The sequence below is a fragment of the Neltuma alba genome, unplaced genomic scaffold, assembly GCF_004799145.2.
Source record: "Neltuma alba isolate B1F8T4 unplaced genomic scaffold, ASM479914v2 tig00012398_pilon, whole genome shotgun sequence".
NCBI classification, from domain to species: domain Eukaryota; kingdom Viridiplantae; phylum Streptophyta; class Magnoliopsida; order Fabales; family Fabaceae; genus Neltuma; species Neltuma alba.
In genome coordinates this window covers 1-60,638 of record NW_021636891.1, presented here as the reverse complement: position 1 = coordinate 60,638, position 60,638 = coordinate 1, and the positions used below count along the sequence as shown (strand labels likewise).

Below are 60,638 nucleotides of genomic sequence, written 5' to 3'. Positions count from 1 at the left end.
AAGCAGCGACAGGACACGTGGCACTTGGGAACTGAAGCCCACCTCCATTTTAATTACACAGTTAAACTGTTGCTAGTCAAGAAACTCGTAATCTTTGGCCAAGAAAAAGAAAAAGAAACTCGTAATCTTTCCTAAAGACAAAGCTAAATGAATTGAATATTGTGGCTCTCTCTCTCAACCAAAGATGCATTAGATTATTATATAGTAGTAGCACTGTAGCCCATACATGCGTACCAATCAGAGAATGCCAACGCACCCGTTCTGCAAGCATCGGCTTATTCAACGAGAAAGGAAGGGAACACGTGAACTGTATAATAAATAAGTATAGAATGGACTCGGGGCTTGCATTTGTATTATCAGAGCCTGTGAGTTGCTGATCTTTATTTGTTAATCTTCAAAATATCTGCCACCTGATTAACCCAAACATGGTTTCTTTGATGACCAAAATATTAACAATATCAAAATATCAGCAATAAATTTGATATCATATTTTGACCCAGTTCTTAAAATTTCGTACAAAAAACGACAGATTTTATTTTATCCGAATGGCTTCATATAATATACATAAAATCAACAGTGGACTTAATGCACAACAGGCAGGCGTAAGAGAATACAACAACACGAAGAGAAATTAATTTCAAATAAATTAAAGCATCGGCATTCTTATTCTTAATTACTTGAAAAATAACTCGAACGCAGCATCAGACCAAAGTAAAAGCTAAGCTTAACGAATAATGATTATTCCAATGGTGTGGCTCTGTCCCTATCAAAGAAGAGACCGGTGGGACCTGTAGAAGGCAGAAGAGCTAATCTCAGGAGATGTTCAGCAGCTTCATCAACAGTTGAGAATCCATAGTTCTGAGTCATATCAGTCTTCACAAATCCTGGAGACACCGAGTTAACTCGGAAACTCGGGTACTTCTTGGAGATTAATCTTGTGTACACATTAAGGGCTGTCTTGGCCACTGTATTGGCAGGCGTCATGGTTGGCCATCCTTTCTCATTCCATGTTCCTTCTTCATAGTCCTTGATGAACTCACTCACCACCCCATCAAGTTTTTCTCTTGTAAGACTCTCCAAGTCACTTAGTACCTTTCTGGCACGTTCATTTCTTATGAGCTGCACATCAACAAGAAGTCGTACAATTCATAAGTCATAAACAAAATATTAAAATTAAAACTGGAGAGTGCATTTAAGTACCTTGATGAGTCCAGCAAGAGAGGTGACATTGAGAATGGTGGGACAATTGGATAATTGAAGCAGAGGAAGGAGGGCTTCAGTCACTCCAACAGCACCAAAGTAATTAGTTTCAACACATTGCTTTGACATCTCCACATTGCATTTTACTATTTCATCCCAATCTATGTTCTCCCCACTAACCTGTAACACCTCATTCACATTACACTCCTAATCATTTCCATGTATCAATTACCAAAAAGGAAAGTTATTATCAAAGTATATTTTTCAAAGATTTACTCTTGAATCTTAAAGGAAAAGTTCCTGCAAAGTATTCCTAAAGGGCGGCATGTCTTGTAAATGACTGTAGGTTTGCGTTTTTATGTCAAGTGATGAGCTTACTTTTTTGAACAAAGCTTCGCCGTTCACTGTTCCTGGAGAGACACCTGCATTGTTTACCTGCACCAAAATATGCCAAGCATGGATTTATATAATAAATTAAATTATTCAAATATATTATCGGAACATAACATTAGACTATACCAAGATGTCAAGTTTGCCAAAGGTGGTGGTGATGAAATGAGTTAAGGAAGCAATGCTTGAAGGATCAGTGACATCAAGCTGATGAAACACCAGAGAGTCTGACGACACACCAAACTGTTTGAGCTTCTCAACTGCTCCCAGCCCTCTCTTCTCATCTCTTGCTGTGAGCACCACCGTCACCCCTCTTGCTGCCAACTTCTTGCATATTCCATACCCAAGCCCCTTGTTGGCTCCTGTCACAACGGCAAACCTAAAACAAAGCTCTACCTTCTGAGACATGATGTTGCACTTCATAATACATACTTGAATATATATGATTCAGTCATTTTGAATACCAAATGCTAAGTCATATTAAAGGCAGCTAATCAAGTACCTTTTTGCTTCTTCTCCCATAATTATGATCAGGCTTTTGGTTTCTAGCTTCTTCTTACAATGAGGCTACTGCTACAACTTGGCTTCCTTTTTACTTTCTTTGTGATTTGACGGTACATAAGCACACATATATACTTCATCTGCCCGTTTATATTTTACGTCCAATACGTACAATCATTGAATTTTCAATCATTATACTAGTGCCCCAATTGTCTTCATCATTCACAATTTGAGAAAATATTGAAGGTCATGAAGAAAACAAAAGCTGATTGCTACCCTTTGAATTATGCGTCAGATGAAGAATAAATTAGGCATATTATTGTACAGCTCTTGTTTCATCATTTCAAGGACCACACGAGTAGCTTCTTTTTAGACATATCGATCATTGATAAGATTCCTTTTTCTCTGTCTTAAAAAAATAAAAAAAATTCCCTTATCTTCCCTCTCATGTCAACAACCACTTCATTATATTATCTTTTTCGATGAATTTGGCGAATATCTGGCTATGCCATTTCATGAAAATAGACCATCAAATTTAATATAACTTGTCTTATCCCGTTATTTCTTTCTTATTCTTAATTTCTCTCTTTGGTCATAGTTTATAATCCAATTGAGTTTGGGACCACTCAGACCAATACAAACCCTTCACTTTCCATGTCTGTGAGTTGTCTCTTATGTGATAATAGATTAATAACTAATATCATTTGAAAGCAATTAGAAGTGAGCAGTAATTCATAGGCTGTAAAGTAATTTTAGTAACAATAATCCTAAGTTGTTTCTCTATTATATTCACTAAATTACTGTAAGCTTTTGCTCTTGTCGTCTATGTCATTCATATCAGGCGAGAAGTCTGACAATTTATACTGAATCAGATTTTGAACCAAATTCTCGTAAGAACACTTGGGGCTTTATTAGTCGCTACAACCTGAGAATTTTTGCTGAATACTCAATAGCTCTTCCTTGTTATAATTGGTAAATGGGAACATCCTCAATCCATTGCGGACTATGGATCTACAAGTCTGTAGTTCATAATTAAAAGCATTTCAAAAGTTGCGTGCAATTGACTTACAGCGTGTTCTTCCTCATTATATCGCCCCTAATCAAATTTCATTTCTACAAGCGAGAGAGCCAACACAAATTGTTAGGAACTACAAATTGGTGGGGACAAACTGGAACCACTGGCTTCTGGGATCGTCCAAACAAGTAGGATCATCTAGTATACAGATGCATCTTCTTGTCACAATTGTTGAAGAGTTTGCGTCCTGGTGCAGGCACAATTGCTTGCCATGCTGGTCCACCGTAGCCAAGTGAAGCTTTGAGAGTGACGCAGACTTCCAAGAACTACTCTGCTTGCTCTGGCAATTATTACCATCAGACACGACAACAGGAAGCCCTTCACCTGATGCAGTTAGGCATTTGTTCGTACCACTTAAGAGAATCTGAGATCCATCTTCATGAACCCATCTCTCGATCTTGTTCTCACAACTTCCCACTTCAAGCTCATTCTTCTGGTTAACGTGGACACACTGGCCACTCAGTGGGTAGTACAAGATATTTGCAATAGGGAATTTGGAAGTTGGATCTGCATTATAATTAAGTATAGAGACAGATTAAATTGAATAAAAGATGGACCTGCACATCATTTGAATCAACTACCAATATTGAATGGATGGTTAGTCCTACTTCCCTAAATCAAGAGGCATACCTTGATTCTTCCTTTGAAGGAGTTGGAAGAGTTGGGTGAAGTTTGGGAACCTCAGATTTTGCCAGGAGGCATCCATGACACCAAATGTCTCCTCAAGTTGAACCTGGTCTTCTCTCAGGTAATAGCCACCTTGCAAAGCCCAGAGGCCCCAATCCAGGTCTCTCCCAACAAGGTAGGTTTGAAGGCAAGTCAAGTACTTGTTGTCTGCTTCAGTAGAACCTTCTTGGTCGAACCCAAATTCTGTGAAAATCAAAGGAAAAGCATTGTCGCCACGAGTAAGGAACCCCGCTCTGTGGTCTATGCCGTTAATGGCTCTGGCACAAATTCTGTTCAATGGCTGCTTAGTCCAGATATCTTTCAGCTTTAGTGTTCCAATTCCAGACCATGAATACAAATGTGTCTCAAACACCAATTTCCTGCCCAAACCTAAGTGAAGAGGCCTTTTCTTTAGGAACTGAAGCTCAGTGTCGTAGTTGAGGCCTGAGACAACCACCAGCACATTTGGGTTCGCCTTGTGAACTGCTGTTGCTCCTTGGCTCATATAAATGTACCAATCACCCACGTATTGACGAGGACCATGGAGTTCATTCCTCAAGCTCATGGCCACCACCTGTTGGCCAATACCAATTTTAATACTTTTAACTAACATGCCTAGTTGATGTTATTAAGATAATGATATGCACTTTATGCATTTACCCGTACGTCAATTTAATTTCGAATATTTGGATAAAAAAATTTAATTTCGAATAATTGCTGATCAAAAAATAATAATTTCAAATAACTTTTGGGCTCACTTATTAGAATAGAAAAATAAAATGGAATAGAAAATCTAATTAGATAAAAAAAATTATCATCTTGTAGATTAAAATTATTTCTGTTAATTTTCTTATTTTAAAATTATTTAAATGAAAAATAAAATATAATTATAAGCCAAGACATATCAAATCATCGTTAACAGAAAATAATAATAATCCAAATGAAAATTAATATTTTATATTTGAAGGATCAGGATTTAATATTTATATATGAAAAAAAGAATTTAATATTTATTTCTTAAGTTACTTACTAGCATAACTATCTAGTATCCAATGTCTAATGGTACTGTTATATTGTTTTCAAATTTTTATGCAAAGTAATATAAAAATGTTTTTTTTTTTTTTGGAAAAAAAGGATTCAATTCATAGGAACAAGATACGTACGGCGGAATTCCCAGAAAAGCGTTGGGCTGCCAAAGTGAGGCCCTTCACCCACTCGTTGGGATCGAAGTGCCTGTCATTGAAGAAGCCATTCTCATCGTCATCGGCGCAGCACCATTTGGGATCGCTCACATGATTATCCAGCAACACCTTCACCTTCTGATTCCCAAGCTCCCGCACCACTTCTTCAAACGCCTCCACATGCGTCTTGTTCAGCGCCCACGGATTGTTCTTCTTAATCCCTTCCACCGTCTCCGGAATGTCCAATTCCTCTAGGGTTTTTCCCGCATTGCGATCCATGTAGCGAGTCCACATGTAGATCGCGTACGTCAGACGCACGCAATTGAACTTGTACTTCACTATTTGAGCCACCATCTCCTTCAATGGCCGCTTGTCCAGACCTTCTGGAAGCATCGGCTGAAGGTGTCCCGCCCAGTTGCCGCACACTAGTTTGGCTCGTTCGCCATTGAAGTCGTCCATGATCCATCGGCTTTGGGTTGAGAGGGGATAAGCATTGGAATGCTGAGATGTGAGGAGAGCAGAGAAAGCGACGAAGAAAAACAGAGCAGATCTTAATGTTCTTCCCACCATTGTTGCTCGATGACGATTCTCATGAAAGTAATGGTATGTGTGCTTTAAATAGAGATTTTGGAATCTGAAATAACAAATTTTCCAAGTTTGGTTGCAATTCTGATCGTAATCCACGTATGTTCCATGTAGGATATGTATAATTGGAGATAGTTAATTATTCTAGGGATTCATTCCTCATTGTCTATCCCAATACATGCAGACTTCAGTAGTTTGGTTCATGGACCAACTAATAAGGGGAAGGAATTATGTGAGGAATATTATTTGCAAACTGAGATTGCAATGAAATTAAATTTTGTCAGTATGCCTCTGTTTCCAACTGATTAACCATATCGATGACCTGGTCTTTTTCCCAACTGAAACTTCATTGTATTATGGGCTGTGGAACTCCTCATCTCGTGATCTCCGAATACGGCGACCAAGTATGCCTTATTTACACTTTGAAGCCCGTTTTCACTTGTTAACCAAATCATTGACCAAGTACTTCGTTCTGTTTATACAGTTTATTGGCAGAAAGAGATAGAATTTTTTTTTTAAATTCTTCTTAATATAAGTTATCTTATTAAACTTATTATATAAATGTTGAATTTTACCTTTAATTTTTTTTAAAAAAATATTAAATGAGAATAACATTGAAAAGTTATTAAATTTTAAAACAGAATTAATTTTCATGAAATATGTTCAAGGTGTCTTGTAAGACAAAAGGAGCATGCCTGATTATGTGAACTGATAAGTTGTCTCTTGATGCTGAGTTCTTCTCCAAACTCATGGTGGGTTAGCATTACTTTTTAGAAAATAAAATCACGACTCAAAACTTCGACAGTGATATGCCTCAGCAAACGCTGGCCCAAAAAAATAAAAAAATAAACTAAACAGTGAATGTAAATTGGTAAATAAAAAAAATTGAATAATTCATATCAAAGCATTTTTAAGTATAATGTTATACTATAGCTTATAGTAGTATTTGCTACCAGCTAATTCTGAATTTAATGTTTAGTATGCTCCCTTTTTCTAAATATTTTAAAATACATCTTTCAAATTCAAGAGATATTCGAGACTTTCTTTCATTATCCCCGCACGTCTCATTGTCGCCGAAAAGATTTTTAAAATTTGTCAACGTTGAATCTCTGAAAAGATTTTAAAATTTATCAACGTTGGCCCAAAGTGTTTTAGGTAAATAACAATAACAGTCAACAATGGTGATCTGAACTTTGAGATAATCTGATTAATGAAAGTTCAACTAATCTTTTCTAGTCATACATTAACCAACAAAAAGCAGAAGGGGACAAGTGTTGTGAGCACATCAAAGAGCAATTGCCAATGCTCATGACAGGTAATTTTGACATACTAAACAACCTTTCTATACATGTACGATGGAATGAAATAAAAAATAAAATAAGTGGAGTTTTGGATCATATTCTTTAACTACTATTGACAAATAACAATAAAGAGTTAATGCCATTTTTAATTCTTGAAATTTATTTCATTTTAGTTTTGATTCTTAAAATTTAATCTCATTTTGATTTTTGTCATTATTTCAAGGATAAAAAAGTCTTTAAACTGATCAAAATAAAATCAAATTTTAAATATTAAAATTAAAATGACGTCAAATTTTAAAAATTAAAACTAAAACGAGGTCAAATTTTAAAAATTAAAAGTAGTATCAACTATAAGATAAATACAAGCCAACTATTGTATACCTTATTTTTTTTCAATATATACATATATATAATATGGAAAGCTAATGTTTTCAGCTATTCTATTGGGCGCATTGTAATGTAGATAGTGATTTAAATTTAAACCCTTTTAATACTTAAAAAAAAAAAGGATAATGTCTAATGTCTTTCCCATTTAGGATTAAACTAATTCAGGCGATAAAAATGCAATGAATATGAGCAGCAACTCAGGGGTTCAAATTCCCTTTCTATATAAGGCAAAGATATAATTTTACTCCTGATTTTTTTAGTAGTGTAATTTTACCGATGGTCTTCTTTTATGCAATTTTACCTCTAGAATTTGGGTGCAATTTTAGGCACCCAGCAAAAAAATCACGAGAAAAATTGCATAACTAAAAAGAACTAGGATAAAATTACACCTGAAAAATAAAATTAGAAATAACATTGCACCTTTAGCCTTGTGTGTGTGTGTGTATATATATATTTTAAAAAAAGGACCATATCTTTCTACTTTCTTGTGATGTAACCAGTTGTGACAGAAAAATATGGGTAAAAAATGGCAGCATAGATCCATATTTTCAAAGTTTGATAAGAAAAACTGTGATGCTAATTAGTATGATTCAAAAGCTGGACACTTCATGGCGAGCAAAGAAGAGGCCAGAAGGTGAACCATTTGGGAGCAAAGCTAATCTTACAACACTAGCAGCACCATCTTCCACAGATAAGATACCACTGTTTCTGTTAATGTCTGTTTTTACGAATCCAGGACAGACACAGTTAATACACATGTTTGGGTACTTTCTCGCCAGAATCCTTGTGTAAGAATTCATGGCTGCTTTTGAAACCATATAAGCAGACAGAAAAGTTGGCCATCCTTTGGCTTCCACTGTTCCTTCTTTGAAGTCTTTGACAAACTCTCTTACTACCTCATCTAGTCTCTCCTCTGTAAGATCATCAACACCATCAAGCACCCCTGTCGCCCACTTGTTCGGTATGTTCTGAAACAATGGCATTAACCAAATTTGATGTTGCTCTAGTGGTTATCCAAAATCACAATTGAGAATAGAAAGGAGATTTGAGAGGTTTGGGGAATTAATATAAATGTATAGGAAAGTGTATTATTCACAAGTTTTGACCAATACAGCTCATTCTAAGTTTATTGCGAATCTACAAGGCTCACTCTGGTTTTAATAAAATAGAGAGGATATTTTGTATCAGTTTTGAAAATAGGGGGGAAAAGTCTGTAATTTCAGCAAAATTCAAAGCAAGTATATGCAATGTACCTTCAACAACCCTGCTTGGGAGGAAACATTAACAATCCTTGGAGAATTGGACAGCTGAAGAAGGGGAAGAAAAGCCTCCGTTGTTTCCTTAGCGCCATAGTAGTTTGTTTGCAGACATTTCTCAGCCAACTCATAAGTTTGAGTCAATGCCCTCCAATTGTAAGGTGGGCCCTCCCCCTGTACAATAATTAAAAACAAATCTTTTTTGGTGATTAATACAAATATACACGAATAACACAGTAGAGAAAACAAGCTCATTGACTGACCAACTCATCCAAATTTAATCCGCTGATCGCTGCATTGTTCACCTGCAAAACAATGATTCACATTCGTAAAAGGCAAAAAGGACAAACATTTTTTTAAAAATTATTGAGCCCTGAAAATATTAGACCCCCGCCTAAGCCACAACAGATTGACCAACTAGTTTGTATCAACATCAGCAAGGTCAGATACAGGTCATTCATTCATTTCGCAGATAAATAATAAAGCAAACAGTGGCTTTAGTTTGACCTGCCAAGGGGCATTTCACGTCTAAAGTGGTTGAGTGTTTCAAAGCTTCCAAGGTTGGTAACTAACTAAAAGGGGAAAAAAGGGACACAAGGTGTTCTTAAATAGTTTTCAGTTCTTTAACACAACACACACACACACACACAATCTATTCAGTCTCCAATGCACAGTGTTCTTATCATCTCAAACACATCTTACACGAAAGCTTGCGATGCTCGATGTGGGAATAAAGCGCAAAGCGTCATTTTCTGTACTAAAGTCTAATTTAGTTATAAAGGATGGGGATGGCAGAGATCTCACGTTTGACCACCAGTCACAGGGTTAATCCAACCAGAAAAATGCCCGCTAACTTTTATTCAACAATTTCTACCAATTTAGAACGATGAAAACTTCATTTATTCTAAGCTTTCTCCAAAGAGATATAGAGAAGGTTGTTTGTAACAAAATATATTCCAGACGTTTTATTTTATTTTATTTTTTGGTGAAGAATGTCAATTTTCGAAGTAACTTTCTAAGAACATAAACGCAAAAACATAATCAAACAGTAAACTGTCGCTGTCTTTAAAGATTTCATATTAACCAACTGAAGTACAAGAAGCATTTGAAAGTAAGAAAACTCAATTCCAAGCAGTCCTTTTATCTGTGAAGAGTCATAACAAGCTATAATTACCGATTAATCTCGCTAGGAAAAAAAATATTAGGGAGATTTATTCAAGGAATTGATGCTCATGAAAATAGTTCAGTGCATGCAAGATTCCAATTCGTCAATTCCCTTCCACTGAACGAAAAGAAGAATAAAAAGAGCGTTGAGAATATTCGCCGCTATGGACATTTCATTCTTACCAGAATATCAAGTCTCCCAAATTGGGTTTTAACAAAATCCACAAGAGAAGCAATACTAGCGGTGTCCATCACATCAAGCTGATGAAAAATTACAAGGTGGGAGATGCCAAAGGCTTTCAATTTCTCAAGGGCTTCGAGGCCCCTCTTCTCATCTCTTGCTGTGAGAACCACCTTGACTCCATTGGAGGCCAACATTTTCACAGTCTCCAACCCGATCCCTCTGTTCGCTCCTGTAACAACACCATACCTGAAACCACAGCCAATGCTACCAAATCAACATATGTACGCAGTGAACAAAATGAAAGGATCTTATAAACATGCGAATAGATTTGTTCAAATAGGGAGGAAGACAAAGATGCGATAGTGGTAGTACCTTTCTTTAGGTTCCGCCATTGATGCAGAAACTGCGCAGGATGGAGGATTATAAGCGGAAGCCAAAATATATAATTATCGCAAACTAGATTCAAACTTTGACCTTTGGGAAGAGAGATACGTAGGAATACGTGAGACCCGTTTGATACTCAGCAGCTTGAGAAGGAAAACATCAAAGCAAAGGACAAAGAATCCATTGAAAGTGTGTGAGCTAGAAAGAAAGCCGAAGCGAGTCATTGATCATGATGATTCAGATTCAGAATCAAAGAGAGCCTTCCACGGCCTACTTTTGTCGTGATTATCATCATCCTTGTTTTATAGATTAAAAGTGATGACTCCGGCAAAAAAATAAAATAAAAGTTGATGACATTATATTAGCAGTATTTTAGTAAGAAAACGATTGCTTATTCCTGTTGGCAAAAAAAACAAAATGTTATTTATAATTATATCTATTTGACAAGTAATGAATGTACTGGATATATATTTATATTTATAAATATTATTATTTTAAAATCAAAGCTAAGCTAATTCCTTCCTTGTCATAAAAATATTTTATTACGAGGGAAAAAAACTGTTCTTCGAAACGGTTGATTGTCACCTGATTTTATTATAAAAATTTTATGATATATATTATTAATTTAAAATCAGTTTTAAATAAGTAATAGTTCTTTTCGCAAAATTTTTCTATTCATAAATACGAGAACCAAAATTTTGCTTATAGACATTAATCCAATTGCCAACATCACGTAAATTTTTACCTTATGTCGTGTTTCATAGGATTATATAATTTTTTTTAACAATTTGAATATAAAAATAATAACATTTTTTTTTTTGGCCGAAAAAAAATAATAACATTTTAGTGTTAAATTTATTGCGTAGATTTTCATTAAGTAAAATATTTTGAGATTGGTCAATAACATAATGCTCTTGGTCAGAGGGATTAGGAGGGAGCCCTTTATTTATTGCTTTTTGCTCTGCCCGACTCTTCTAGATGACGATACATTAAAACTGAATGGACAGGCAGGGCACGTGCAAAGAAAACTGATCAATTTATTGAGAGTCTTTTTCGCTGTCAAGCAACTTTTTTAGTCTTATAATTCTTTTATTAACTAAATAATACTGTTTCCTCCAAGCCAATGACTCATTATGCTTGGAAAAAAGGGAAAGTTTACAGAGCCTTCAAATGTTGACTTCTTTTTCATTTGAGTCACGCTGTACAGTTGGCCAAACAAACAAACTACTATTTTCTAATCCATTCAAAGTAAAACATTTGCACAAATTTTATAATTATATAGTGTTTAACTAACATTACACATACACTTGTTTAACTAAAATTACATGTACACTTCTAGAAGAAAGAATTAAAAAAAATTAGGGAAAACCATATTGAAGGTACCTATACTTTTTTTTAATTTTCAATTTGGTACCTATGTGTTTTTTTGTTCTTAACTAAATCTTTATTTTTCCTCTATTAACATCATTAATTCTTATGTAGAGACTAAAAATATCAATAGAACAAAGTTATAAAAGCTAATGTTGCTAAAAAGATAAAATTAAATATTTAATTAAAGGGAAAAAACACATAGGTACCAAATTAAAAATTGAGAGAAAGTATAGGTACCTTCAATATGGTTTTCCCAAAAAATTAATCTCACCGAGATTAGTTATATACAAAGGCTGACAATTCGTTGAGACAACAGAAATAAACTACGAAGACTGAAAACAAAAACAGGATTAACACATGAAAACTGGGGTATTATTTTCCTTTCGTTCAATTAGGCAAACAGCGGAAACAGAGCACCCGGGAAGAAGCAGTCTTTTGAGCAATTCTTCTTCTGGCTTATCTCATTTGTCATCCCTTCTGTTTCATGTGATGAATCCCCCCATTCTTATTCGACCTTCCAATTTTCCTACATATTAAGCATTTAAGTTGATGTCACTTTATTTTATTAAATAGTTTAATGTCAAGTTTTCTACTTTCCAATGACGATTATTTGGTTTAATTTAAGTAATTTTGTATTATCCAAGATAACTGTGTATAAGATTGTCTCATAATGCGAAAGCGTAGAATGATTTTCGGGAGTGAATCTAAACCCACCGGTAATAATGCAATGCTAATAGAGATCCCATGGAGTTTAGTGTCATCAAGGATAGATGGGGGAACTAGTAATCTATCTCCAATATTATACACATCCATGGGAATTCGCCAAGATCAAATCAAGAACTACAACATTTTCACAGAAGCTTCCTAGTCCTGACTTAAAACATTATAAATCAATAACATAGAGGGCTTGATCGGAGCAACATTTTATGTGATCCCACTAGGCCTTCAAAAATATGTTGTGGAAAATTCAGGATGCTTATTTTTCACGAACAAGAGGGCTATATACAGGGTACCACATATTTTCTCTGACGTACTCCACGGTCTCTTCCTGCAACCAGTGCAGCAGCCGAGTGAGAAGCAGATGAATTCAGGTGAATCCAAGATAGCATTAGGTTGCGTTTAGGTGAGATAAATGAAACATTATTGGGGGGGGGGGGGGGGGGAAGGAACTAGAACTTAATAATAGTACTTGAAAGAAAAAAGACTCTCCATGTCATAATTTCACCATGAACCTGATAACATGAACCTAAAAGCTCCCCTTATTCTTTTCCTGATAGAAAAATAACAAGATAAAATTGATTTTGTATATTTGTAATGTTCAAATGTCAGCTAGAAGCATTTCCCCCATCTTTGGATCTCTCAGGGACTTGAGTAATCGTAAACCCTTTAGAATATGGAACTAATCATGTTTGGGATTCATAATCCCCCCCCCCCCCCACACCAAAAAAAAAAAAAAAAAACAAGCGCTTTCCAGCAGACTTGAACCCCCAACGTTGTGAGCGTCTTTCAACAGGTTCAAGCATGTCCTACCAATTAAGTCAATCTGTTTGCAACAAATCTTGCACATGCAGTTCTACTGAAAGAATGCAACATATAGGGGATCGACATACCCCAAAAAAATTGTAATATATCTAATATCTTAAAGTTTTATGAGCTATAAGTATTCCATACTTTTGACATGAGCGAGAGTTCTTTGAACCCTATCTCACCGCGCCCTTCTGCCAGCCCTTCTGCAACTGCTTCCCGCAGAACAGCAGCTCCAACCTCTGCTGTAACATTTCGGATACTGTAGCATGCAAACTGGAGTTGGTTAACCGTCAAAGGCCATTCAATTAACTGTCCCACTTCATATAAAATCACCAAGATTTTCTTTTTTTGCTTTTATTTCTTTTGAAAGATATCAGGCAGACATCTATTTTAGTGTACAACATAATATAATATGATTATAACTCTCTATAACCATTTTATTAGGATATGGATGAAATTTTTTTTTTTTTAGTCAGGGATGGTCAGAACAAAACTAGAAGTTTATCGCCAAACTTGGCATGCAAATCCTAAAATATACTCACTCCTTGATGTATTTGGAAAATTTTTGAAATTCTAATTCTGATATTCGATAAAAGAGTGACAGGAAAAAAGAAAAGTCGAGAGAAAACAAATATCACAAAATAACAAAGCAGAAATGGAATATTACCTATTAATGGACGGATACAAGATTCCTTTTAGAACTTCTTCTTCTGTCATGTAGGAAGCAAGGCTGCAAGAATGGAAGCATGTCAGCAATTTATTATAAAGGAAGGTATTGAGCCAAATCAGACATCCCAGCAAAGAATGAAGAACTTAAATGATGCAAAATAATAAAACCAACGCAATCAAAATTTCACCATAACACTCACTGAAGAAAGTTCATTGAATATTAAAACTAGAGTAGAGCCTAGGTGAGGTGCATACAATAGCCAGTTCGAAGTTACCACAAAGAGCAGGACCCAAGAAAAGCTAGTGAGCGATTAAATCTATATACAAATTTTAAGGCAAGAGATAAAGAAAATCAAGTAAAATTATTAGAGAATACATACAAGGGCAAACTACTCAAGGTATAATGAAAGACCTCTGGAAATCTATCAAGCTAGGATTTAGAAAAATCAGGCACGAATTTTCTCAAACTTCCGGTAATGCTAGCTCGGAAAGCTTGGGGTTGAGAAAGACCAAGCATAAAAGTTAAAATCTTCTGCAGCCTACCATTCAGAGGCTGCCTGCAACATTCCATCAGTTATAAGACGAGCACCTGACAGAAGAGCTCCCAAACCAATCCTGAAATGAAAGGTGACCATTGAAACTACATCAATATATTCACAGATATATATGATTCATGAAAGAACTTGAGTCCACAAGACATACCCTGGGAAAAGATACATGTTGTTTGCTTGATTTACATGGCCTACTTTTCCATTAGCTGCACACGGATTTTATTCAGAGGATCAAGGTAATTATACTATTTATTGTACAAGCAAATCCAGCAGAAATAACTGTATATAGCCTTATAGCCTCATAGATAAGGAAAATCTGATTCAGAAAAGATGATTCGAGGTTCAAAGGTAATCAATCACTTAAACGAGATTTTACCAAGGTCTACATTTTGGAACGGACTTCCACTAGCAAAAACTATATTTTCTCCAGCATGTTTAAAAGCATCAGCAGCAGTGCACTCAGCTGTTCAAATGGTTAAAAACAAAGAGTCAGAATTAAAACACGGACACCATTAAGGAATTATGAGTGCTTGATAAGCCTTGTACAAACAAACCATTCATGGTGGGATTAGACATGGCAAAGATAGCAGGTTTTGTCGAAACAGATTCTCTCATTGCCTTAAGCACCTGAGTCAAATCTCAACCATTAAAATTAAGAAATTCAATTGTAGTAAAATGCATATTGCTGAACCATAAGCTGCCAATATAAAACACATTTCAAATATGTCTATTACTTTTACATTTTAACATACATCACAGGAAATTAAGGCACCATAGGAGTGATATTTTATTTCTAGAAGGAATTCACCTCCTCATTGAAGATACCACCAACCCCTGACAATCCGACAAGCACATGTGGCTTAACCTTCTTAACCTAAAGATCAGTAGGATCAGCCATTAAAATATGTACTCGAATGAGTATGCATTATCTTGTAAAATAACATAACTGCAGGTCTGCAACCAGGCATCTGAGATCTGAGTCTTCTCATTTAATCTAAATTTTCCAAATATTGTAAAGCGAAGCCAATAAAGTTTTTCCAGATGAATCCTTTAATATTTACCACTTCAATTATACTAGCACCCTCACTAAGCCCCCCTATGTCTCTTGGACTTTTAGCAAAAGGTGCAGCGGCTGGATCTAGATTGCTCCTTTCAGTTGTTACAAGACCCTGCATCCAAACATGTTTACATTATACGAAACGACAGCCTCCAAAAAACGATGTCACAAAATAATCTGTTTTCTCATGACATCTAATATGAAAAACAAATACAGATATAGTATCGAGAACAAGATAATAAAAAATTAACAAGAAATGTTTAGATACGAAGTTCAGTAAAAAATAAAAATTACACGGGAAGTGATAAGTTGACCATCCATTCTGATGAAGAGCATGTTCATAGAATTGGAAAGCTGCAACTTAAAGGACTACCGTGTAAGTAAAAACTGCAGACGCTTACATCTTTATCAATTAAAAAGAACTGACTTTTGGCAGCTGTTTCACTGCAGCCCACCATCCTTGCAACTGCCTGGACAGCCATGTCAAGAACACCAAGCCCAGCACTGCATGCCAGACATTAAATTTACAGGTCAGAAAACAGCTATTGTAAGGAACACAATAAAACAACAAAGCACAATGGGCACCAAATATGGAAAGGAACATGTTAAACCAAGTCTTGCAAGTACCTCCCAGCTCCAGCCACAACTATCTTCTGCTTCACAAAATCAGACAATGGTCGACCTTGGGCTCTCACAGTTCCCAATAATCCAGCAAGTGCAACCCCAGCAGTTCCCTTTAGGACAAGAAGGAAGAGTAAATGTTTGGGGGGGAGAACCTTGGAGTCTATGCTTAGCAGAATATGATATCACTTTCTCACCTGTATATCATCATTAAACATGCAAAACTTTTTTCGATATCGTTGCAGGGTTTCAAAAGCCCACTTCATTTGGAAATCCTCAAACTGATAAAGTTAATCCAATCTTCAAGTTACAAAATTAATATAACGTAGATTGAACATTGGGAACAACGTTTAGGAACAATACGAACTTGTACAATAGCCTTAGGCCATCTAGCATGAACGGCTTCCATGAATTCATCCACTACTGATAAATATTCATCACCTTCCAACCTAGGCTGTCTAAGTCCTAAATCTGCAACAAGAAAACCATGTCAGAACATTATATCTTTCAAAACCCAATTGGAAGGAATTAGTATCTAGCTATAAGGTCTGCACACTCTGTGAAGAAAATTATAAAGCAAACAGAAAATGATAAATAACATGACAGAAATTAACCGAAAAAAATACAACATATCAGCAAGCATTCAAGTCTGTGCAATCAAGTTAGGATTTTAAACACAGTCGATATTCTCAATCACAAGAAAAAGCATTTCACTAATTCATTCAAAATTTCAACATAAATTGATTAGGAGCTAGAAAGATAGTCACTCAAACAACTATCAATGCCGCAACTGTTGAAGATCTAATTCAAGGATCCAAGAATCTAGAGAAGCAAAAAATTACAAGATACATACAATCCACAAGAGTCAGTAACCCCAAGGAAGTATCATTCAATAGCAACAACTTAAATGTAAGATAATGATCAATATGACACATCCCTCAGTTTTAGAAATAAAAACACATGACTTCAGTAAAATGAAAGAATGAGATGAAAGACAGCCGTAAAATAAGCTAACAAAGGATAAACAAGAACGCAGATTTACTCACAAAGGCGGTCTTCTAGTAGCTTTTGATTGTTTGTGCCAACATCCAACATGACTGGAAGAATCTGTCATGAATAGAAATACCATACAGTATAAGTTATAATAGAGATAATGCCCTTGTCAAGAAACAAAAGTTAAAGAAACATAGCTTCAGTGTAGAGCATTACCAAGAAATGTTACAACTTATGCAGTGAAAACATCATGTATATGCTGGCAGCACATGTGTTGGTTTGCATGCGCTTAAACTAGATTATATTCAAATAAATGCTAGCTAACAAACAAAAATAAAATTTGTAATGCCAAGCATCCAAACAAGGGTAGTCATCTCATGCATGATGATGTTAGGAATGCTTTTAAATTAAGATCAGCATGATAAAACCATGAAGTTAACTGCCACCAGACGCATGTTAACATTTGATATGCTACAAATTAAACCAAACATGCTGGCAAACACAGAGACGCCAATATACAGTACACAGTTTGAGATACAAAAGAATAGATTGACAGACAAACGGATAGACAAAGAAATAGAAGCATACTCTTTGTGGGTTGATGCCAGCAGCAGCAACGTACATATCAAGTTTTCCAATTGGTATTCCAATTCCCTGAACTCCAAGATCACCTAAGCCAAGGATACGACTGCCATCAGTCAATACGATCATGTCTACCTGCAACACAGATAAGGTTATATAAAAAATAATAATAATATAAAAATTTTAACAGCTTGGTCACTTTCAGAATAAAAAAGCTATGCCACATCGTAGCAAGGTATACAACTACAGGTAAGAATGCTAAAATATTGAATTTTATTTGCTTTAATGTGATACCTTCTGAGCTGGCCAGTTATAGATCATTGACATCATTTCTCCTTTATCTTTAGCGCTGAAATACATTCCCCGTGGCCGTCGAAATAACCCAGAATAATTTTGACACACTAATCCAACAGTAGGAGTATATATTATTGGAGCAAACTGTTCGATATTATCAATAAGAACCTGAACAAAAAGGAAGATAAAAATTTCAGATAATACTAGATTTTAAAGCATCTTCATATCAATAAATCAGTAACTTACTCTGTAGTATAAAGTCTCGTTCCTGTCATGTAGTCTGTTTAAGATCCTCCACTTGGATAGCGAAACAAATTTATCTGATTGGCCCTGAGTATTTTTCTCCAAAGATCGATAAGAATTCACTGAAAATAGAAGCAAATAAAGTTTATACCAATCATCCCCAAGTAGTTCAATTCAGAGAGGGAAAGATGACCAAGTCTAAACTATTAAAAGATACAATAATATCACAATATTAGGATTCCAACTTACTAAATCGTTCATATTGTTGCTCAAATGATATAACACGGGGAGGGAGAAGGCCTCGAAGGCCTAGTCTATCTCTTTCAGTCAAAGGAAACCCAGTATCCTGCATTAAGGGGATAAAAACACATTTTGAGGGGAAGAATCCGGAATGAAGACGTTGTGCAAGAGTTTGATCACCGATTCATCATCCTCCTCACATTTGCAAGACACAAAGCATGGAGAAACATGAGTCCAAAAAAAAAAAAAGCATGGAGAAACATTAATATCCAGAATAAGATAGCATATCTGTTACTGACAGCCGTTTTGATATGAAACCTAAATACTTCATCAACAATCTACACGCATACAAAATTAAGATGCGTCTCGCGGGAAGCATCTAAAGATAATTTTGCTCGGTTAGTAGGTGATATTTCCGCCAGTGGAGTGCAAACTCCCGGCAGTGAATTAGTGAGCTTCAACGTTAAACTTTGCGTTTATTGATACGAGCACAAGAACCAATTATGTAGCAATCAGACTTTTGCTGAATTATACACTCCGAACCGCTAGTATCATCAAAGAAACTCCAAATCACAAATTCATCGAGCGTCCAGTTCGGGTAACTACGAAAACAACTCACTCTTCATAACAGCCACTATCACGAAGCAAGATATTGGTAAGCATCCAGTAAAGTACGTTTCTTTTCATAAAAAACTACGATATTTGCAACGTCCAAATGCTAAGCCAAGTCCGATATGGTAAGCTAACAACGAGAAAAATGCAAAATAAAACCAATCTAAGCCGACAACATAGCAGAAAGATTGTGAACCTTATTGAACCACGGATCGTGGAGGATATCAGCACCACGCTTACGAACAATGCAAGGTCCAGGAATCGCCGTCGAGAACCGCCGGGATCGGCTCAAACTGGAAGCGGCGAATCGTGCAAGGTTCCACATTCTTCGCCGCTGGAAAGAAAAGAAAATCGAAACAGAGAAAAAGGAAACGAAAATTCAACCGGACGACACTTAGTAATAAGCTAAAATTCAAGACGAAGCGAACGGAGGTCTTTTGTGTTTACTGTGTTAGAGTCCTTTTCTCAGTGGTCGGAAGCACATTTTCTCAAGAGAAAATTTATTGCGGGATGAAGGCCTGACCCCCTGGACTACGACGCATTATATTTATAGGATTAAAAATTAAAATAGAGATACTCTTTTCGGTCATTCTCTTTTTGCATCGCTGTTGATTGCTGATTGCAAAATCTGGAGCAGGCTCAGCTGGAACTGTATTTTTGGAGCAGGGAGTTGCAGCTGCCCGGGATGTACGGGCAGAGAGAAAGCGGGAAGCTGAGTGAGATGAGTGGAGGGGAAGCTGCCCGGAAAAAACCGGGATTTGAGCGCAGAACGCGAACACATTGGTCAAAATGTTTTTTTTTTAATTTTTTATTTTTAAATAGTACTAATGTTTAATCTAAAATTAACAAAATAAAATACTACGAATCTTTTTGGAAAAAAATAATTTTTTTAATTTCTATATTTGAATTAAAAAATAATTATTACAAATGTTTATCCAATTTTCTGTGAAGGAGAAACGAGGCTTGTTTCCAATTCAATGTGGTTTGGATTTTTTTTCCTTTTGTTTATTCAACAACACAGGGTTGACTTGAGAGAGAATGAGGTGATGATGTGACTGTTTCTTAGCATCGTTTTATATTGGATTAATAAGTATGCATTTTCGCAAGTTTGTAAATACTTAGTTCAGTAATATTAAAAAAAACTCATCTGTAAATTAAGAGTCCACCCCATTTATAACTCTGCATAGTGTTTGATTTTCTAAATAAAAAATGAAAGAAAAAAATTTGATTATGCATTTGAAATATTCTCTCAGCACTTAAAACGATTGGAGAGCCTTCAATGTCATTCAATATAAAAACTCCACTTGCAACTTGTCTGTGCCAGTGCAAAAATGGGGTCACAAATGAGCCGGCATTTAGTAATTACAAAAATCATTTTTAAAAAGTTGTTTTTATATAAATTGAGAAAAAAAAATTTCACATACTCACTTTTAAAATCGTAGTTTGGTTTCCTTCTAAGTTAAATCACGTATAAAAAATATATATTTCTCCGATCCTAAATATAATACCTATTTACTATTTATACTAGTAAATAGGTCTTATATTTAGCTCGATAAGAGTATTTTAGTTTATACTATCTTCAGTTCTTAATATAAAACCCTGTTTAATTTTATTTATACTAGTAAATGAGTCTTATATTTAGCTCGATAAGAGTATTTTAGTTTATACTACCTCCAGTCCTTAATATAAGACTCTGTTTGAATTTTATTTTGGTCCTAAATATAAGACCTCAATCCACTTTCTCTCTCATATTTATACATTTTTTTTCCAAAACAGCATTTCTAACAATGATAGTTCTAGTCAATACACTTAATTAGCAAGGATGTTTTAGGAAAGACAACACCTATTTAAAACAAATAATTAACTCAACTTATTTTCTTAATCTCTTCAAATTAATCAACTGGCTCTTATAATTATTACCGGATATAATAGTATATAGACCGAGTTGTTAGTATTTATAAAACATGTTATTTTGATACCTATATATATATATATATATATATATATATAACGGAATATTGCCAATTTCACCTATGCAATGCTATTGTCGCGCGCGAAATTTAATTTTGTAAAATTGGTCTCTTGTTGCATGAAATTCAAAGTAATTATCAAATTGATCTTATAGTTGGCTATCTCATGAAGGCCATGTATAATCTACTTTAGTAAACTATAATCTTTTATTAATCCATATACAATAGCACATAATCAGTCTTTCGTTAATTTGAATCATACTCCTCCGGTCCTTAATATAAGACCCATTTAACTAATTTGATTAGATTAAGGAAGTTAAGTAAATTAGTTAATTATAAAAAATGTGACACGTTTTTCCTAAAACACCATAATCATCTTTCTTAATACCCCTCTCCCTCTTTTATTTGATTATGGTTAAGAGAGTATCTACAAGGGTAATCTAGGGAAAATTGATAAATATGAGAAATGGGTCTTATATTTAGGACCAAAACCAACTCAATAATTGAGTCCTATATTAAGGACCAGAAGAGTAAAATGAACTTTTATGACGATATTAAAACAATCTCATCAATATGTTAATTTATAATGTACCAATCAACAAGAATTTATTCAATTGGTAAGGAATAGACTCATAACTCACAAGATTAACAATTTGAATTCCATTGTTAATACAAAAATTTTGTTGGTGAATGATCTATAAATATGTATTATGTTTAGGTGTAAACCAAATTATATTTTTAAAAATAATTTTATAGCATATGAAATAAATATGTAAAAAAAATGTCTCAACTTATGTGAAAAATACTTTTTAAAAATATTTTTGGAGAAAACTGAATACCCCTAATTAAAAACACGGATGAAACACGAAAAACTTTTTAAATAGTTCATCCATTCACGTAGGAATTATTCTGTGACATAAACACACATAACCAAAAATTCTATTGAAATTTGATGCTGATATGGTCCAACTCTAACTTTTTATCTTTAAAATATTTTAAAGAAGCCACCAGATTGTTAAACCGATCAATACTTAATGTATTTTAAATTCAGCAGTCCAAAGTAACACAATACATAAAAGCTGAAAAATATCATGAATTGGTTTTGCAACTTAATGGCATGAAAATTCTCCCGTAACTCTGAGATGCTTAATTTTGTTTATATAGTAATTAAAAAGAATTAATATTAGACATTCTTTAGGAATAGAATCGGATTTGTTCATCATGAACATGTGTTTTCCTGTTTTCACTTTACCATCTTTCCCCTTGGAATGCTAAGAATTGTGTGACGTCGAGGCGACGAAGGCAATGGAATATACGGAGTTCACATTTGATGGCGCCTTCAAACTCAGCCTCTTCTCCAACGTGTCGCTGCGTGCAACATCCAAACGAGGCTCTGAAATTCCCACACAAAAGTAATGCTCTTCACATACACACCACAATTTGCCCTTCTTTTTTTTTTTTTTTCCTTTTTGGACAAGGGCTGAAGGGAAAACCATTAACGTAGGCGGTATCCAAACACCACAATTTGCTCATTGTTTTTAGTATTTGATATTAACGCGATTCTAAATATAAAATTTTTTATCTTTAATATAAGAGTTAGTTTAAAATTTAATTTATTTTAAATATAAAATTTTAATCACTTTATTTCTAATATTTATCTATTCTATCTCCAAATAATCTTTATAATTATTACACATATTAAGAAGTTTTTACGAAAAGAGTCATTTCAATGCAAGATTGATGGGAATATTTTATAGAGGAGGACATTCATTTATTATAAAAAAAACTAATCTAACTTATTTTATTGATTTTCACAAGTTAATTATTTAGTTTTTATACTAAAGATTGAGTTTGTAATGCAACTTATACTATAAATTAGATCTCATATTTAAAAACAAACGTAGCATTACAGTTTAAACTTGTTCAAAATTATTATTGATTCTTGACTACAAAGATTGAGTGTTTAATCTACTAACAGCCGGAAAATGTTGTGAAATTATTCAAACTATAAATTCAATAATGATTAAAATTGTCTAATATTAAATGTTTTGAAGTTATTCTTTTCCTGTGCACTTAACTTAAATGGCAAGAGAATACATTCGGGTATCCGACAGGACCGGCACACGCGGGTTTCAAGATGGAGCCACAATTCAGAGAATAGAATGAGAGAATTTTCCTTATTCATTGTAAAGAGGAGGATGGCATTCCCGCATAGGATAGGTCTTAGGTCACAATTTTCTAGCACAGAGAGTTGCAGGAATTGAATTCCATAATTGCAATAGAAGCTGCTAATCCTTCACCTCCACATTTGGTTTGATGACTTTTCCGGAGGGATATCATTAATAAAAGGAAAATATTCTAATCTCTTTTATGTTTTGGCTTTATTACAGTAACCTTTTTTCTATTTTAAAAATATACAGCCAAATTCAAACAGTAAAATTTGTTACAAATATTTCAAAAAGATGCCTTTTAATTAAAATTTGTATTTAAAAAGTGATTTACTATTTTACCCTTCATCATACTAAACTCCTAATTTTGACTAAAATTATTCTGAAGAATATTTCAAAAAAAAAAATTTCCTTCTCTTAATTTTAGTTTTTTTCTTAAAAATATTTATTTATTTATTTGGGACAAAAACTTAAATAACTTAATTAATGTAGACCTGACAAATTTGATTAATTCTTTAACTAAATTTATGATTAACTAAATATGTTTATAAATGTTTGTAAGAAAATTTTGTTTAAATATTTTAAATATTAAATATAAATTATTTATATAATTCTTTAAGCTTGCATCATTTATATTATATGATAAAAAATGCATCTGGAATTTTTTAACCATTTAAAAGAAACCTAAATAAATAGATTTGAATTGGTGCGATGAAAAATTAAAATTATAAAAGTTTATAATATAATCAAAATTAATGAATTTTATGACATATAAGAAGGGGTGAAAATATATGTATTAACATAATTATTGATTGTGTAAAAAAGTAGTTTTTTAGCACATATAATTACTTAGCATAAAAACAAATATAAATGTTCAAATAATTCTTATGTTAAGAGGGATATTTTAGTCAAAATAAAAGTTTAATAGTCAAATTTACTAGTTAACTAACGTCTAAATGAATGAAAATAAAATCCTAAATATATAAACAAAATTAGTGTAATACATATTTTAATTTTAAGAAAGATCTATATAATTTAGGCAAAACATGAGTAGTTAGTATATTTTACTCTATTAATTAATTATATTTTTATATTATTATTTATAATATTTAAGTTTTCTTTTTATTTGTTATTATTAATAATATTCTGTGTGCTAAGTATTGTTTTCCCTTTCAATCTCTCCCGCTCAAACCTGTACGCCTCCTTTAACTAAAACTACGTTCTTGACCACCTACCTGACAAGGGGAAAAAAATATTCTGCGGCATATGGCTGACAGTTCAATGCCACTTTAACTTTTCATACATCTAAGCTTTTTTTTTTTTTTTTTAGTACTGAAAAATTTAGAAGAGTTAGATTCTAAGAGTTTTCTAAAATCAACACAAGCCTCTAAACTCAAAAAACACTCACAGAAATAATTACAATCACACCTACTAATAAGATCGTCACATCTTTGCATAGCGACATAGGCAAATAATGTCATCTTACAACTTTAAATGAACTGAATTTGTCTATCAATTCACTCAGAATTTATAATATTACTTTATATACTGATTCAGCAACTTACGAGACAAAATTATTCCCATATTATTTTGGTCAAAACCAAGTTTTGACTAAATTCAACAAGCACACTTATCATTCTATCAAATTTAATGACATAGACGCCCATTTACGAGAAGATCCGAGACACAAGTCTCATACGACATTGACATCAAAACAGCGACTGTTCAAAGCTGCTCATACTTTCTTGAAATCAACAGGTAAATACCAAGTTGTTCGACAGGTTGCGAAACTAACGGCAGTAATCCAGAAGATTATTTGTAGTCTTTGGTCCCAAAGTTCTTGCACCAGAGCTGGGACGGGATTGGGCGAACAGGATGGTGTGGCCGTTGCTGAAAGAAAAATACATCATAATTAGCCAACATCCCCAAGTCACGGTATACGCAAAACGCAATACTCCCGTGTAACTGTTTGATCATAAGCATTGTCACGAGTCACAAGCAAGTCTACAGCATAGCATCACATAAGAACACGGGAAAATTAAATCTAAAGGCTGAGATGGTTAACCGTTAATTTAAAACTCAAAAGAATTCTAAAAATCATTATTATTTTCAATTTTCAATAGCTGATGAATTATTTAGGTTAAAATCAAATGGCATCATACAATCTATATAGCCAACCCAGCCTAGTAAGACAAGACTTTGTTGCTGATGCTGTTCCTGTATGCATATAGAGTGTTTAAAATTATAACCGTCCTGAAACTTGAACATATTTTAAAAGTCCTTTGACTTTACTATTTTAACATTTTGGTCCTTGGGTGTAATTTTCCCAAAGAATAAAGGACGACATGAAAATCTAAACGAGCCTTTTCCACCAGTGGCAAATTTCAGCAATCGAACAAAAGCATGCCAACCACCAATTAAATCAAAGCCGACCAAGGGGAATTTATCTAACATGCAGAAAAGCTAAACCAACATATCGCTTTGCATGCATTGGATTCTAAAATGTAGGGCACATAAAATTAGAATGGGGCTGAAACGGGAATATGCACCCTGCCAACAGCTTTTATGCATTATCTTAATCCCCAGTAATTGTAGGGTGATAAAGAGTTCTGTGAAGAAGCTACTTCTCTCCAATTTGGAAAAGAAATATCTGATGTCCAAAAGGCATCAAATAAATAAATTAAAAAAGCACTGAAAACATTTTATTACATAAAGGAAGGCATATGCTCGAAGCTAATTGCCAACCACACAGACTGTCACCGTAGCTTCCAACTCAAGCATAAGCTAAGACATGCGATGCCACCAATGCCAAGAGTGTATCCACTAACAGCAAAAACAAAAGAAATAAAATTAAAATAAATAATTGGAGAGAGAATTAATGATCAAGCAAAATTCTCTATCCGAGGGTGAGTGAAGGAATTTCACAACTTAAAAGTTGTCACTTCTGTCTCGAAACAGATTGCTGCAGAAGAGCTGCGGGAATGATATTCAGTGTAAGCCTGAGGAAGACTATTGTTTGTAGTAGAGACACAGAAATTGCATACTACATAGTCTTATTGAACTGTTTTAAAATACTATTAGTAATAAGTTAGTTAATTACATCAATGTTAGGGTTAAAATGGTATAGGTGTTCTTATCCAAAGATATTTCACAGTCCAAGAAATTTGCATAATAGCAAGCAGAACAGCAGAAACCTTTAATTGACAAAATGACATGTTCTTGTTTTTAAAAAGGGAATTTTGTCTTTTCTTTTTTGCTTTCTTCTCTTTTCTCGGATAGGAGAGTCATATAAAATTCCAGCATTCCACTAATTTGGAAGTGTATCTTCTGAGCTTTATCATTTTCCATGTATAAAGTTTGTCACATAAGAACTGATAAAACAATCCACTTGCACCGAATTTTTGCACCAAAATCCTCACAAGTTACAACCCAATCCATCTTGGTAATAGTGCTGGACTTTTCGGAAGGGGAACAAGAAGTTCAGGGTGAGAAGATCTACGGATCAAGACAAAATTGGCAGGGTGTGTAGAAAGAATTAGATTGGTGTGACATTTTTGTCAATTTATGATTTCCCTCAATTAAGCAAGGGGATAAAAGCTATGAAATGGAAATTATTCTAACAACTTAGCTAGTAGCCTAGTAAATTATACCCCATCACTTCAGACACTGAGTCAAATTAGCTTTCCACCGTCATAACCAGCACTTTCATGTTGGTGTCAACTATAATTTTCAAACACTCTTTGATCTTCATCAACGCACATTGCGGCAACCATAGAAAGCAACGACAATCTTATGACCTTTATGTCACTATTTGCCAATTTGGCCACCAACCCTGCCGAGCAAAGTCAGTCACTTCATCACCCACTATGAACACAATCTTAGGTCCATTGATTTACCCACACCTTCACAACTTCCATTGTTACGAAAACCATTTCTGCTACTTTCATCCCTTACCAATATGATAATAAATCAAACACAAAAATAGCCTACTGCCTGCATGATTTCACGGTCACCATCCATTCCCACAAGGATTATCAATGTAATTAAAGCCACTGAAGTCACAGATGCAAAGTGAATTCTTGAGGCAAGGCAATAAAAAGTCCTCTCTACTTCAACTTACTCAGTCAAAAGCCACTAGAAATCTTTTCCTTAATGGCTGTGCCATTAAGGAATGAGCCACTAAATTTTTTTTTTTGGGGGGTGGGGGGATGATATATAAACAAACAAACAACAAGCCTTATCCTACTAGGTGGGGTCGGCTACATGAATCACACGACGCCATCGTACTCTGTCAACAACTCAATCCTTAGATATGTTGTTGATTAGGAGGTCTCGTTCAATGACCTCATTCAGCGTTCTTCTCGGTCTTCCCCTGCCTCTTTTTATGGGACTCCATCTTGTTTGATCCACCCTCCTCACCGGGGCCTCCAAAGGCCTTCTCTGCACATGTCCAAACCATTTTAAGCGATTTTCAACCATTTTCTCTTGGATAGGTGCCACACCGACTCTTGTTCTGATCTTTTCATTTCGAATCCTATCTTTTCTTGTATGACCACACATCCATCTCAACATCCTCATTTCTGCTACTCTGACTGTGCTCTTGTTTTCCCTTTATTGCCCAACATTCACTACCATACATCATAGCTGGTCTTATAGCAGTCCGATAAAATTTTCTTTAAGTTTCTCAGGTACCTTCTTATCGCAAATAACTCCAGTAGCTTTCCTCCATTTTAACCAGCCAGCTTGTATTTTATGAGAAATGTCTCCATCAATTTTCCCATCCTCCTGTATAATGGATCCTAGGTATTTAAACTTTGATACTTGAGGGATTTTGCTCTCCCATCCTCACCTCCAAATCCCTATTACCTTGCCTCCCTCCAAAATCACAATGCATATATTCTGTTTTGTTCCTGCTCAAACAGAAACCTTTCGACTCCAAAGTCCTTCTCCATAACTCCAAACTAGTGTTAATCTCTTTTTTTGATTCCGCCATAAGAACTATATCATCCGCGAAGAGCATGGACTTAGGGATTCTTTCTTGAACAGGTTTAGTTAGAACATCCAAAACAATGTTGAACAAGTACGGGCTCAGAGAGGATCTCTGATGTAGGCCAATCTTAATAGGGAAGTCCTTTGTCTCTCCCCCAGGCGTCCTTACACTGGTAGTTGCCGCCTTATACATATCTTGTATGACTTTGATATACGCAACCCGTACACCTTTCGTTTTCAAAGCCTTCCATAATACTTCTCTTGGCACACATGATATATAAATAAGGAGTATGTAAATTTTAAATGTTGAATTACATAATTATGCAATTATCAAGTAACTTCGTATACGTCTAAAATTTATCAAAACAGTAAACTTTCAATATCAATATTAGAATAATCCGTGAGTAATTCAAGCTCATAACCAAAAGCGATATTGCTGCACTTTCCGACATCCTTTGCATTTGTGACACATAGATAAATGGGTTTTCATCACGGTTTATTTTAGGTTCTCACTTTTGGTTTGAAGCTTCCATTGTGCTAATTAAATTATAGTTTGAATGAACAAAAGTTACTGCATGCATCATTACTATTTTGATCAGTATGAACCTGACTTCCCTTAACTAATAGTAAAAGAATCATTAATCCAAAACTCTGACCGTTCCGTGAAATGCAGAAAATTTCTTCTCCAGATGATATTTTAAAAAATAAGTAAGGCTGCAAAATTTGTTATATATGTGGTTCGTAACACGATGTCGACAAGGAGGCACATAATCAAACAATTACCCGAACTAATATTAAACGAAAGAAAAATAAACAGGGCAGACCTCAAGCTCCGCAGATTTCATGGCGATGGGGATACAAATGAGGAAGACACCAAACATTGCAATGGCGGTATTGCGCTTCCAGTGCTTGGGGCGACAATAAGGGCCACCAGGCATACTCCAAACCTTGCTCCTGAAATCCCCATGCACCTCTCCGTGCCCGTGCCCGTGATCAGCTCCGCCTCCCATCGTCTCTGATTATCTTTCCTCTTTTCTTCGTCGAAAGGATCAGGAAAACGAAACAAACGAAACCCTAGTTAGCTACATACGCATTCATCAAATGTATCCACAATGTGATTCAATTAAAAAGTCGATGAGGAGTTAGGTTAATTAAAACTCGTACCAGGAGTGAATCACGCACAACTCGTAAAGGACGAGGCTTGGCACCCAGCTAAACGGGTAGAACCGCAGAAGGCAGATCGTGAGCAGGAGCTCAGTGAGCGGACAAATAGGAGAGGCAGACCTTTTTATTTTTCCTTTTTTTCTCCCTCCACGGCTCCAAGCGTCTTGTACAAAATTAAATCCTCAATATGGCATTCATCTTTATTTTTGGTTTTAATCTTATTCTTCCATTGCCCCTTTTTAATGCCTTCGTTGCCTAAAAAAGTATTAAAAATAATTGTAGAATGGGATTAAAAAGGTACTGAAAGATCGGATTTTTCCAAGGAAAAAAAAGGACAGATTCCCATGGTTTTGGAATATATATATATATATATATATATTCTTTTTAAGATTGGACTGAGTACTATTTTTTTCCATCTTAAATTGATTAATTAAGAGGGTATTTGGATAAAACTAAATCATAGTTTGAAAAATAAATTTTTGAAAAAAAAAATTATTTTTAAAAATTAATTTTCAGAAAATAAATTTTATAAAAAAATAATTATGATAAAGTATAGTATTTTGATAGTTGTTAATAGAAACACTTTTATCTCTACAAATTATTAAAAAGGACATAAGTTAATAGGATAATTATATAAAAGATAGATTATATAATACTACTTCTGGTCCTGATTATAAGAGCTAGTTGACTAATTTGAGAATATTAAGAAAATAATTTAAGTTAGTTATTTGTAATAAATAAGTGTCATCTTTCCTAAAATATCATTACTAATTAAGTGTATTGGTTAAAACTATCATTATTAGAATGACTATCTTAGAAAAAAAATACATAAATGTAAGAGACAAAGTGGATTGGGGTTTTATATTTAGAACCAAAATAAAAGTCAAACAAGGTCTTATATTAAGGACCAGAGGTAGTATATTTTTATTTGAAGCAATAAATTTGTTAATAATATATTTTTCGCCAACATAATAAATAATATATAAAAATATAATTAATAAATAATTAATATGTATATATGTATTTATAAAATATAAAATTAAATATGTTTTTAGAAAAATGGTTATTTATTTAACCAATAGAAAAATATTATTTTATCTCAAAGATTTTATACATAAAATCTCATGATACTTTTTCTTGAAGAGAAAAAACGAAGCTTTAAAATGTGATGGATACTTTTGTCCAAATATCATTGGCCAACTTGTGACAAGAGATAATTATTGCTCCACTAACCATGTTTTCACCCTCAAAAGTGAAAAATGTTAGCTTAACTATAATTTAGGAGGTCAAAACTATGGTTTTGAGTCAAACAAAAAGTTTTGTGAAAAATTAGAGTGTTTGGATGATTTTTGGATCAAATCATGATTTAGGACCCACTTCTTATCAGTTTGCCAAATACTCCTTAAGTTTTGAGGATAAGAAAAAATTCAGTTAGTTTTGGTTTTAAAAACAAGCTCACCCACCATCAAACACAACCTCACAGGTGACAAAATCTAAAGAAAGATCCTTAGTTTGTGCTGACTGCCTCGTGTACTCAAAGAAAGAGCTACATAGTTGACCAAAAAACAAAGAATAAGAGTTAAATAATTAATTTAAGAATACTATAAAAATTGATTAAGTTAGTTATTTGTGATAAATATGCCTTAATTTCACTAAATCACCACCTTTCATCATGTCATGTGTATTAGATCTATCTATTGATTGGGAGACCCCTTAATATGTAAAATTATTAAGTATACTTTAGGTAAAAATTTATAAATTTGAGAAGTAAAGCAGATAAAAATCTTATATTACTTCTTATCTTTGATATAAGAACTCATTTAGCTTTTATTTTGATTATAAATATAAGATTCTAATATATTTTGTCTCTTATATTTATCTTTTTTTTTTTAAGGTAGTTCTTGTGATAATGGTAGTTCTAATCAATACATTTGATTAATAATGATATTTTAGGAATAACAACATATATTTATTACAAATAACTAACTTAACTAGTTTTTTTTAATCTACTCAAATTAGTCAACTGGCTCTTATATTAAGAATCGAAGGTAGTATTTTAGAACCAAAATAAATAATAGGGTAAAGTATATGTTTAGTCATTTATATTTGTCTCAAATTTTATTTTATTTAACCCCTTAAATTTATAAAGTTTACTTTTAATCCTTCAACCTTATAATTTCATCTCATGAAAAATGTTGACTAATCAAATTTAAATGATGAATGTGTAAGTAAATACTTACAAAGCATTCTTAAAAACAGAGTTGTATTCATTTTTTTTTTAATTTACACGATTCAAAATATAAAAATATTGTATTAAAAAAAATTAAAAGCAAGCATATTATGTTAGTGTTTAATTGTCCATGTCCTGGCACCTATACCCACCTCTTGAATTTAATGAGTTACTGTGATCCTAGTTATAAAATCTTGTTTATAGTCTACATATAAAGTCTTATAATTAGGACTGGAAGTAGTATTATTTTTCGTTAGATAAAACTGTATTAATATTGAAGGACTAAAAATACACTTTATAAACTTAAGAGATTAAAATAAGACTAAAGCCTAATAATACTGCCTTTCAATTTTGCCTGATCGAAATCATGAGAGAGATATCATAAAAAACGGCCCGCTCAAAATTTATTTTGTAATTTAATAATTGATATCAGCATTTTTTTTTCCCCTTACAGATCCACAAATGATACGAATAATAGATAGATTAGCCTTTGTTCATTTCTATAGAAGGGTAACGCCCCACTCATGCTAACCATGTAGCAACATTTGACACCTCTTTTGCTTCCCTATTTAGCTTCAGACGCAAGTGTCAATCTAACCCCTTCTTCGAACGGAATTGGATGAATTTTCAGGGTCTGGACCAATCTACTTATATCCATGGATATGTCAGCTGGGGACCTGACTCCACGATCAACCTGAAAAATAAGGGGAACAACATATAAACATGAAATCTCAAGAAAGCGCATTCCAGAAAGTCTCACAGAATAAAGAATAGAACTCAGGTACAAGTTGACCGCTTGCAATCAGCCTTCATAAAAATATGACCAGCAGGCAGTAGATACGTTTATTAGGGAAAAAAATTATTGTTGCCGCATTTCAGAAAACAATGGCGAATTCCTATAGAATTTCACATAAATCTGTTTCTAATAAATAAAGATGCAACTTTGATACATCCCCTTCACCCATATAAGAATTTTTCTCTTCCACTTTCTGACCTTGACAAGAAAGTCGAGAGAAGAAAATTCATGACGGGCAAAAATGTTCTCAAATGCCTAACGAAGGAAGTGGACACCTTCTTGATATGAAGACATGGAATGAGGACAGAATTATGATCAAGGCATAAGAAAAGGAGAGGTCAATGATAAGCACACCGGTAATGCAAATAAACAAAGATATTTAATTTAACAATTCTGCATCACATGTACGCCATAGTCGTTCCATCAAATAAATACAATACATACCGACGATGCAGACACTGGTTGGAGTAATGAGGTGTCATATCCCCTAAATTGTGCGACAGCCTCAGCCATTTGAACACGTGATACCCTATCAGGCCCACCAGCATTAAGTACCAGTTGCATTTGCTTGCCCTCTGCAGCAAGAATCAGAAATGCCACATTCATGAACACAGATAAGAGATGCCTCGCCTCCTAAAACTAGAATAAACTACACGAGAAAGTGGAAGAGTAAGAAACAGAAACGTGACAGAATCTGAAAGAGCTTAAGGAAAGGGCAAAAGTGCGAACAGATGTTACGCAGTGAGTTTTACAAAATACTATAAAATGTCAGACCTGAGTTTCAGCCATGTAGGGGAAAAAAATTCACGAAAAACAAAAACATTATGTCGAAAATTAGGTTGTTATATGCCAAATGACGGGAAAAAAACTCTGCAATATACTGTATGTCAAATCAATAAGGCATAAATACTAAAGTTCTACCTGATATCCATTGGTTTGTCAGAGCTAGAACAATAGCCACGAGATCCTTAACATAGATGGGACAACGGAACTCATCATGAAAGAAATTCACTTTCTCTCCTTTGGACAGGACACCATCCATCCACTACATCAGTTAAATATGATGTATAAATAACACATCAAGGCATCATAAATTTCCTCATAGACATGTCATTCATAGGAACATGCACCCATGGCTCCAGCAATTTCAAGTACCAGCATAACGCCGAAACCTTGAGCTCTGTAATCTTCCATAGAGAAAAAATGCCACAGGAAAACCAAAAAAGGCCAGAAATTGACAAGCATTCGGTTTTTCATATTTTTCATCCGTTAGCCAGAGGCCGGAAGCAATAGTCAGCCAACACAGAATAGAATAGAAAGTCCATACACAGTGCATGCACCTGAATAGGAAGAGATTTTGGAACTGGTGAGATCGTCTGTGGCCCATAGATGATACTGCTTCTCAAAATAGCAAAGTTGGAACACTGTTCTATGATGAATTTTTCTGCTTCCACTTTAGTTTTTCCATAAACATTTACTGGAACAGCAACGTCATCCTCCTTGTAAAAGGACTTCTCCCCTTCATAAACTGACAAGGAGAAACATCAATCACGATCTAGTAAAAAAGCAAAGTGTAAACGGATTACAGGAACAATATGTGAATTATGTACAAAAGCCTAGCAATGAAGATGATCTTTTATCCTAATATAACAAACAGATAGAAACAAACCATATGCACATGTTATTATTAAAATTTCCCCCACAGAAATGACAATAAAAGCTAAGAACAATAAACCTTAACAACAGAAGAGAGAACTGAGCGGAGGCGGGAGGCGGGAACATTAATATTCTATCTATTTCCTTTATTCACTCCCATTTCTTAGCATATGCAGCTGATGAAATGAGAATCATTTGCAGAAATGCAACCCCACTCTTCAAAAGTAATTTTGGTAGGAATTATTATTCCTAGGAGCATTAGCAACACTTGTGGTAGAAATCCCACTTGCTTCTACAAGCTTGGTTAGTTGACAAGCATACAGAAAACAGGTTCAACAGATTTAAGCAATACGATCTAAAAGAATCCCTAGTAAAACAATTCAAAGACATGAGAGCTTTTGCCAGGAACTCTAGCACTGTCCAAGCAGAATTTATTCTGTAATGGGAGCACTCACTTCATTCGTATTGACATTTGCAGAATATAAATCAGAACAAAGATATTACTTTAGCAAATTCTAGGAAAGTCCATTGTTGTTCAGTGAGTTTCAATTGAGCTAAAACTTCCATATGTTTATTATTTAACAGATTTCCACATCTGACGTCACCTTTCAGCTTACTCAGCCATGTTAAAGTTTGCTTACCTTGATCGGTGGACAAATGAATGAGAAGTGTACTTTTCTCGTTAAAGCGCTGCAACCATTTAACAAGAGATGATGGCACGTTGATGGCAAGAGCAGCATCAGCATCATGTTCACATGCACGAGGCACTGAGATGGCAGCACAGTTGACAACCACATCAGGCTGCCATTAGGGAAACAATTAGAGAAACAAATTGTGAGTAGTGGAAAGAAACAGAATTGTACATACCATAAGAATAACGCATGAATAGTCATCCTTGTTTATTTCCCTATTTGTTTTTATACAAAGCATGCATCACCCTTGAGAGATATATATAGTGGGATGAAAGATTGATGGTTGTGTGATTGGTTGTATAATACTCAATATTTTACGAGTATTCATAATCCACTCGATGAAACAACTATCCAGATGAGAACATGCTCCTCAAAGCCAGGATGACAAAGGGAAGAGACTAATTGTTAATCCAGGACTGATGCTACTACGGCCCCACCCAAAAAAAAGAAAATTGCACCTGAGAACATGTAAGCAATATAGAGAAAGTACATTAATTAGACCACTTAAATTAAACAGAACACGAGACCAAGCACAAGGACACAGAAAGGAACCACTTTCAGCTGTTGAGTGGGTGTTGACAACTAAACCTGACCAAATGTCTTTGAAATGGCTTCGAATCCGCTTCCCGATTTCAAATCTACAGGGAAAGCAAGTGAACCAGAAATGGCGTCCAACAAAACTTGAGGTGGTGGAGAGGAGCGGTGGGTGAATGCCAGATCATATGGTCTTCCAGTGATATCTGCATAGCCCTGTAATAGATGCTGACCCAAATATCCAGTGCCTCCGACTATGAGGACCTTCTTCTTACTCATCTTCCTCGAATCTCAATCACTGAAAATTTTGTTGGGGGAAATTTCTTTACATAACGGAGAGCTTTCAATCATTATTACAAGTTTGTCCAATGTTTCCCACGAGTCATGGGGATTGCTGTCAGAAAAGGTCCAACAGGGATCAATTTTCGAATAACTGTCCTGAAATAAAAGAAAAAATAATACGAAATAGTATTAAAATTACAAAATTAGATAAATAAATAATAATTAATTAATATAGAGACCAGTACAATAATTTTTTTTATAAATAATAAATAACTTGAATAATAAGCCAACAGTAAATATTAAATAAGCATCTAATAATAAAAAGTCGCCGATATATTTTATATGCTTACAAAAAATTTTAGCTTAATTTGATTTTGATTAATAAGAAAATCACGGATATTACAAACTTAATAAAAGTTATATACTTTTTATTCTTGAAATATATATGATATGATTGAAATAGTAAGAAGTCTCATTCCGATAAAGAGAAGAACACAAGCTAATACTTCCGATTTGATAAAGATTAGTTTTAAATCCAAAATGATTTGAGAATACTCTAAATTATATCAAAAACAAATCTCTTGATATAAATCAAAATATTATTTTTATTTTTTGGCCAAAATTTTAAAATTTTTATTGAATGTAGTATTTATAACTCATTTATATAAATCATTACCATGGGAACCACCACAGGCTGATTTTTAAGGCGTGAATTATCACCCAGCGACTGCATCTCCTTATCCCACTTGTAGTTCAGCTGCTCATAATCTAGCTCAAGACATTTAGATTCTTTTTTTTTTTTTGGACTGACAAGACATTTAGATTCTGATCCTACCACCAATGCTACCAGTCGCATCTGCTAATGGAACGTGTTTTTTTTTTTTTAAAAAAACATAAGCGTGCTTGCTTTTGTTTATCGTTCGAAGGACGTGCAATAGACCTATAAATTAAATCCTATAATTCATTTGTTGTGGTAGATAGTCGAGTTTAACGTGACTTTCGGAAACTGAATGGTTGAAGAAAATACCGGGGGCAAAAAAAAAAAACACTCATCGGATTCCAGGTTCAAAGAAGGTCCTGATGGATCATGCTGCAACTGTATCAGAACATAAGTTTATAACTATGATTTCATATTTGGTTAATGCATCTCATCCATCATCCACAATCCAGTTCAGCCACCGTTTTGTAAAGGGCATCATCATTTGAAGATCGAACTTTCGACCAGAGTCAAACCAATCATATACATGCCTACAGATATAAGACACGATCTATACAGAAATGTCAAAGGTAGTAGCAAATAAAGTACAAATAATTTGAAATTCCAGCCCAACGAACCAATGGAATCTTGATTCAGCTGCTGTCCGGGGGAGCATATGACTTCTCAAAATGCTGCTCAAGTCTCTGTTCATGAACATAGAAGGAAGAAAAGGCAGTTAAAGTATAAACGATAATACTAAAGTATCGGACATAGATGCCACCAGTTATGCAGCAGCTCGGGTGGGATTATAAAAATATCGGGTGCATGTTACTAATGCCATGATTAATAGCGTTGGACTGACCTACTGATTAATTCGTCCACCAAAATAAGTATGAATGAGTCAATCCTAATTTGGTTCGTCGCTAATGGGGTCATTCTCAGGTTGTTTCTTGAGAAAGTAAAAGTAAAATAAAATAAATCAGTCTTCCAAGCATAAGTTTCTGGTCTAGCGTCCTACAGTCCATGTGCTTCTCCCAAACATTGATGGAGATCACGAAAATATACGAGATGCCAACTCTCCATTCAATAGTATGAGCCAGTCTATGAGGTATTTAGGTGGATTGCTTCTCTCACCATAGTAATTAGCTTTTGAGAGTAAGTTCCCCATCTCACTTCGGCATCCCTCATTATCAATTTGTACTAAAGCTGGTGATTAGCAATTCTGGAGAAGTCTCCATATGGAGGGTTTTGACCAGCACGGGAGCCAAATGAAATGTTACAAAATGTAGTCGATGGTCAAATGCTATTAGCATTAATGATACTGGTCACTCATTTGATCGATTTTGGTAGCAGCATATTAACTAGGACTAGAAGGGAGACAATATCTTGTGAGGAATACCGGTTAGTTTGTTTTCCTTCAGAGGATCAACTTGAGAAAGACCATTCAAATGAGGAACCAAAATAGAAATTTATTCTTGTAAGCATACTCAAACAAAAACATAATTAATCCACGAGAGAGAGAAGATTAATCCATCGACCACATCGTGAAATTTGAGTCAATGATTGATCATAAAATAGAATTATGAAAACTTCCAAGGAAATAAAATTTCCAAAATGAAACTAATAAAATCTGTTTTCCTTATGTTGAAATATGGTATCTGCAATGAAAGGTATTGGGGAAGAAATAAGCATATAATGACTTAAATATAAATCCCCATGCCCAAGTAAAATAACATACAGACCTTTACTGTTCTATTGATTTCTTCAAGTCTATTAAGCACCAATCTACTGGGTGCCCTTCGCTCTCGAGAAGCAGACTGCGGTGGGCTCATCATCTGTATTACGTGGAAGGGTACAAATCAATTGGATTTTCCATTAATATAAGCAATGCATGTGATATTAGTTCAATCTGAAAATAATTTAAATATAAAAAATATCATAATTTAAAAAGAAAAGAAAACAAATTCTGAGCTATCATCTAATCATGAAGTCACAAACTTCATAAGCTGCTTCGACAATTTAACTAAATAATAGGAAAAATAATCTATTGTCTTCCAATACTTTGCTTCCAAGTTTTGAGTTGTTTGACACCGTAATAGTGCCTCAAGATCTGTTGTGTCCCAGCTCTTGTTCTCCTAATAATCTGGATTTCTCCCCAGGAAATAGATCTAGATATGCTTTACATTTCAACATTTTATTAATACAATAATCCAACTATTTCCCAATTCAGTCAATCTATCCAGGCATGAAAGTGATGATAATTCGATTAGGGAAGAGAATGCCTTGTGGTAAGGTGTACGGTGACGGATTGCCCTCCATCTGGACTATTTTCAGTAATAAGTGATAACCTTTCTGCGTCGCAAGAACCAAAGCAGGGACAGGTTTGTCCATGAATTGGCAAGAGAAAGTAATGATCAATACTATTGGATCATAGGTCATGGGCCACAATAATAAAAGTAGTCTCCCCACAAAGCCAGACAACTTTACCCAAATATTAGTCAAACATACACAACAATAAAGCCGCTTTCTTTTAACACACTAATAGTCTAATATAGATTCTTGTTGCGAAAGTATAATAGACCACGGTTTATTCTATTCAAGCTCATCAATTTTAAGCTTAGAATGGTTCTGAATCAATAAATTCAAAATAGGATACAATGTATCTATGTATTAGATCATCTAGAGCAAAATTCCCAATTTGCATTGTCTAATCTGAACTCTCAAAACAGGTTGTGCATCTTCTTCTAATTAGACTTCTTTAACTCAAACAACTTGCAAAAGACTTCAACTTTGCTTCCTTAAAGGGCCACTTAATGATTACAAAGCCAGTACATCTCTAAGGGGATGATATGGACAACAACAAACTGGTCAGCCAAAACGGAGGTTGGGGGGGGGGGGGGAATATAAGAAGTTACAAAATACTGGAGCTTTACTTTTTCACAAGATTTTTACCGTTTTGGTGATAACACCATTCTTTCAAAATCATTTCTTGTATGACTCTTTGAACAAAAAGTTGTATCATTTTCTCATTTATTTCCTTCCGTGTCTTTAGTTATATTGCTGGGATTTTATTTTTCCAGGGTTCTAGGATCCTGGGTGATACATCAGTAGAACAAGTTTGTCAAACAGGTGAATTAGGCATGCAAGTAGGTCTGCCATTACCTTCAGAGATTTAGATGGTGATCTCAAAACAACTGATCCCTCAGTCAATGTTTCCACATCTACGCTCTGAACAGTTGCTTTCCAACTTGTTCTTCCATCTTGTGAGTTATTTGAAGCTGCTGTTATGATCACCTGCAAGTTAACTGCAATATTTTGAGAAGATGATCTTGTTCATCCTCTGGTTGAAGTATGATGCCACATAATGTAATAATAATCAATACAACATAATGTGATAGGCCCTATTTAGCAAAGACAATGAATATAACTAAGTCAGTCATAAACATATTATATATATTAAAAGAGAAATCATATTGAGAAACATATCTTAATTAACCTTCTTCAATATATCAGGGTCAGAAACCCCTTGAACCAGAAGTTCATCAACAGGTGCAGCTTTTCCATGTGCTATACTTTCAACTCGAAAAGTATGAACTCCATACTTAGACTGCAGGCAACCTGGTATAAGCAGAGAGGTGTTCCGGTTAAAGGAAGTATATCAGTAGACACCACAGAACAGCAAATAGGTGATGTTAGAAGCACATGCTTCATTATCTCTTTTCACTCGACTTTTGTGTTCTTTGGCCAATAAAACCTCTCTTCTTCTGAAAGGTTTTCAAAAGAAAATTTTATATAGGTAAACCATTGACATAAATTTTGAAGCAACTATAGGACAACCTTATGAATTGTTAATCTGAGTTAGATTTCAAATATATAATTGAGAAAAGCATTTATAAAGTCCTTCCAATCAGACCACAAAGACAAAAAGCTTGTGCATAACGAGCTCCATAGGATTCTTTGCAGTATGGAAGATGATGAAAATTATAAACAAATGTCTCAAATAACAAAACCAGAATATAAATGCAAATTATTTTGTGTATGAAAACATCATCTTTCATCCATTTGAAATAGGATGCAATAAGTCCTGTATCAGTACCTTGCTCAATAATAATATCGATCACCAAAGCAAGAGGCACGTGCTTCTCAATTGTAACAATACCCCAAAAGGGTATGAAGGAAGGCCTTGACACCTTGATCAAGGAAGAAAAGGAAAAGCAAATCACTTCACTGTCGCTCTTCAGTCTAGGAAATCATATAAAGCATCATGATCATACAGAAGTTCTGATATACCTTGTAAACTATTTCAGTAGGGGTAACATACAATTCACGAGAAGATAAATCCTTTTGAAGCACATATCTCCTAAAGGGCAGGTAAAGCAACATAATAAGTCCCACACCCCAAGCTAAAATCAGCAACAGCGATACAGAGAGCCATATGACAGTGTCATATTGAACGCTATTTCCCGCAAGTTCTTGAAAGGAAGCTGTATAAATGATTTGTTCCACAGAGTCTTCGTCTTCATCATCACTTAGTTCAGAGGTTGGATCTACAACTATCTGATCTTTCAATGACTTCATTTCTGATAGAGCATCAGCGTGACCTATGAACATCCTTTCAAATGCTAACCAGTTGAGACAGGTAAAAACTTAAGAAGGTTAACAAATTGGAATCAACTGGGACTTCAATGCTTGGCAACACATGAACATGCACATATAAAACCAGACACTCAGCAGTATTTCCAAATGTTTTACATATTTGGAGGGGGGGAAAAAGCAATAAGTTATTCCGCCCATTGAATTCCAATTAACAACTTAAAATAGCAAAACAGGAAAATTTCTTGTGCAGCCTCACCTTCCCACATCTATGGATCCTTCTGACGCTTAAAAAAAAAAAATTGTGATAATGAGCAATTAAAAAAAAAAAAACTTGCAGTATGAAGAGCGGACACTGACTTGTGAGTACAGATAAACTGAGCCTACAGAAGAATGCCTGTGCTATGACGGAATAGAGATCAGTTTGGCACGCGAGAAAACTTGACGACAGACGAAACAAGCCTCAAAATCATACATTAATTAAGAACTAGCACTTTGTCGCATGCTCTGCCTCCCAAATACAATTGAATTAATGAAATTTTTCTTGCCAAAAAAGAGCAGCAATGACAGTACACTTTCGAGAACATCCCATAGAAAATATAAGGAAAAGAGAACAAAACCTGAAAGAAAGTGGTAATATCTACCTCGTAATTCTCAGAATACGCGAAGCTGAGGTCGATGGCGCAATGAATATGGATGGCAGTTAGGGAAGCAAAACTAGCAAAGTCGTTTCAGTGGGTTTCGTTCTTCTCTTCTCTTTTGAAATAGTGGACTATAGAGAAATGCCTAGTTCCATGTGAAGACGAAAGAGGCCGAGATGAATTGACACCAAACATTCAAAGGTACATCGAACTTCACTCTGAAATTTTTGGTCAGATTACACTGCAGCTTGAGAATTATATAATTATATATCTAAGATTACACACCTCCGGACTCGTGTCCTAGCCTCCTAGGTTGGGCCAAGCGTGTTTTTTAATTACTTTTTGTAACTAGTGGAGTCTAAAAAGGTTTTTTGGGCAATACTAAGGTTTAAGGTTAAAATCTTTATAATGACTCTTAAAATCAGGTCCAAAAAAAAAAGACTCCTGAACAACTTCAAAAGAAAATAATAAAAAACTGAATAAAACAAGGGGAAACCCTATTTTAAGTAGACTTTTAAAAAATTTTAGTTTTCCTCCCCCCAAAGATTGCAGCTGGATAAAGGAATTCAAAAACACCCGGGAGTAACTTTGCTTGTAAAACATTTTAAATAAATTATGGCATGAATTTAAAGTTCTCACCTCTTAAAGCTGTTTTTTCTTTCTTTCTTTTTCTTTTTTCTTTTTTTAGAAATACAGAACGTTCTCGCTCTGGATTTATTTCATGATCAGGAGAATAGATTAGTGCACTTAAAATCTGCCCCATAAAGTAAATTACTTCAATTCATAAATTTTTAAGAGGAACTCATTCCTCACTTTACTTTTCATATATCCATTTCTTCCTAACTTAATTTACTTTGCTTTAGTACACCTCCAACATGCATCTTTCTAAGAATATATCTCCCCTTCAAATCAATGAGCCTATGCCTTCATGTGTTCCCATCGTTTAATTTTAGGAAACATTTGAACTAAACCTTAATATGGAGAAAAGTAAAAGAAGGTTTAAAAAAAAACAAAGAAAAGAAAAGAAAAGAGCCACCTATCATCAATTGCTGCAACAACATGAACTGCTGGGTTATCATTACTCAAGTAATGGAATACGGGTCTATAATATCATGGATAAATCATATAAAGATTATATATATATATATATATATATATGAGCCCTTTTTGGGAGAAAATCATACAAAGAAATAGATAAACTCATCGCAAGGTTTGATTGAGATTTTGTAGCACTCTTAAAAAGAATGTTAATGTCGCATTGGAATCTGTTAAATGCCAAGAAAACTTTAGATATTATCAACAGGACTAATTTAGAAAAAGCTAATAAATATGAAAAATAAGTATTATATTTAGTATTAAAATCAACTCAACAATTTATATATTAAGAATCAAAGGAGTATTAAAAGAAAATATAGGTAAAAGTTTCGCATGAAATAATATTTTGACCAGCTCATTTAGACTTTAAGTTGGCGAAGGCGACGAGTTATTTGCTAGATGATATTAATTAATAGTTTTATACTTGAAACTCGCGTAGCTATATACGCCTCTAATTCATTTCCATTTCTGTGTAGTTTTCAGACCCCCGTGCATTGCATAAAAACACTTTTTTAAACCCAGATCAAGACTCGTACAAGAAAAAGCTCTCTCCCTCTATCTATATATATAGCACTTTCAGAAGTTATGTAAAATAAGATGTATTGTCGAAGGTGGTTTCTCGTCCTGAATTAATGAAAGCATGTTACGTACGTTTGAGCAACAAAACACTGGAATATACATACTTTGAAGAATTGAATGAAGTTTGAACTCGAACGGCCCACTGGTAATAATTGAGGATCATCGCTCAGCTTCTAATTGTAGAGAGTCAAGTTTCTGACTTCTGAGATCTAACACAACCTTCGATTCCTTCAAACAAATATGAAACCATGAGACAACATAAAGAACTTCCAATCCATTAATTAATGAACGAAACATGAAGCTAATGTATCCTTTGATGTTGCTAACGAATAAACATAAGCGGATGTATTCTTGGCTTTAATTTCATTTATAAATACATGTGAAGTAGACGTATTTTTTTATTTTATTAATGAATGAACATTGAATTATTGGATATATTAACAACTTAAATTTATTTATTTATTTGTAATACAATTTAATTGTTAGTCAAAGAATGAAGATGTTATGTGGACAAGAAAAAGAGACAAGCGGTCAGGAAATTGGAACCAAATAATACTTTCGGACAAGTCTCATGTCCTATGTCCTTGTTTAGATCTCTTAAGGATCATCTTACATAATTTTTTTTGTCATTATATATCACATAAATTGGACTTTTATTTTATACGAATATACTCTAAAGATGGATATTTATTTGATAATACTCCCTTCGTCCTTTATTACAAAATTCAAATTTTTGAATAGGTTTGTTCTTTTTTATAAAATCTCTCTTGAGTTTGTTTGAATATTTAATGTATTATTATCTATTTTACTCATAGTTTAATACATTTAATATATTCTCTTTTTTTATTTTTCTCACTATTACTCCATCATATCTATCCATTTATATATAGGGGTATATTTGTAAAAAAAATATTTATTACATATTAATTGTTTTAAATTAATTTTAACTGTTTTTTTAAACCGTGTAATTTAATTTAAGGATCTTATAATAAAAAACGTAGTATGTGATAAATTGAAAATTTTGAAGTTCAATTCATATTTATGCGCGCCAATCCCGAAAAGGACATAGCGTGCAAGACATTAATTATGATTTTATGTTTCTGTTTTAATATGAGACTGGTGTTAATTACATAGTCAGGGATTTGCATTAACATCAAATGAGATCTGAACTTTTTAATAAGCATATGACGTAGTTTTTTTATGGAAATTTCATTTCGATATTATTACATGTTTGGTCTACAATTCACTTTATGATTGAAATTTTATAACGCTAGAAGATATTTTTCACTCTCACGTGTTAAAATATTTATATGCTAAAAGAAAGCTAAAACACAAACTCTTCGTTTTTTTAATTAAATCACATTCAATCGGTACGACGAAAATTATAGATATAATAAAAATAATATAGACGAAAGTTGTTTGCAGGAAATAGCCAGCTCATTCATATATTGCTAGGCATACATAAGATTCCCCCCCCCCCCCCGATTTCCCTACCTGGTCTTATTTAATTGCTTCTAGCTAGTTAAACTCGAAGAGTTAATATCTCATCTTCGCGCCAAATTTGCTCCTCGGGGTTCTCCCATTCATTTGCCATATTCCAAAACAACACATCCTCGCACATATTACAGAAGAGTCCACAGCTTATTATCCTCGGCATTCTCAGCACCTCACCCACCAGAATGTCTGGCACTTGATGTTGAGAGAATACTGTGATGTTTTCTGGCCGATCGCCTCCAACAATGAAACTGTGCGACACATTCAGATCTTCCAGTTCTCCCAACTGAGCCACCGCGAAAACCAGAGCATCTTTGTTCACTCTTGTGGACTGAAGACTCAGTCTCTTAAGTTTGGGCACATACTTTATCAGTTTGAGCGCAATCTTCAACGAGAAATGGCAGGTTATCTTTAATTCACGAAAGCTTCTCCGGCAATATCTGCCTATGGCCTCAATAATGCTGCAAGCAATTTCGCTGTCTGTGATTGTGAACGACTCTAGCCCTTCCCAATTCTGCATCGCTTCTTTTATTCCTGCATCTGTGAGCTGCAGATGGCGTCCTGGTAGCACAAGTCGCCTCAGATTACCACTCCTACAACAAAAGACAGTATTTATATTATATCATTATAACACTTCCATAGTATATGTACGAGCTGCTCGGTCGAAGTGTTATCCATGAGAATCAAAGGAAGAATATGGGGGCGAGACGATCCACACGACAGATTTTGTAAGAATCTGTCATAGAAGTATCATTATTGTCAAGTGTAACATAGATATTTTGTTAAATAAGTTATATTGTTAAGAGTTAGTTACAGTTTGTTATGTAGATAGTCTCCGGCTCTCTAGCTCACTTTTGTATATATATTCTTTCCGATCAATAATAATATTAGCTCATTCATTTCCAATATCCAGTTTCATGGTATCTTGAGCCAAACACAAACCCTTTCTTGTCTTTTCCTATTCTCTCTCTCTCCTTCCTTTCGGTTTTCCCCTTCCTTGTTTCCTCCGCCCTTCCTTTTTTTTCGGTCGCTCTCCTCTCCTCCGATCGTCCATGGCGACCAACTCTGATCCATCAACCGATCAATCAAGCCCCTATTACATCCATCCAAGCGAAAATCCCGCTCTTGTCCTAGTCTCCCCGCCGCTTGACGGCTCCAATTACCACGGCTGGTCCCGTGCCATGACGATGGCTTTATTGTCGAAGAACAAGTTGAAATTTGTCGATGGTTCGATTTCTCGCCCCTCAGCTTCTAACAAGATTTTTCCAGCATGGGAACGGTGCAATAACTTGGTTCAAGGATGGTTAACTAAGTCACTCTCTCCCACGATTGCTCGAAGCACTCTCTGGTTTGACACGGCAACCGAAATCTGGAATGATCTCAAGTCGAGGTACTCTCAGTCTGATATATTCAGAATCGCCGAGCTTCAGGAAGAAATCTTTAGTCTCAAACAGGGGCCTCTCACTGTAAGTGAATACTACACTCGTCTCAAAATACTCTGGGATGAGCTCTCGAATATACGACCGATAAAATCCTGCACCTGTGGCTCCAATGAGAATGCTCAAACTCATCGCGAACAGGACTATGTCATCCGCTTCTTGAAGGGCCTAAACGAGCAATACGGTGGAGTCAAGTCACAAATTATGCTTCTGGATCCACTTCCGTCTATTAATCGGGTTTTCTTTAATTCTGCAACAAGAGAGAGAACTTCATCCCCCTCTATCAGTACCTGTCGATTCCAAAATTTTACTGGCTAAGGGACCACAGCGTCCCCCCGCTAAGTCCTCTGGCGGATCCACCAAACAATGTTCTTATTGTGGCAGACCGCGTCATACAGAGGAAACATGTTACAGGAAACATGGTTTCCCTCCAGGCTTTAAATTTCGATCCGGCTCTCCTACCGTGGTGAACAATCTTTCATCTCAAGAATCTGGTAATGTTCAAGATGCCAACTCTGCTAAGCCTCCCCTGCTGCCCACTCCTAATACTGCTTCCGTCTTGCCACATTTGTCCTCTGAGCAATATCAACGACTTCTGGCCTTGCTTGCTTCTCCTCAGCCTGCCTCCGTAAATCACCTCTCCACTTCCCCTCTCCCACTGGCTACAGGTAAATGCAATTCCTTTTCCTCCACTGCCATAGTTACTTGGATTATTGATTCAGGAGCTACTGACCATGTTTGTTCTTCTTTAGAATTTTTCACATCCTATCATTCTATTCCCCCTATTCAAGTTAGTTTACCCACCGGTTCTCATGCCACTTCCACCATATCTGGCACTGTTACAATTTCTTCATCTTTGGTTCTACATAATGTTCTGTTTCTCCCTAATTTTTCGTTTAACATACTCTCTGTTTCCCAGTTAACCACCTCCACTAATTGTTTCTTCTTCTTTTCATCTTCTTGGTGCCAGATACTCTTACTCAATCCTTTTCTGATGATTGGTTCAGCTAAACAAATTGAAGGGTTATACTTACTACATGCAGATATGTCTCATTCCCACTCTCGTTTTTCACCTCAGATTCATGCAACCACTACTTCCTCTGTTTCAGATAGTACTCTTTGGCATTTACGTCTAGGACATATTTCTCATTCTGCTCTTTCCATTTTACATAAACAATATAAGGATATTTCCTGTATTCCCCACCCCCTTCCATGTGATACTTGTCATTATGCCAAACAGAAACGTCTTTCATTTCCTGTACGCACAAGTTCTACTAATAATATTTTTGATTTGGTCCATGCGGATATTTGGGGACCATTTTCCATTCCTTCTGTTCATGGTCATAAATATTTTCTGACCCTTGTAGATGATTTTTCCCGTTATACTTGGACATTTTTGATGAAAACCAAATCTGAAACTCGCACCCACATCATTAATTTCTTTGCTTTGATTCAGAATCAATTTTCCACTTCCATTAAAATCCTTCGGTCTGACAATGGTACTGAATTTTGTATGACTGATTTTTATACATCAAAGGGTGTCATTCACCAGACTTCTTGTGTTTACACACCACAACAAAATGGCATTGTTGAACGAAAACATCAGCACATCTTAAATGTTGCTAGGGCTTTAATTTTTCAGTCCAACATTCCTTTATCATACTGGTCTTTTGCTGTTTCACATGCTACCTACATCATTAATCGTCTTCCTTCCCCTGTCCTTCATAACTTCACACCCTTTGATAAGCTTTTCAATGTACCTCCTTCCTATTCTCATTTCAAAGTGTTTGGATCACTTTGTTTTGCCTCCACAGTATCTCCTCATCGTTTGAAGTTTGATTCCAGAGCACACAAATGTATTTTTCTTGGATTCCCATCAACCTCCAAGGCCTTCATTTTACTAGACTTACACACCAACCAAATCTTTCAATCTAGGGATGTCATTTTTCATGAGCTTGTCTTCCCTTTCAAACCAGATTCTGTCACTTCTCCCCTCTCTCAACCTATTTTACCTTCTATCCAACCCTCTTCATCTCCTCCAGTTGATGATTGCTCCATTCCATCAACTTCTATCTCACTTCCAGCCCCTCACATGTCATCCTCCACCATGCCTTCGCAAGACACTCCATCCTTCTCTCAGCATCATTCTCCTCCTTCTCCTTCCCCTCCTTTTGACATGACATCATCTCATACTTCTGTTTCTCCACCAGTAAGAAGGTCCACTCGTTCCCATCACCCACCTACATATCTGCATGACTATCACTGTGCCCTTATTACTTCTAATCAATCATCAGAAAAGACTTCCATTCGTTATCCTTTATCATCTGTTTTATCATATTCTTGTCTTGCTCCTACCTATACACGTTTTGTCTTGGCTGTCTCCACCACATCTGATCCAACCACCTATAATCAAGCAGTAAAACATTCTCAGTGGAGGGATGCCATGAATGCAGAAATCTAAGCACTTGAACAGAACCACACTTGGGTTCTCACCTCTCTACCACCCGGTAAGAAGTCCATCGGTTGTAAATGGGTCTTTAAAACCAAGTATAAAGCCAATGGTGATATAGAACGACATAAGGCTCGTCTTGTTGCAAAGGGTTACACACAAACTGAAGGTTTAGACTATTTTGATACCTTTTCCCCAGTTGCAAAAATGACTACTTTACGTATGTTACTTGCCATTGCTTCTGCCAAAAATTGGTTTCTTCACCAGCTAGATGTGAATAATGCATTTCTTCATGGTGATCTCCATGAAGAGGTGTACATGGATCTTCCAAAAGGATTCATAGCCCCTAGATCTGATATGGTTTGTAAGTTGCAAAAATCATTATATGGCCTAAAACAAGCAAGTCGCCAGTGGTATTCAAAACTCTCTTCTGCCTTATTGTCTTATGGTTATCATCAATCCTCTTCTGATCATTCTCTCTTTTACAAAGCTACCAATGCTTCATCATTTACAGTTATCTTAGTCTATGTTGATGATCTTATTTTAGCTGGAAATGATATGAATGAGATCAACTCCATTAAGCTGCAACTTGATCAGGCTTTCACCATAAAAGACCTTGGTGAGCTTTGTTACTTCCTTGGAATTGAGCTGGCACGTTCCAAGCAGGGCATTTTTCTCTCACAAAGGAAATTTGCTCTGGAACTTCTTCAAGATACAGGATACTTGGCATCCAAACCAGCTTCAACTCCAATGGACCCTCATCTCAAGCTGTCCAAAGATAAAGGAGTACCACTGGAAAACTCTCAAGTCTACAGGAAGCTGATTGGGCGTTTGCAATACCTCACCACCACACGTCCCGACCTTAGCTTTGTTACTCAACAACTCAGCCAATACATGTCTGATCCAAGAGACATTCATCTTCAAGCTGCTCACAGGGTCCTACGATACATAAAAGCCTCTCCTGGTGCTGGTTTATTCCTTCCTTCAGATTCTGATTTAAAACTGAAAGGTTTCAGTGACTCTGATTGGGCTAGCTGCATCGATTCTAGGAGATCTGTGACTGGCTTTGCTATATTTCTGGGTTCATCTCTTATCTCCTGGAAAGCTAAAAAGCAAATGACAGTATCTCGCTCCTCCTCTGAGGCAGAGTACCGTGCTCTAGCTTCTACTACATGTGAACTTCAGTGGTTATTGTATCTTCTGAATGATTTCCATGTTTCACATCTTGCTGCTGCTCCATTATACTGTGACAATCAATCTGCTCTCCAGATTGCAGCTAATCCTACATTCCATGAGAGAACCAAGCATATTGAACTTGATTGTCACCTTGTTAGAGAAAAACTACAGGCTAAAGTCATCCATCTTCTTCCAGTCAAGTCTGCTGATCAACTGGCTGATGTCTTTACCAAGCCACTGCATCCCACACGCTTCCATGAACTCATTTCCAAGCTTGGCATGAAAAATATCCATGCTCAAGCTTGCGGGGGGGTGTCAAGTGTAACATAGATATTTTGTTAAATAAGTTATATTGTTAAGAGTTAGTTACAGTTTGTTATGTAGATAGTCTCCGGCTCTCTAGCTCACTTTTGTATATATATTCTTTCCGATCAATAATAATATTAGCTCATTCATTTCCAATATCCAGTTTCAATTATGAAGACTTAAGTATCATCACTATTGAAGTTCCCATACAACCAAGCAAGAATCTTACGAGAAAATAATGACATTTAGAGCATATCATCTTGTCACACTGCTGTCAACATGTACGGTTTACTGTTCTTCTATGCAGGTTAACTTTGCAGGAATGCAATATACAAGCGCGGCTTCAAAATAATGTCACACTAGAACCTGTTCGTGGCTTTTGAAATCTAAAGCTCTAAGCAGTTTGAAGAAAGTTATGAGAACATTACCTTCTAGCAATGTTAATGAAGATCCCATCGGTTAAAGGTAGACGAAAGTCGAATATCAGATAACCTAATTTGCCGCCACTGAGATATAAAACGTACATCAAGAACTGAATCATCCTGGGACTTGATTGGGTGAGTTGCAAAGGCAACTTGCTAAGATCTAACACTTTCCCATTCCAAAACACTTGGTCTTGGCAAACTTTTCGCCAGGAGCTGCACACCCAAGAAACAGCAACGAAATCCACCATATTGAGAGTCATGAAGATTCTCAACAACACTTCATAGTCCATTTCTTTCCAATCTCTCGAAGGTGATTTGTTGTTCTTCCCCATATTCAAATGCTGTCTGCAATCTTAAAAACAAAAAAATTGTTTCATCTACACATTCTCCATGGTCTTATTGGTTATACATTAATATATGGCTAATGAGTAAAAGCAAATAAAACCACATCGAAAATTTACTTAATGATATATAAAAGCAAACGAGACAGAAAAAGTAGCTATATAGTTGATCAATCATTGCCTCCAGGAAACTTCGCAACTCGAAATTATTGACGACATTACTTAAAATAATTTCTCAGCGAAGTTGATCGTCTTTGTTTTCTTGAAGTCTTTGTCCTAGTTTGAATTTCTAGCAGGAGAAACAAAAGAAATTATAGTAAAGCACTGATTTCGCAATTGCTTGTTTAGGGTTTTGGTATAAGTTGTTTCAAGTTATAACCTTTACCAAACACTGCGCGCGCGCGCGCGCGCGCGTGTGTAAGATGAGTGGAATTGATCTATCCCATCATCCCTTAGGTTTACTGCCAGAGATTAAGCAAAAGGAAAAAGGGTTAGGGCAAAGGATACCAATTAATAAGCTCCAAGAAATTAAAAAGCAATGGGTTCGGAAAAACTACGATTAGAGAACCCGTGAAGAGGGAACTGAACAAGAGTTTGATTAGCCAACTATAATTAAATCAGTTAATTCAATCAAATTTTATGGAATTCTTCACAGGGAAGAAATACATGGGGGGGAAAAGGCAGAACAGAAAATTCTTCAGAATTTATAAACTGACCTCACTACTATAAGAATTTCGGATTGATGGTCTCTTGTCTCCCTTGGATATGAAGATGCTGCAGAGAGAAAAACTGTGAAGCACCAATGAAGCAGATGTACTCTTATAAACTTCACAATAACCTCTACTCTGTTTGTAAAGTTCATGGATCTGTGACAATAAAGTAGCCGATTGGGCAAGTCATGCCCTGCTGTACTTTGTTTTTTTCTGAGGGAGGTTTATTGGGTCTACCACAGTGAGAATACAAATCTGGGAAATGATTCTCTCCGGTAAGAGATACTCAATCGTAACCTAAATGTGGATAAGAACGTAGCAAATTATTAAATATATAATATAATGAAACCCTTAAAAAGAGGTTATTGGCGTATTTTAACTCGCCTGGAGGAAACTGGAGAGAAACAAATTGGATAGAACCAAAAAAAAAAAAATCTTACAAACCATTTAACCCCTCTCTTAGTTTAAGATGAGATGTATATATTATTTATGACATATAAATTGGATTTGTTTATACATTTGAGATTATATATACATATATATATCATTTTGTCTTTTATAAAAAATACACACACACACACATATGATATATCTAGCTACGTTTTACCAGGAATCCATTTTTTTTAAAAAAAAAAATATATATATTGTGTTGAAATTCTATGAGTGAAAAAAATATATTAATGGTTAGGCCTTTGTTCTGCTTAAAGGTTTATCTGACTTGACAGCAATTAATCGGTATAGAATGCTATGGTAGTACCTTAGAAAATTGTAAACGTTTGTTGGCAAGAAAAGAAAGAAAATAGTAAGATTTAATAAAACGTTATACATCTATAAATTATAATATTAATATAAATTTCGCATTTATTATTACATATACCTTAATGGTGGGTATTACAGTAAGTTTTTGAGCTGGCCTGCTTGAGGATTAAAAAAAAAAAGGAAAATTTGTACACTTATTTAAAACAATGGAGAAGTACTGATTTCATCACCTTGTAAATTTAGGGTTTTGGTTTTAAGTTAATCAGTGCAATTATAGCTTTACTAAGCACATTATATATATTAATAAGACAAGATGAATTCCAACCCATTATCCTTGGACGATTTTGGAAACCCCCCCCCCGGGGGCGCCGGGGGGAACACTGGCTAGGAATTAGAAATCCAATAAGCTACGAATGGGTTTGCGGAAAAGAAGAGAACTCTCATGTTTGGAGAATTCATGAGGGAACAAGAAATAATTAACTACTCAACCCACAATAAGCTAAGAGAGTTCCAAGCTAGAACATTAATAAATTATGGAGTTCACCTTAATTAGCTTTTCTGATCCGTCTTGCTCTTGCGATTACTCGAAACTTGCCTGGACAAAACTTCAAGAGGGAATATAAGTTAACAAATGAAAAAAAAAGGGGTAAAGAAAACTCTAGAGAAGCAATAAGCATATTATAAGCATATATACCTCACTTCTGATCAGAACCAATTAGCTGTCTTTTCCTATTTCTGCTAGAAATGAAGGAGTCCCAGAGACAAAATCTGAAGCATATGTCAACGACATAGATGGAATACGAAACTGGTCTCCATTTATAACGTTCGTCAAGTGGGGACTTGAGTTAGTAGTATTTGTCTACTTCCACCTTATTCAAGCTTTTGCGTACATATAAATGCATCATAAATTGACACAGCTGAGCATTTAACAAAATAAATGTTGAGTAGACATACGTTATAGTATTACACACTTCGCTTTTGACATGTAAATTCCACAAAAGTAGAGCGGTCAGTAATTTTTTTTAATTTTTCCGTGAGATGAAATCGCTTTAATAATCTTCATTTCATGTTAAAATTCAAATACAAATTTTAAAAGCGCACTTATAGAAAAATATGAAAACTATTTGCGTTCTAAGTCTTAAAAAAAAAAGAAAGTAGTCTTAAATCCAAAGTGAGTTGAAAATATCCTTAATGATAGAAGATCCAATATATTTTGGATGTGATAATACAAAAATCTAGATGACTCAGCATTACTACATATGAAATAGTTTGCAAACCAAACAAAAAATAAGTAGATTTTTCTTTGGAAGCAATTGATGACAGCTGCGATAATTAAGGTTTAATTCGGGGTTTATCATCTACAGATATGTTCTGAAGGAAAAATTGTAACTGTTTGTTAAACAAAAAAAAAATATGCTACTTATTTTGCCATCTAACTTAATTGATAATGATACTACTTCATTTTATTACCATAACTCATAAGATGTGATAAATCTCAAAATTTGAATTTTTGGTCATGGAGCCATTGAACCTAACCTAAACCTTTCCCCATGAAGACGTGGTGGGATAGATTCATTTCAATTATATGTAGCTGTTTTGACTAGAATTTATTTGCATTGTCAGAGGCTCTGCATTAAAAATGAAGCATACACGGATTTAAATAAGTATTTTATTCTAATTATAGTGAGTGATTAACATAATTTACAAAATAGTTTCAACTTAAGTACATTGTCTCCTTGACTAAACAATAAGAACGCAATGAGATATCTATGACGCCGCATTTGAAAATATCAGAGATATATATATATATATATATATATATCAGATGTGGATTTATTTTGACACTATTACCTCTAATTGACTTGATTATTTGTTAGGTCCAAATTAATAGCCACTGAAGAGTAACTGAAGTGGTAAATTCAAGGACGAGGTATGAATGGAAATATACAATTTGAATTATCCTGATATAATTAAAAAAAAACCGGCAAAAAGGATAGAAGACTATAAATATTAGTAAAATTTCACTCAAACCGAAATGCTTGGGGTTGGTCTAAATAATTATTGAAGCTTTGTACCGCTAATAACGATATATCAATGAGTCTATCTCATCACATTTGACAATTTTTATCTTAAAAGTTGGTGAAGGTGCATGACGGGTTATTTGTTAGAGATATAACAATACACAAAATAATTTTTTTCCCCTTCGAATCGAAGAGTAGAGTATTGTGACAACATATATATTGATTTTTTTTTTGGAAATCTATTTTTATTGACTAGATATATAGTTGGGCCTTGGACATTGCACAAATACGATAAATAAGCTGCATAATATTATTGATGATTTGTTAACAGTGCAACTTTATACATAGTTCATAGTTTATAAGACCTAATTCTGAAGATTGTTACATGAAATTAAGTAAGCAGCTTGCTAGACATATGAATATAACGATATAAGATTTGATTTTGCCACTTCAAGCTCGAAATGTAGGGATCACATCGTTGCGCCAAATAAGCTCTTTGGGTTCCCTCCATTTGTTCATCATATTCCAAATAAACACTTCTTGACACTTGAGACAGTGGCCTTTACAGTTCATTAACGTCGGCTTTCTCGGAATGTTCTGCAGCAATATTGGAACCGCATGTTGTGGGTGTACTATGGTATTGTCTGGTCGATTCCCAGAAATGATGAAACCGTGAGTCACATTAAGCACCTGCAACTCCTTCAACTGCCTCACCAAGTAAACCAAAGCATTCTTGTTCATCCTCACCGATTGAAGACTCAATACCTTAAGCTTTGGCACGTGCTTCGTCAGTGTTCTGGCGATCTTTAAGGTCAAATGGCAAGTTAGCTTTAGTTCTGAGAAATTGCGACAGTATTTGCCTATGGCTTCCAGAAAAAAAGGAGCTGTGAAAGTGTTAGTAATTGTTATCGACTCTAGCGCTTCCCACTGCTCCATTGCTTGATTGATTCCCTTTTTTGTGAGATCTGTAAACCACCCAGGCAGAACTAGCCGTTTCAGATTACGGCTCCTACGAAGAAGAAAAGGAGAGTTTAATTCAGAGCGAGAGGGAGACCTCTTTGGTCCACATGGTTTTTGTTCTATATATACTCTGCAGGAAGGTTGTTTATACAGATAATAATAATGCATCAAAGGTTATTCATATGGTTGCATATAATCACAAGGCATCCGGAATCATAACTTTTTAAGTCAACAGGAGTGTGGAGAAAAACATGAAACATTACCTTTTAGCAACATTATTGAAGTCGCGATCGTCAAAATACTGTTGAAACTTGAATATGAGACAATGTGCTCGGCCGCAGCTGAGATTTAAAAGAGACGTCAAGAGCGAAATAGTCCTTGAACTTAAGTTGCAAATTCGTGGATCTTTCCAGGTGCCCAGATCTAACTCTTTTCCGTCCCAAAACGAAGGGTCTTGGCAAACATCCCGCCAGGAGGTGCACACCATGGAAACAACAGCGAAATCCACCACATCCAGGGTCATGAAGATTCTCAGCAACACGTCGTAGCTCATATCCTTCCAATCCCTCACACCTGATTTGCTGTTCTTCCTCATATTCAAATGCTCTCTGCAAAGACAAAAACAAATGAACAAGCAGCACAGCAGATATCAATCATCACAAATCTTGTTGATTTCACCTTGAACTAAGTGGAAGATTAGAACAAAGTGTTCGATTTGCAGCGTTCTATGGAGTGAAATCAGTTAAAATATTCCAAGCGCAAAAGACAAGAAGAAGAAACGAACACTACTGTTGGGAAGTTATGAACATACCTCGCTTCTAAGAATCCGTGGTTTGTGCGGACTGAAGAAGTTGCAGATTAGAGCAAAGCTTGGTATCGACTTTAGTAGCACACAGATGCTTGGATGGATTAGTCGCTCGAGCCTGCTATTATTTATATACTTAAAAGACATAATAAATCTCTAATTAATATGGAATGTAATGATTTTAATTCTTAGAATTTTAATTTTATGAATTCTTTTTAAAAGCGCAATGAGAGAGCTGTCTCCGCTCTTCATAGGTTTTCTGAAAAATCTACTTGCGAGCAACATGAAGTTTACGACATCTGAAAGAATCATATTATGGAACTTTTGCATTTATTATATTTATGTATTTAAAGGTATATTTTATTTTTTTAGTTTTTTTGGTTAAGTTAATATACGATGAATCAAACGAATTTGGAGGTTACGTTCACATAATATTTATTCCTTTATTGACATTCCCATAAAAAATCAGAGCGCGAGATATTAATATTAATTGTATGCGGCTACTATATATTTAGACGACGAGCAAAGGGGGAGATAGAGATTAAAACAAAGGTGTGATAAATAGCACTCTTCACACTATCCATAAAAAATCATAACTTATAAATTTCATGATAGATTCATGAATCTAAGTAACTTCTGGTCATTATACAACGTAAATGCATACATGACATCTAAAGATACATATATACCTTGGTTAACGTACATCTCAACATTTAATACACATTCATGCATGGCTTTGATTCAAATTTAATTAGCAAAGTTGATACCACCAAGCTTTAAAAAATTAAATGCTCGGGCACAAAATCAAAATAATTAAATGGGGGGAAACGCAGGTGTATAAATTCTTTATTTGTTAAGAAGAGATGACGAGCAGATAAATTGTGAGAAATGGCATGGGGAAAGAATCTTTCATAAAGAAGATGTGGTTTTAGGAGAAGGTTTTACCCCTATCAAAGTTCACCTTTTTCTTCTTTTTTTTATTTGGTGTCTTTTAAAACCCTCATTAAAATTGCCAAAAGAATTACACAAAACGTTTTGTTGCACATAAAATGTTTATTTGGTGATACGGTTCTCATTTATCCCCTGAAAGGAATTGTTATCGTATAACTCAATTTTATTTTAGAAGAGAATGCAGAATTTCATATAATAGATAGAGTTACAAAATATTCTTATTGAACGATTTATTTTGCACATATTTACAGATGGATACCATTCTTAATAAGAGTAAAGGGAAAAAAAAAACTAAGTATAACTCAATCAAGGCTTTAATTTAGAGTTGGAGGTCTTTCTAAACGAATATAGTCATACATAACTCCCTGGAAAGGATTAGTGGCATTTGACTGTCTTAAATAAATAGTATTTCTTCCTTTCACTAAACGATCGCTTGGAATATCAATACTGAACAACCAATATAATCCATGGATCCCATGCCTTGCTATTGCATTATCTTCTCCCATATTTACTCTTTCAAATAGTGCAGGATTATCACCTTCCTCATTCAACCAAATCTGCAAGTGAGTCTTGTCATTATATCTATCTATCTTTAATTATATGCTTTTGGAGAGAATTTTAATGACCAAAGAAACATGTTTTAGTCGGTACCTGCAATTGAGAATGAGTGGCTGACGCTAGGGCTAACTGCAGAGTATAACTTCCTCTGATTGCATTGTCTTTAAGTTCAAATATAATTTGCCATGTCGTTGGTTGAAATACTCCATTTCCTATTCTCCTATGCACACCAAATTTATTAAAGTAACAAAAGTTTAACAATATCAATATATATATCGCCTTAGATTACTGCATTGTTTAAATTAAAGTACCTTGTAACATGAGCGAAAAACCAGTCTCGATCATACCTATCAACTCCAACAGTGTAAACTAGATCATTATGAGGATATAAAGCAGCATAACGTTCCCACAGTCCATATTGCCTAAACCTGTGTCAAGGAAACGAATTACTGTCCGCATGAAAGGTAAAGAAAGTATATATGCATATTTGGTAGCAACTATAAATGGGTTATATATGGTTTCTAACTTGTTTGTAGGTTGTTCTTTGTATAATTTGTTGATGAATTTAGGGTTAGGGTCTGGGATATAGAATTCTGCAGCTGTGCGATCTGGAAATCCAATTTCCCAAAGGGTAGAACCATTTCTTGGAGGACTATATACAAGTGAATCCAATTTGATTAGAGAGCCTATAAATGTACAAAACAAGTGAATTAGCAAGTTCTGAAATTTGGGTTTCGATCAAAATAAACCAGACGGAAAAATGAACAGAATGTCGGACCTGACGTGATAGTGATCATGTTATTATGCTTGTAATCACCAATAAAGCCAGGAACCCACGCAAACAGGTTATAGTGCCCTGGTATAACATTCTTGATCATGAAATAGCCCTTGTTATCAGCTTGTGTCCAAAACTGATAGCCCTATATAGACACCATAAGAAAGAAATTTTGGGTTCAAGATTAAGAAATCTGCCTGTTGCAAATAAACAATTACTATTTTCTTTCCTACTATGCAGTTCATGCAACTATAAAGAAAATTAAACGGAGAGGTAACGTAGGTCTCAATTATGAAGCGTCTTTCTCCAATTTCAGTGGCTAGTTGGCAACCCTTGCGTACCTTGCTTTCTCTTTGCCATGATCCTTCAGAACCGGGTAGAGCCAGACCAACATAAGCAGATTCACCATATAGAAGTCTCCCTCCTCGGTTATACCGATCTTGTACTATTAATCTTCCAATCGCACTTCCCCGTCGAGTTGGTGGAATGAAGTCCCGTGAATGTGGGAAATCATAAGGCCAGCTCCGGGCTTCCTTATACATCTGATTGAACCAGACGAGAAATTATGACATTGTTTGATGAGAAAAAAATTGGTACTGATCAATCGATTAATTTACCCGTTGCACTGCATCTGGCCAAAGCGTGTGTGGATCCTCATTGCTTGAAAGAGAGTTCAGATACACAAAAACAGGGCCAAAAACCTCTTGTAGGTCTCCCCTTCTTGAAATGCCATGGTTACCTCCTTCCCACCGTAGTGGGTGCTTACAAACATCTACATGTAACTCAAATCCAACAAAATCAAATGGGAAAACAAAAGGTTACCCGCACTATTGTACTTTTGAGTTTCACTTTATGTTGTTAGCCACAAAATTTTGTGTCAAGTTACTATATGTTATGGTATGCAGTAAAACAAAAGAAATATATGAAGTGTAAGATCAATGCCAGAAAGCTGCTTCCAAAGCCAAACGTTTTAGTATTGTCTAACTTTCTCATACCGAGAGGGTAATGGGGCCCACATGAGAGGTGAGGTCTTGCTTAGTGGGTCCAGCGTTTGCGAAACTCGTCACTTGGTGTTATCATCCAGAAGCCTACAGGTGCCTTAGAATCAAAGCTAATCCAGCCATGGACTCTGTTGTCCTTGTTCTCACAAGAGTACTGATATTTGTCGTCCACCTAAACCCACCACATGCACTCAATTGTTCACGGGAGTTTTATATCAAATCAAAACAAACAGTGCTCTGCACAGGATTTATATCATAATCAAGTGCTGGGCCTACACGAACAACCAAATTCTAACTAGATTGTAAGCCATTCTTGTAACAAAAGCTATGTAGATTCACATATAGGGGAGGCAGGTACCTCTCCTTTGAAGTCCTCGTTGGATGGGAGGGTTAGGAGAACAGCTTCAGGATAAGCTAGAACTTGCCCACTCTCTCTATCTTCCATGGTTGGCATGAATCTTTGCCTATTGTCTGATACAGCCATATAATGAAACCTGTATAGTACGTAACCATCTAAAAATTCAGTCCTGCTTAGATTTAAACCTCATAAACTCAAAATTCTCTCTTTGTCTCTTTTATTATTTTCTGTGGAACTCATGTTATTGAAGCCTTTATCTGATATTTAACGATTCCCGCTTCTAGGATCAATCTACAATGACGATACACAGGTATATTGATTTCCTTGCCGGCTTTTTAGCAATTTCAAGATGTCTTTTAGTGCCATATGTCACCATCAATTTGATTTTTGGGAAGACCCCAAAAAATTTTGATTAGTTCTGTGTCGTCGCTTGCGTCGTCACGTACACATACAGACTGCCGCACCAGCAACTGCTTTAAAGTTTTAAACTCGTCCCGTGAATTAGAAGATTCCTTCATAGTCCACCTCACTTTCTCCCAGACCCTTGTCACATTGGCTTAACTCAAGTCCTAGGAGGAAAATGTTATTTATTCTAGCTGCTTCTGATGTTCCAAGGTCATGGATAAGTAGTCATGTATATACTCGTGCATTTTATTTAAAGTGTGTATAGATTTATAAGAAATCATACTCGTTGGCAAAAAAAAAAAAAAATCATACTATTACTAATGTCGAACGGTAGGACTTGGCTCCCTAATACATGAGACAATCTGATTATATTCTAATTAAATTTCCCTACTTTATTTGTTCCATATTAGTTTAAGTTGTTTTCCTTGATGAATTTACCAGTAACTTACCTGTGTTCTTGGAGCTTGTAGACAGTCCTAACTTGATCAACCTCCACAGCTGGAAAACTTTGTGGACGCTCAAATATTGCATAAGAGTAAAATCCAGAGCTGCCTCGCCTCATTACATACCTGAAAAATCAAATAT

General features: G+C 35.0%; 8 protein-coding genes and 1 pseudogene across 14 annotated transcripts; all 9 read right to left on the bottom strand.

Moving 5' to 3' along the window:
• Positions 1 to 609: 609 nt before the first annotated feature.
• Positions 610 to 10,524, bottom strand: LOC114726660 (uncharacterized). Its single transcript, XM_028913329.1, has 12 exons — positions 10,263 to 10,524; positions 9,890 to 10,136; positions 8,806 to 8,847; positions 8,540 to 8,716; positions 7,881 to 8,254; positions 4,996 to 5,647; positions 3,797 to 4,406; positions 3,262 to 3,673; positions 1,720 to 1,969; positions 1,579 to 1,635; positions 1,201 to 1,380; positions 610 to 1,119 (listed from the first exon to the last, which is right to left on the bottom strand). The coding sequence occupies exons 1-12, from the start codon at positions 10,280 to 10,282 to the stop codon at positions 739 to 741; spliced, it is 3,402 nt and encodes a 1,133-aa protein (XP_028769162.1). The 5' UTR covers positions 10,283 to 10,524; the 3' UTR covers positions 610 to 738.
• Positions 10,525 to 12,412: 1,888 nt separating this feature from the next.
• Positions 12,413 to 19,662, bottom strand: LOC114726652 (NAD-dependent malic enzyme 59 kDa isoform, mitochondrial). 2 transcript variants are annotated; one of them, XM_028913314.1, is made up of 20 exons: positions 19,482 to 19,660; positions 19,231 to 19,368; positions 18,432 to 18,528; positions 18,186 to 18,304; positions 17,940 to 18,107; positions 17,652 to 17,780; positions 17,117 to 17,177; positions 16,438 to 16,541; positions 16,268 to 16,351; positions 16,077 to 16,183; positions 15,851 to 15,953; positions 15,454 to 15,561; positions 15,201 to 15,266; positions 14,947 to 15,019; positions 14,769 to 14,855; positions 14,544 to 14,598; positions 14,385 to 14,456; positions 13,840 to 13,902; positions 13,317 to 13,431; positions 12,413 to 12,693 (listed from the first exon to the last, which is right to left on the bottom strand). In XM_028913314.1, the coding sequence occupies exons 2-20, from the start codon at positions 19,357 to 19,359 to the stop codon at positions 12,622 to 12,624; spliced, it is 1,812 nt and encodes a 603-aa protein (XP_028769147.1). In that variant the 5' UTR covers positions 19,360 to 19,368; positions 19,482 to 19,660; the 3' UTR covers positions 12,413 to 12,621. The 2 variants fall into 2 exon arrangements, with proteins under 2 accessions (XP_028769147.1, XP_028769148.1); XM_028913315.1 differs by having other exon boundaries at positions 13,317 to 13,445; positions 19,231 to 19,662.
• A 4,923-nt stretch (positions 19,663 to 24,585) lies between these two features.
• On the bottom strand, positions 24,586 to 29,463 carry LOC114726672 (uncharacterized). Of its 2 annotated transcripts, none has more exons than XM_028913343.1 (3): positions 29,326 to 29,463; positions 28,986 to 29,196; positions 24,586 to 25,062 (listed from the first exon to the last, which is right to left on the bottom strand). In XM_028913343.1, exons 2-3 carry the CDS (start codon positions 29,169 to 29,171, stop codon positions 24,985 to 24,987), a joined length of 264 nt encoding a protein of 87 aa, XP_028769176.1. In that variant the 5' UTR covers positions 29,172 to 29,196; positions 29,326 to 29,463; the 3' UTR covers positions 24,586 to 24,984. The 2 variants fall into 2 exon arrangements, with proteins under 2 accessions (XP_028769176.1, XP_028769177.1); XM_028913344.1 differs by having other exon boundaries at positions 28,986 to 29,191.
• Positions 29,464 to 31,937: 2,474 nt separating this feature from the next.
• LOC114726671 (methionine adenosyltransferase 2 subunit beta-like) lies at positions 31,938 to 35,634 on the bottom strand. 2 transcript variants are annotated; one of them, XM_028913340.1, is made up of 6 exons: positions 35,288 to 35,626; positions 34,649 to 34,808; positions 33,692 to 33,879; positions 33,273 to 33,396; positions 32,796 to 32,926; positions 31,938 to 32,249 (listed from the first exon to the last, which is right to left on the bottom strand). In XM_028913340.1, the coding sequence occupies exons 1-6, from the start codon at positions 35,510 to 35,512 to the stop codon at positions 32,121 to 32,123; spliced, it is 957 nt and encodes a 318-aa protein (XP_028769173.1). In that variant the 5' UTR covers positions 35,513 to 35,626; the 3' UTR covers positions 31,938 to 32,120. The 2 variants fall into 2 exon arrangements, with proteins under 2 accessions (XP_028769173.1, XP_028769175.1); XM_028913342.1 differs by lacking the exon at positions 33,273 to 33,396 and having other exon boundaries at positions 35,288 to 35,634.
• A 982-nt stretch (positions 35,635 to 36,616) lies between these two features.
• Positions 36,617 to 41,679, bottom strand: LOC114726656 (uncharacterized). 4 transcript variants are annotated; one of them, XM_028913324.1, is made up of 7 exons: positions 41,450 to 41,679; positions 40,503 to 40,834; positions 40,309 to 40,402; positions 39,709 to 39,830; positions 39,375 to 39,506; positions 37,955 to 38,047; positions 36,617 to 36,916 (listed from the first exon to the last, which is right to left on the bottom strand). In XM_028913324.1, the coding sequence occupies exons 2-7, from the start codon at positions 40,821 to 40,823 to the stop codon at positions 36,866 to 36,868; spliced, it is 813 nt and encodes a 270-aa protein (XP_028769157.1). In that variant the 5' UTR covers positions 40,824 to 40,834; positions 41,450 to 41,679; the 3' UTR covers positions 36,617 to 36,865. The 4 variants fall into 4 exon arrangements, with proteins under 4 accessions (XP_028769157.1, XP_028769156.1, XP_028769158.1 ...); XM_028913323.1 differs by having other exon boundaries at positions 40,503 to 40,824; XM_028913325.1 differs by having other exon boundaries at positions 40,503 to 40,813.
• Positions 41,680 to 44,642: 2,963 nt separating this feature from the next.
• Positions 44,643 to 45,134, bottom strand: LOC114726659 (uncharacterized). Its single transcript, XM_028913328.1, has one exon. The coding sequence runs from the start codon at positions 45,132 to 45,134 to the stop codon at positions 44,643 to 44,645; it is 492 nt and encodes a 163-aa protein (XP_028769161.1).
• A 5,274-nt stretch (positions 45,135 to 50,408) lies between these two features.
• Positions 50,409 to 50,741, bottom strand: LOC114726657 (F-box/LRR-repeat protein At3g48880-like). Its single transcript, XM_028913327.1, has one exon. It carries the CDS (start codon positions 50,739 to 50,741, stop codon positions 50,409 to 50,411), a length of 333 nt encoding a protein of 110 aa, XP_028769160.1.
• Positions 50,742 to 54,690: 3,949 nt separating this feature from the next.
• Positions 54,691 to 55,795, bottom strand: LOC114726674 (F-box/LRR-repeat protein At3g48880-like). The gene is made up of 2 exons (XM_028913345.1): positions 55,464 to 55,795; positions 54,691 to 55,249 (listed from the first exon to the last, which is right to left on the bottom strand). The coding sequence occupies exons 1-2, from the start codon at positions 55,793 to 55,795 to the stop codon at positions 54,691 to 54,693; spliced, it is 891 nt and encodes a 296-aa protein (XP_028769178.1).
• Positions 55,796 to 57,252: 1,457 nt separating this feature from the next.
• Positions 57,253 to 60,618, bottom strand: LOC114726673 (probable rhamnogalacturonate lyase B; annotated as a pseudogene).
• Between the last annotated feature and the right edge of the window lie 20 nt (positions 60,619 to 60,638).

What these genes read in the sequence shown, in the direction of transcription:
- LOC114726659 (XM_028913328.1), bottom strand. Translation starts at nt 45,134, where the DNA reads ATGCAGAATTGGGAAGGGCTAGAGTCGTTCACAATCACAGACAGCGAA.
- LOC114726657 (XM_028913327.1), bottom strand. Translation starts at nt 50,741, where the DNA reads ATGGGGAAGAACAACAAATCACCTTCGAGAGATTGGAAAGAAATGGAC.
- LOC114726652 (XM_028913314.1), bottom strand. Translation starts at nt 19,359, where the DNA reads ATGTGGAACCTTGCACGATTCGCCGCTTCCAGTTTGAGCCGATCCCGG. An exon ending in TGTTTAATGATGATATACAG is followed by an intron (nt 16,184 to 16,267) that starts GTGAGAAAGTGA and finishes CTTGTCCTAAAG; the next exon opens with GGAACTGCTGGGGTTGCACT. An exon ending in TTGTATCCGTCCATTAATAG is followed by an intron (nt 13,432 to 13,839) that starts GTAATATTCCAT and finishes TGCATGCTACAG; the next exon opens with TATCCGAAATGTTACAGCAG.
- LOC114726656 (XM_028913324.1), bottom strand. Translation starts at nt 40,823, where the DNA reads ATGTTCATAGGTCACGCTGATGCTCTATCAGAAATGAAGTCATTGAAA. An exon ending in CTACTGAAATAGTTTACAAG is followed by an intron (nt 40,403 to 40,502) that starts GTATATCAGAAC and finishes TCCTTGATCAAG; the next exon opens with GTGTCAAGGCCTTCCTTCAT. An exon ending in ACCCTGATATATTGAAGAAG is followed by an intron (nt 39,507 to 39,708) that starts GTTAATTAAGAT and finishes GTTAACTTGCAG; the next exon opens with GTGATCATAACAGCAGCTTC.
- LOC114726672 (XM_028913343.1), bottom strand. Translation starts at nt 29,171, where the DNA reads ATGGGAGGCGGAGCTGATCACGGGCACGGGCACGGAGAGGTGCATGGG. An exon ending in TGAAATCTGCGGAGCTTGAG is followed by an intron (nt 25,063 to 28,985) that starts GTCTGCCCTGTT and finishes TTTTTCTTTCAG; the next exon opens with CAACGGCCACACCATCCTGT.
- LOC114726671 (XM_028913340.1), bottom strand. Translation starts at nt 35,512, where the DNA reads ATGAGTAAGAAGAAGGTCCTCATAGTCGGAGGCACTGGATATTTGGGT. An exon ending in CAAAATCTCTTCCTATTCAG is followed by an intron (nt 33,397 to 33,691) that starts GTGCATGCACTG and finishes TAACTGATGTAG; the next exon opens with TGGATGGATGGTGTCCTGTC. An exon ending in AACCAGTGTCTGCATCGTCG is followed by an intron (nt 32,250 to 32,795) that starts GTATGTATTGTA and finishes CTTATTTTTCAG; the next exon opens with GTTGATCGTGGAGTCAGGTC.
- LOC114726660 (XM_028913329.1), bottom strand. Translation starts at nt 10,282, where the DNA reads ATGGCGGAACCTAAAGAAAG. An exon ending in TTGGGAGACTTGATATTCTG is followed by an intron (nt 8,848 to 9,889) that starts GTAAGAATGAAA and finishes ATTGTTTTGCAG; the next exon opens with GTGAACAATGCAGCGATCAG. An exon ending in CTCTTGCTGGACTCATCAAG is followed by an intron (nt 1,120 to 1,200) that starts GTACTTAAATGC and finishes GTTGATGTGCAG; the next exon opens with CTCATAAGAAATGAACGTGC.
- LOC114726674 (XM_028913345.1), bottom strand. Translation starts at nt 55,795, where the DNA reads ATGAGGAAGAACAGCAAATCAGGTGTGAGGGATTGGAAGGATATGAGC. An exon ending in TTCAATAATGTTGCTAAAAG is followed by an intron (nt 55,250 to 55,463) that starts GTAATGTTTCAT and finishes TCTTCTTCGTAG; the next exon opens with GAGCCGTAATCTGAAACGGC.